General features: G+C 38.3%; 1 protein-coding gene across 2 annotated transcripts; it reads left to right on the plus strand.

Annotated features, from left to right (window-relative positions):
• Nucleotides 1–1476: 1476 nt before the first annotated feature.
• Nucleotides 1477–36449, plus strand: TMEM71 (transmembrane protein 71). Of its 2 annotated transcripts, XM_056112295.1 has the most exons (9): nt 1477–1571; nt 3139–3213; nt 4627–4693; nt 6418–6630; nt 11327–11499; nt 29442–29517; nt 32586–32647; nt 32747–32807; nt 36205–36449. In XM_056112295.1, the coding sequence occupies exons 2-9, from the start codon at nt 3174–3176 to the stop codon at nt 36224–36226; spliced, it is 714 nt and encodes a 237-aa protein (XP_055968270.1). In that variant the 5' UTR covers nt 1477–1571; nt 3139–3173; the 3' UTR covers nt 36227–36449. The 2 variants fall into 2 exon arrangements, with proteins under 2 accessions (XP_055968270.1, XP_055968262.1); XM_056112287.1 differs by lacking the exons at nt 32586–32647; nt 32747–32807; nt 36205–36449 and adding an exon at nt 20464–20649 and having other exon boundaries at nt 29442–29521.
• The last annotated feature ends 35640 nt before the right edge of the window (nt 36450–72089 follow it).

A 72089-nucleotide genomic window follows, 5' to 3' on the forward strand; every position in this document is an offset into this window, starting at 1 on the left:
TAACATGCATACACTATGTATATCACAGAAGGAATTGAACATTCAAACAGTTTGATATGTAGGGAAACTAAGTTCCTGGACCCAACTCTCAGCTGATACCAGAGACATAACCATATACTATTTTATGCTGTGCCTGGTTTATAGGAAATACTCTTGCATCTTTGATATCATCGTTATCGATAACAAAAAAAGAAACTCAAAAGCCAGCTTGACAGGGTATGAATTCCAATTGTACCAGCTACTTACTAGCTGGATTTGGGGATTTGGGGCAAAGTTTCTAACTTTCTGCCTCAATTGCCTCATCTGTAAAATGCAGGTCATGGCAGAGCCTCCTGCACTGGATTATAATGAGTATTAAATACATTAATATGTGTAAAGCACTAAGAACAGTTCCTGTCGCATAACAAGGGCCCCACTAAGTTAGCAATTGTTATAACCATAAGTATTGCAGATCCTTAAAGGAAAGTGCTTAAGTCTTTCTCTTGTCAACCCCCGAAGGGTTCTGTGGGTGTGGGCAGAACATAGGATGCTGAAAAATTAAAAATGATTTCCTCTCCTTATTTAGAAGATATTGGCTAAGATTCAAAGGAAGAGGATGAGTAATAGGAAGACAAAGGATCAGGAAAAGGAGGAGAAGGAAAATTACAAATTCCGTATAACTGCAGAACAGAATGGTTATTTGATAAAGCAGATTTGACCAGAGGTGTTATTGAATAAATAAACCTATAGTGTGAGGATGGTACGAATGGAGTAGAGTCACTAGCCAAGTAACAGGAATAATCATGATTCCTAAGGTAACATTTATAATATTTATAACTTGTTATTGCATAAAATACTACTCAAAGACAGGTGCCCTAAAACAATTGGGTATAACGCAATTTCTATTAGTGAAATATATGGGCTGTTTCTATGTCAGTGGAACTAGAGGGCTTCATGTTGACTGAAGTCAGTCGGAAGGAAATGGATAAATATAATTGATCTGGACAAAGGGCGCTAGTACTGTGCACTACTCTTGATGAAAATGACCAGATGATTGTAAGCAAGAAGCATTGATTCTCTGAACATTTTTTTTTATGTTCTCACAGCAAGAGTGTCAGATTGGTTCAGCAAAGCATCCCTGTAGTGACCATGATGTATCCAACTGGCCTGATTCATGGGCAACATGCCCACTGCTGCTGGTCCAGGAGACTATCGTAGGTCTTTACCAGGCTTCTCAGTGTGAATGCCACCCATGTGAGCCCAACAGGAAGTGTGACATCATTCTGCCCTGAGCCTCTGGTTTCACAGGCTGATTTTGAAAGAAAACAAGAGCAGTGGTAGAACTGAATTTCCCAAGAACTACATGAGCTTCTGTTTTAGAAAACAAGCAAAAGGCAGCTGGAGACAACACTTCTCTGCAAATGCCAGCACATGCACAGTGATGCGTACTGAAATCAATTAGGAGAAGGAAAAGATGGATTTCCCTTTGTTGAAGAGAATTCTGCACCTTTTGATGTTCTGAAACTTTTCAGCTGACAATGTGAAAGGCACTGGATTTCTCTGCTATCAACAACAGAAAACTTCAGATTTCAGTAATTATTTTTTTTATTATTTATCAATAGGAAAACCAGATTGGGGACGTCCTTGGGAAGAAACATATATGATAAATTTTTCAGAGCAGATGTATCACTTTAATGGAATTGGTACTAAGACTATTTCTTGAAAAATTTTTGAAACTGTTAACTGTAGTGTCTTCAATGTTAATTGAATTCTCAATGACTGTTAATGTACTTCCTATAAATTGCTACATCTTTTTGTAAGATACAATATTAATACCTTACTTTTTCTGCATTACTTGCTAGCTTAAGATTAAACTTAATGCAAACTTAATTAATTAAAAGATTGAACTTAATGCTTGTGGAAAATAATTTGAACTGAACATGTTCATACTTCAATGAGCCAAACCAAAAAGGACAAACGGTTTATGATTCTATTCTAGTGCAAACAATATTGCACTCCAAACAAATGAAATCTATAAAAATGTGTGCTTTGATTTAGAAATCTTGAGAGCAATGCCAGAAAGTTCTTTCAACTTGCCTAAAAGTCACCATAGATCAGAATCTATATTTTTTATAGGTTTTATATGTCATCTTTTTGGAAGACCCAATTTGAAGCTATACTATTATCTCTGTTTTATTTACTATATGACAACTACTAAAATATCGCATTATTGTTTATCACATTAAGAAGTAAATAAAAGTGGTGAATCACAAAGGGATTTATTTCTACCCTGTAAAGTTATAAAGTAGTGATATACACAAAACTTAGCTGTCAGCTGATGCTAGCCATTGGTGATGAGTGGTAGAAGATTCAATTAAAATTTACATACTTGGTTAAGTATTTAATTTCTAGTTTAAAAAAGTAAATTAAATGCCCATGAGAAATGAGCTTTCAAATCTTTCAAGTGGTATACTATTTTTAGTGCAATGCTGGTACAAAATTTGGAGTGGTTAGACTGATTCTGAGTGGAAAAATACAAGACCCCTCAGTAATTACCTATCAATGGTTTGAGGTGTTGGGGAGATTACAGCTAGCAGTCCTCAAGCACTGTATTGAATTTGATAATTAGATGATGTGTGTTGGATGATAAAATAGAAATACATTTATTTAAGGATTTATAAAACCTATATATTTTTCATATTTAGTTTGCATTCTTATTTTTTATTACAAGGTAATTTTTAGAAGTCTGGTTTTACCTGATAAAATGATGTATTTATTGACACAAAAAGATTAATGATTGATCCATTTGCTTGTTTGGAGAACATACCTTATGGTGCTCAGGTGGTATTCCTGGATCAGTTCTCAGAAGATTGTCTTAACAGTATTTTGAGGACTATGTGGTATTTGAGTTCAGACCCAAGCCTCTGGCATGCAAATAATGAACACTATCCTTTGAGCTATCCCTGGTGAAAAAGAATATTTAGATACATGAAACAATACATAATCATAGAGATTTTCATAATCTTAGTGGTCCTCTATCCCATACCTCTGTATTATTTCAGTAAACAAATCCACTAATGCAATTAGTATATACCATCCGTTTGGGCATCAATTTTCTATTTTTAGTATATTATCCACCTTTGTGAATATCTTTTACAGAAAATCTGTGAAGTTTAAACAAGAAGCTTCCCAGGATGTACCGAATATCTCAACTGATGTCAACACCAGTAACAAGTAGGAACACTGCTAAATGCAATTATCTTTTGAATGATTAGACTTCTTTTAGAAATTTCCCTGCTTTGATTTTGCTGATACTCATACCATTAACCATCTGTCAGTAGCTTGTGCTTCTTAAATGCCAGTGTTCTCTTTGGCAATGATTTTGACTATATTTCTTTCCTCGAGAGAAATGTGATACTTTTCATTTTAGTAGAAAAAAAGAACCACCATTTTTCAGATGCCTGTGCATAAATGGGAAAGGAGACATTTTATCAAATACTATTAAGATATAGAACTGTTATCTAGTAAAATTTGAAAAACACCACTGAATTATTTTGATAGCTACTTACAGAAAACAAGGGCGTTGCTAAAACGGTTGTGGTTTTGAGTTTCTTCCTTCCTCTTGTTATTTTCTCCCCAAACCCAGCTTCTAACTCTTCCTCCCTCACAGACCTATAATATTCTCTTTAAAAATCAATTAACACAATCTGAAAGTCTGAATTCCTTTCTTTGTCCTGTGTATTGTCAGTAATGAAATCAAATTTCACTGAGCCTGCTTATTAGAAGCAACCAGGCCACTGCTATACAATATAAAATTCTATTTTACATTTTGAAATTTTGATTAACTACAACTTTTCCAAACTGAAATCTGTTACTATGCATTTGGTTAAAATGGAATGAATCAATAGATGAATTTTTAATTAACTTTACTTATATTCTGGGCCAGAGAAAGTGTACAACAGGAAGGGCATTTGCCTTGCATACAGCTGACCTGGATTCGATTCCCTGCAAACCATAAGGTTCCCAGAGCATTGCCAGGATAGATCCCTGAGCATTGCTAGGTGTGGCCCAAAAACAAAAACAAGGAAAATGAAAAATATTACTCATACTCTTCATATGTCAGAAAAATATTTATATAAAGCAAAATGAAACTTTTTTTTACCCAGTAATGTCTTTTGTTCAATTTTACAATAGAAATTACTTCAATATGTGTTAATGAGAGTGATTCCAGACAAATGTTTGAATTACTCAAATTATTGAGTCAGCTAAAAAAAGTGACAAAACCTCTATGTATCTTGGGTAATTGATTTTTCCCCCTGTAGTTTCACCAAAAATGCTATTTTCCTCTTTTGCATGAATCAGTTTTATGCTAATGATTTTGATTGCCTCATTCTGCACTAAGAAACCTCTAAGGGATTGTGGAATGAGAGAAGAGATAAGCTAGGAGCCTTAGATTTTTTTTCTAGTTTTCTAGAGAGAACTGATGACATACTATGTTAGTACTGATTCATTGGATGATTGCATCAATTAAAGTATCTGCAGAAACTGAAATATTGCCATTCACACATTCTTTACTGCCTCCTATGTTCGGATCATGCATGTTGGTAAAGTCTGATTCATGTGTATTTCTTTCACTTTCTCCTGCAGGTTCTCCTGGATATTGGTCTAAAAGAGAATATCCCAGAGAGAGATCTTCAACATGCGTTTTCCCAAGGTATTCTATGGGACTTTACCCAAGAACAGTCTTTTTATCCACCTATATATCTATATTGTTACATTCCTGCTTTGAAAGTGGTAAATTAGGTGCCATCCAATCTTGGTATGGATATAGATTTTATTATTCCCATGCACATACAAAATAAAACCTAACCTAATGAGGGGGAGTTGGAGCATATATGTGAATATACATGAATTATTTGTTCAGTTAGTGGGAAAACTAATGAATGCCCATATGTGGTTATTTTTTAGTTATTTTTTATTTAATACAGTCTTTATCTATTTTACAAGAACAATGAGACTCTCAGCATGCATATTGGTTGAATTTTGTGCTTTCCTAAAAACATATAAAATCTCTCATTTTATTTAAGTTCTACAATGAATTCTTTATCTTTAATTCCTGATGTAGGTAGGCATCAGCTGATGTTTCCTTTAGTACTATATGAAATGTGTGGGATCATGCATTAATTTAAAATGTCTGTGCTCTTTCCCCTCTTTGTAAATTCTAAATCTCCTACTAGTCAAGTAAATCAACAAGATATGGACAAACAGATGATATAGAAAGTAGACTGCTCTCAAATTGGAAAAATACAGGATTCAGACTTCAACTCTATTAGCAATATATAATATTGATTTTTGTTACTTTTTTTTGTTTGGGTGCTATACTCAATAGTGCTCAGGGCTCTTCACTCTGGGATCACTTCTGTGTGACTCAGGGGACTGACCATATGGCGTGCCTTGGATGAAACCCACTCGCTATCTCTTTAGCCCTCCTACTTTACCTCATTTTTTTCTCTTCTAGATACAATGAAGATAAAATAGAGATATTTATGTAAAGTGGAGTTTGAAGTGTAGAACAAGCTCATAATAATTTTTCAATGACGTCTAACTGAAACAGTATTTTACTAATATTAGTGCTCGTGTTAATTGTGGGCATGTTTTTGAATTTTAAAATTATCAGAAGCTTGATAGAACATTGGTATCACTTCAGTCAGTAACATCAAAAAATTATGCTTACTCAAAAGCCTTTTGAGAAAGCATAATTTTTTTCCAACTAAAAATAGATGTACCAAACTAAGTAGGAGATTTCCCTGGCTACCAAATCAGAGAAGGTTACTACATGATAATTTGCATGGGTGACCTGAGGAAAATTTACAAAGAACCAAAATACCTCTCTGACTACATGTTTATGTAGTCATATTCATTTGGCGACTCTACTTATAATCATTATTATGATATATAATAATATAATATTAATGATATAACAATATAATATATTAATATATTATAATATTAATAACAATATAATAATATAATATATTATTAGTACTTATAATATATTGCAATGACAAAACTAAGGATATAAAAATTGGAAAGCTAACCGAAGAGGAATAGAGATGAGCTTTTATAATCCCACAGTTGTTTTGCAATTTTTCTATGTAAGAAAATGGACTAATGTCAAAGGTGTAGGTGCATCATCTGGTGAAGAAACTGATGAGCCACGATGTTTTCATCAGAGTGCTCTAAATAGAAACACTAAATGTCCTACATGTAGTTGAGTGCTCTCAGTGGTGAGGTTTTGAAGTCCAGAAGATTTAGTGACATTCTTAGTGTTACAGAATATCACTTAGGACTACAAATCCATGGTTGCTAGAAATGTGGCATTACGCAACAGTATGTGTTGGAAGAGATTTCAAATATTTTTCTTTATTCTCTCTTTAGTTTTGTCTGTGATTTCCTGAACAGTGACAGTTCATATGAATGCTGCTCCATAGATCCCCTGACAGGCTCCCACTTTACCTGTCGACGAAGTCCCAGGCTTCTCACCAATGGTTACTACATTTGGACAGAAGACAGTTTTCTCTGTGATGAAAATGGCAACATAACTCTGAGTCCCTCCCAGACCAGTGTTCTGTACAAGGAAAACTTAGTGAGGTAAGTGGAGGGTGGTATCTAAGATATCTGAAATCCAACTCATCCACAACTAATTCATTAATTTACTCACTCAACAATCGTTTATAAAGGAGTTCACTGAGAACAGGATAATCAACCTGAAAATAAACAAAAGTTTAGGTGCCAAAAAACACAGTGCAGTGGAGAGGAAGAGTAGAGAGTTTTACTATGAGGACAGGTGAAAATCTTCTAAGAGGTAATGGGGGGTGATCTAAATCTGAGAGATATAGGATTTTTAGGGCGGGAGCCATACCTCTGATGCTCAGAGCTTACTCTTGTCTCTGTTCTCCTGGGTTGGTCCTACTGGGCTTGGAGGACCATATGTGGTGGCGAGGACCAAACCTGGGTCAGCCACATGCAAGCCCTATTCACTGTATTATAGCTCCAGCCCAGTTAAAGGATTTTAAAACAGAAGTAGGAATGGGAATTTCTAGAAAAAAAGAAATGGGTGTGCAGTTCTGATGAACTCTGATACATATAGGGAATAATAGTTTATCAGGGATACAACTTAGAGTGGAAAATGAGCTGCCTTACAGGAGACAAGACTGAGCATAGGAGCAGGAACTCTTTGGAAGGGATTGCTAGGATAAAGTTTTATTCTGCAAATAAAGTGTAACCACTCAACAACTATCATGTTTATCCTTTGCAAGGCATCACTTTACATGAAGGGAAAGGATTGTTGGAAGAGAGTAGATGGAAAAAATGAGTACAGCGAATTCACTATGGAAGAATAGTTGTAGCTAGTATAAACAGAGGAAAGTCAGGGAAAATAAATAAATGGATTGGTAAAGATACAGGAACTGGGAGCTGGAAGAAAGTACAGCAGTTATCATGCGTGCCTACTGTGCATCCAACTGGAGTTTGAATCTTGACATCACATGGTCCTCTGAGCCACAGAGCCACATGTGGCTCTGGAGGCCTTCAACCTCTCTGGGTGGCCCAGAGAATCCCCAGAAACATTATATTATCAGGTCCTTTACTGAACCACAAGCCTAGTTGTTCTAGAATTACCAGTGTCCTACACCCCACAATTCCTAATCTTCTGATCACCTCTTTTGGGGGGGCCTTTCTGCAATAAGAGGCAGGACTGGGTTTTTGTTACAATATGTGAACTTCAGAAAAAGGGCACTTGCACAAAAGTTAAGAATCTAACTTTGTCAACTTTGTATGGTAGAACTAATTACCAAGATTAGAAATAAAGGAGGGGAAGTTTTAAAGAAAGAAAAGTAATGAGCTTACTATTAAAAAGTTTAAGTTGGGCAATCACAATTATATCTCTTTAGAGTTATCATATGCTAACTGTGTAAGTCATCTATTGATATTAGTAATTCTGTGTAACAAATCACTATAAACTCCCAGTGACATTTAGCAATGAGCGCACATGTATTTGTTATTTGGTTTGGGTAAACTGATTTAGTTGGAAATAGACTAGGCTTGACTTCATATCTATTTTATGAAATTGTGTCTGCTTCATTTACGGTCTACAGACTGTAGGCTGAAGAAAAAATATTCTTTGTATTGTAATTAAATAAATGAAAAAGACATTCCTCAATAACAATTTATACAGGTGAACTGGAGTCAGAAAGGAAATAGAACTCTACTTCTGTGATGTAGTGATGATGGAAAGCATAAATATTTACAAAATAGAGTGAAATTTATCTTATAATTTAGCAGGCATGTATATCTCATTTTATTCTCTTTTCTGAGCAATATAATATATCCAATAGCTTCTCAATTATTTCCCTTGAATTTAATACAGGGTTCTTGAAAATGGTATATCCAAAAGGAATTAAGTCATTTAATTCGTGACGTATTCGATATGCCAAACACAGTAACAACAAAGTCTCCAATGGAGACATTACTGGGCCCGCTCGAGCAAATCGATGATCAACAGGAGGGGCTTTACTTTTTTACTTTTAATGGGCTGGAGCAATAGCACAGCAGTAGGGCGTTTGCATTCCGTGCAGCCAGCCCGGCCAAGCCAGGTTCGATTCCTCTTCCCCTCTCAGAGAGCCCGGCAAGCTACCGAGAGTATCTTGTCCACACGGCAAAGCCTGGCAAGCTACCAATGACATACTGGATATGCCAAACACAGTAACAACAAGTCTCACGATGGAGACGTTACTGGGCCCGCTCGAGCAAATCGATGAGCAACGGGAGGACAGTGCTACAGTGCTACTTTTAATGTGTTGTTTATTTTATTGAGAGGCAGCACTATTCCTAGTCCATGGGGATTCAGGCTGTAGTCTTAGTGTTTTAATTAATATATGTCTTTTTTTAGTTGGCTGTGATTTACTCATTTTCTCTTCATTCAATTTCTATTGAATTTCAATTTCTATTTTAACTTTCATGTAACAAGTATTATCTATTTAGTTAAATATTGTTTACTGATCACTCATCTATATTCTAGGTATAACACCGACTGTATATGTGTATATATGTGTATACATATATTGCATATATTACATATTATGTGATATATATGTAATAGCAAGAAGAGTTTATGATGGTGAATGGACCATTCTTACATGTATATATGTATACATATATACATGTATATATATATACATACATACACATATTCTTTTTTAATCCCAATCTCTGCTTAAATACCTTATCTATTATTACTATGTATGTTTAAGAAAAGTCCAGATAGGTTAAGTAATTTCCCTAAGGCCACTTCATTGTGACTTTTTATTTTTATTAATATTTTTATTATAGTTTAGTTAATATCATGGAATTGTATTAAAGTTTATGATAGTGGTGTACAATGTTACTGACTCAACCACCACCAAAGTTCCCATGACCCTCCCCCACTATCACTATGTCACCTGAATCTAACTTATTAGTTTTTAAGAGGGGTCCGGATTCCAACTCAAGTTGTATGATGTCAGAACCCAAATCTTATCCACTATCCTTAGCCTTATCCCTTATTGTACAGATCATGTTACGAGATATATTTTATCTATATGTTTTGTCTGTAAATCTAATTAGTCTCCTTCAAAATAGGTGCTTTGTAGGTGTTTTAGTTAATAAATATAAGGAGGAATAAATAACATACAATTTTCTAATCTTGCCCATTCGTATTAAGATGATCTTATCTTAGAACCTATGAAAATCTAATATGTGGTTAGTATTCAGAGGAAAGAGTTCTTTTACCATCATGCTATCTTCTTTTTATCCCCTGCAATTGATGACAGAGAGAAATAAAATTGATTTTTGAGTGAAACACAATTTATGGATATTTTAGCACAAACTATTCTTTGGCTGTAAAATGATCAGCAGTGTCTCTGACCTCTACCGACTTTATGCCTGGAGAAATTCTCCAGAAACTGTCAATTGTCCCTTATTACAAAATAAGTGTGATTAAGAACCACTGGGATAAGTAAATGTACAGTGTTTACTATAATTGAACCAATTCTAAATACTGAGGAAAATCAAAACAAAAGTATTTTCTGAGGGCATTCCTGGGCTGGAGCTATAACACAGCAGGTAGGGCGTTTGCCTTGCACGCAGCCAACATGGCTGACCCAAGTTAAATTCCTCCACCCCTCTCGGAGAGCCGGGCAAGCTACCTGACGGCAGGGAAAAACCTAACAACCTAAACCTGTGACGTATTCAAACACAGTAACAACAATCCTCAAACAAAAAAAAAAATGGAGACGTTACTGTGCCCTCTCTAGCAAACTGATGAACAACGGGAGGACAGTGTTTAGTAACACAGTGAGCACAAGTGTGAAGATCACAAAGATCACAAAGAAGATCATCGTTTCTTCCCTGTGGATGTTGAATAGCTTCTATAATCTCAGTCTATCCCTGCATGCCATCCTCTGTGATTGAAAATCTTTCAGAAATGCAAACCAAACCTCAACATGACCACCCACATTCCCCCTTGACATACCTTACTGTCTTCCTTTGCTCTAATATTAAAGTTTAATTCCTTTGCATAACCCTCAAGATTTTTCATTATCAACCTTTTTCTTACCTTTATAAAATTTTTTTCTGCCATAACTCAATGTAAGCCTATTTGATCTTTAATGAACTAGTCAGGTCATCTCATAAAGTCCAGAGCTGTCATGTTCAATAAAGCATTCAGTGTCTCCCATTAGCAGTATGTCTACTGGTGTGAGAGTAGTTAATTCTGTAAAGTCACAATCTCCTACATGACTCAGTAAACAGAGTCAGATGACCTAGGTTTGTCCCAATTATGTCTCTGGCTACCTATAAGATCTCAGAAAATTATTTCACATCTCTTTGACTCTATATTCTTATTTAAAAAGTGGGTAATAATATCTCTCTCACAAAACAATTCCAAATATATACTGTGAAGTACTATATGTAGATAATTAAAAGATACAGAAGAAACTATGTGCAAGAATTTTCTGTATTTATATTATTTTTTTCTTTCTCACAGACTATGAACTTGTTTCCAAGGTTTTGTCTTTTATCTCATTCTCCTTGACTATGAACTTGTTTCCAAGGTTTTGTCTTTTATCTCATTCTCCTTGACACTGAGTCATGTAAACTTAGTTCCATAGAAATTTAAGATTATGCAGATAAAGATGAAATGAGCTTCATGGACTTGGATTGTGGAGAAAAACTCTGTGTATTCAATTATTTTCATGAGTAGCATTACTGTTGTTTATGATTCTTTATACTACCATTTTTTCCCTTTCAGAGTATTTAGAAAGAAAAAGAGAACCCGCCATTCTCTGTCTTCTCTTTTTGACCTCCAGACCTCTAAATCCTGGCTGCATGGTAGTATGTTTGAAGATGCTGACTCTTCACCAAACAATGACATCTGGTTCAATGGCATCACAAGACTGGACATACATCATTGCAATGAAAGTGGTTAGTTTTAGCTCCTTTATCTGTAATTAATTATCATATCTGAATGGATGATAACAAGCATGTTACTCTGCCTGGAAAATATTCAGAGACAACAAAGCATTTTAAGGACGGTCCCTATATTACCAATGAACCTAAAGTTCTCTCCTTGCTATTTTGTATGATTCAAATTCATATGTGTCCATGTTTTGTAAGACAACTTTATTCTAGATATATATTCTATATATATAAATTATTAATAATAAGTATATAACTATTTAAGTAAATATATCATATATTTAAAATATTATGTAAATATTGATATATCAATAATATATACAATAAAATAATTATTAATCATTTAATAATAAATAAATAATAGGACATAATTTTACATTCCCATGGTTATTTTATTTGCAAATATAGAGCCCAAAAACAACCCCCCCCAAATGGAATAAGATGTGAACACCTTAAGAAACTTCTGTTTTAAAATCGATAGATTTTGTTTGCATGTAAATATAACACCTTGACACTAGCAGAAATTTATTAGCAATATGCCCAGAAAATTCTAGAGGGCATTTGTTGCCTCTGTCTAAAGTAGAATTTAGAGCTTTCGTGGGGGGGGGATGGTAACATTTCAGAGGGTCTTACAGCATGAGTGGAAAATGTTAACTGACATAATATTTCCAGATTCTCCACTCGAACTTCTAAATTAGGAGCTCCACATCCTAAGACACAAATGTGGCCTGTCACTTTTTCTTCACACAGCATACGGGACCCCTGGATATTTTTCTACTCCAACTAGAATTGGCTGAATAATGTGTAGGGCCTAGTGAAATATATAGTGCAGGGCCCTTCTTAAAAAATGTTTAAGAATTTCAATTGTCAACAGCTGAGCATTTAACCAAGGTTGAGGCTTTTCCATGGAGACCTATGGGGTTTCACATATCAAATAACCATGGAAATGGCCCTGTCTCCAGCTTGCTTTTGTTTATTGTTTTTGTTTTGCTAGCGGGAAGGCATATGTGGTCAGGATTGTGCAGGAGGTACTGGGGATTGAACCTAGGCATTCCAGCATGTTCTCTGGCATGGAGCTATGTCCCCAAACCCTCCAGCTTTGTGTCTCACCTTCCTATTACATGTATTTAATTCTGATTAAACTGACCCGTTCTCAGTTTCCCAAAAGTCCCCTAATCCTCCACACTTCTGTGACTTTGCTCTTGTTACACTGCTGCAATCATTCATTCAATTAGAGCTACACCACTGTGCCAACTATTCTTAACACTGGGGAAAACAGTGATGAACAAAACAGATAGAACTACAAGCTTTCAATGAATCTGGGTTTCTTGTTGGGGAAGGTTGACAATAAGTTAAATTACACAGCAAGCTGAAAAGCAGTAAGAAGTGTGAGACCAACAAAGGAAGAAATACTGGAAGTTTCAGCTTTAAATAAGATGATTAGTTTGGCCTCATTGAGAATGATTTCAGAGCGCTTTTTAATAATTGGAAACAAAACCTCGAGGGTTTCTCAACTAGAGTTTCACAGAGTTTCAACTAGAGGGTTTTCAGGTTTTGAGCAAGTGAGGGAGAAGAAAACTGTGGAGTGTATTATAAAGGTTCTGCATTCTACTCAGTGAAAGGATTTTGAAAAGGGGGGTATAAGATGATTCCATTTATATTTTGACAAGTTATTTCTCATTGCTGTGTTCAGATTAGATAGAGGGTGAGAATTGGGGAAGAAACAAGAAAATCATTCAAGAAATTGTTGAAGTAATTCAGGCAGTAAATAATAGTAGTTTTGACTAAGATGATATCAGGGTAGAGGTGAGAAGTGGTAGGAGTTTGAACACATTTCAAAAGCTCCAACAACCTGGACTTGCTGATGTGGAACAAGAGAAAAAGTAAAGTTAATAATTTAAGGCCTTATATCTTCTTTATTTTATCTTGTTTACATATTTTATCTAGTTAAATATATTTAAACATGAAAGAAGTAGGTCTTGCCATATGCATTATAGTTATGATGAAATGCATTGAGGGCTAAGTGACTTACCTATGTTCATTAGTTTATAAAACAGCAGAATTGGAATTCACTGGGTCTGCTTAGTCTGAAAAGCCAGTCTTTGGTCTACTTCCCAAGGTTAAATTGCTGTTTATACTTTGTAACTCCCACCCAAAGAGCAAGAAAGAAAAGTCATGTACTAACATAATATATAAATTTAAGGTATAGAGTACCTCCTGCTTTATTTTTTTAGTTGGCTTTCTGAGCAGAAAATTCAAATGTATGAATTTAAAAAAAAACTTTTTAGTTTGTAGAAATACAAATCCACACAGCAGTTAAAAATACTGTGGAGAGGGCATGCATAACTTTCATTCAACTTTATCCACTAGTAAAAACTTGCTCAACTATTAGTCATCATCAAAACCAGGAAACTGAATTATTCATCATCAAAACCAGGAAACCTTATAGTACCATAAAGATTTTATCAGTATTTTTTAAAATTTTTATTAGTGAAACACCATGAGGTACGGTTGTAGACTTACAGATTTTTGTGCTTGGGTTTCTGACTGAAGGGAGTGCATGCATATGTATTTTTTTTGGGGGGGAGGAGTGTTTCTTAAATGTATAAACAATTCCTATATGAAAACCTGATTAATTAAATTGAATATCCTTTATGGGATGGGGGATGGCAGTTGTCTCCTGAAAATAAACAGAATATATAGGCAAGACAAAATAGCAGAAAGAGGAAGAGATTGGGGGGTGAGGTGGAGGAGGAGCCTAAACATATAGAATGAAGATATTTGATAAAAACTTTGTGTCTTTTTGAGAAGTTTGCATTTCATCTCATTTATTAAGCACATTTTTGAAGACTCAATCACGGCAATGTTGTAACCATGTTTGGACCTTAAAAATTAGCTTTCAACAATATGAAATGAAAACTGGATGGACAATACTACCAGGAGCTTGGAGTCAATGGAAACCAACAGGCACACAAAGGAATGTTCTTTGGCATTAGAGAGAAGAGATTTCAGGAATACTTTTCAAAGGTGCCATTGATATGTTTATGATGAAGGGAGTGCAGTGATGAGAAAGTAGGATGAATAAAAAAAACTTCATGTTTAATTTGACAGAGTACATGAAACATTCTGCTAGTCATAGAGGCGTAGAATACAGGATAAGGAAAATTAGCTTTCAAGCTGAATGGATCTGAATTCAAGTTCTGAAACTACATTTTCTGACCTAAATTTATGGACAAGTTTGTTAATCCTTTGTTGTTTTTTTTTCCATCTTATTTATCTATTTATTTATTTATTTACATTGAATAAATACCACCGTGAGATACAGTTACAAAACTTTCATGTTTGGTTTTTAGTCACACAATAATTGAACACCCATCCCTTCACCAGTGCATGTTCTCTACCACCAATGTCCCCAGTATTACCACCCCCCCCCGCCCTTTCCAACCTTGCCCTTGCCTCTGTGGCAGACAATTTCCCCCATACTCTCTCTCTAGTCTTGGGTATTATTGTTTGCAATATATCATCTCCATCTTCAAAGCCAGCAAGCAGGCTCTTATATATGGTTGCAACTCTGTCTCTGTGGCCCCTCATTTGATTTAGGCAATGAAACCTTTGTAATTTCATTGGTCCTATCCAGAAGGTCAAGAATAATCTTTATTTCCAGAAACCTTAAATTTTTACCCAGAATCTTTTTTTGGAGGGGTGCCCCCACTCCTGGCTCAGAAGTCACTTCTGACAGTGTGCCATACAGGGTGCTGGGTATTGAATTTGGGATTGTTAATCCTTTGGACACTCCATTTATTCTTAAATAAAATAACAAGTAGGATGCACTGTAGCACTGTGCTCCAGTTGTTCATCAATTTTCTCAAGCTGGCACCAGTAATGTCTCCAGTGTGAGACTTGTTACGTTTTTTGGCATATCAAATGTGCCACGGGGAGCTTTCCAGGCTCTGCTGTGTGGGTGGGATACTCTCGGTAGCTTGCCGAGCTCTCCAAGAGGGATGAACCCGGGTCAGCTGCATGCAAGGCAAATGCCCTACCCTCTGTACTATTGTTCCAGCTCTAGAATTAGGATTAGCATGTAGAAATTTAAGAATGAAATCCCATGACTCCTGACAAGTTGGCACAGTAAATAGTGATCACTCAACACATATTAGATCCAAAAGAAAAAAAGGAAAAGAATTAGGCTTGCTCTGCAAGCCCGTGTATCTCCCTTGAACACATATTTCACTTATTTGTCTTGACGTTTCTTTGCTGGCTATCTCTAATCTGTACAAGCCTGTATTCTCTCTAAAACATGTACTTCTCCCTTTCTCTTCCCTTGCATCTTTTAATAAAAACTTCCTTTCTTTATGAAAAAGAAACATTTCGACTGAGGAAAAAAAAACACTTAAGTCTATGTCATAAGAGCTGACATAGCTACAATAATAAAGAGCAGTCATTTTTAAATTGAAATATACTTGTCTTGTTTGTGTGTGGACCATACTCAGTAGTGCTCAAGGCTGATTCCTGTCTCTGTGCTCAGGGGTCACTCCTAATAGGTTTGGGGGAAATCTAATGGTTGCTGGCAACTGAACCACATGTAAAGAAGGTCCCCTACACACTATACTATCATTCTTGCCCCTAATTGAGGTATACAAATGATGTGTACAATTCAATGGTTTAAAAAATATTCACAAAGTAGGTTATGCAACTATGACCACTTTTCTAATTCCAGAACATTTTCATCAACACCAAGAGAAGCACCATATTCAGAACACTCATTCCGCATTTCCTGTCCCCTCCCCTCACTCATCCTCTGACAATAATTAGTATACTTTCTGTGTCTCCAGATTTGTCTATTTTAGATTCTTGTTATTTTTAAAGCAGCCTCTACCTCTCATTGGTAGTGCTGCTAGTGACTTGTTTATGCTCATGTATCGAATGCATTAAAAAATTTCCTTCCCATGGTTCTTGTCAGCTTCTGAAACACACAGAGAAAATCTCTTTTCACTTACAAATTAGTGTTTGCCAGTGTGGGGAGATGCTTCCAAAATCACTGCAGCAATAACCTAAAAATTCAGAAGACCATTAAAAAGCAGACTTTGCTTATTTGTAATTTTTTAAAAAGTGCAGTTCTGAAAACACATGTTCAAATTAGATATCCAAAGTGTGTCTGAGGGAGGGACCAATTTTAGGAGATTCATATAGAGAGCCAAAGGATGAAGTGATAAAGGATAGGGCACTGGTCAGGTGAGGAAGTCACAAGTTGAGTGCGTTGGGAAGCTGGAGCAATAAATAGAACAGTAGCTAGCGCATTTGCCTTATATACGATCAATCCAGGTTCAATCTTCAGCACCTTATATGGAATCTAGAGCCTGCCAGGAGTTGACACAGAGCCTCAGAGCTCTGCACACTACTTGGTGTGCCTCCCCACAAATGACATGCCACTGCAGCAGAACTTTTTGCTGTAATAGTTTGTAATATAGATGAAATAAAGTCATAATAAAAGCTATTGGCCTTGGATTACAATACTGATTAACAGAAACAAGAGGAATGGAGGGAATAAAACTTGGAGCAGAGGTAACATAGGGATGAGGTGAAGGGGCACAGGCACTTTAGTGATGAAGGGATGTAGTAACTTTGCACATCAATACCATAAGCCTTAAGGCTATTGTGACCATATCACCAAAACTAATAAATAAATTAAGCCATATTTATGTTGTACTAATTGTTAGGTTTACCTTCGCTTGAGGGCATTTTAAGGATTTCTACAAGATGTTTTTAAAGATTTAATGACATAATTTGAAGATAATATTAAGCAGGAAACATTTAACAGCAGGATCTGAGATAAGGCAAAAGGCAAGAAACTGATGCTCAAATGACTACATGTTGGGAATAATTGTTCCTAAAGCAAGGTTTCATATATTTGGAGATTAACGCCTGATTTTCTCACTGTTACTTCTTTGAGATATGTCCAAACAATTTTAAAGCAACTGGACCACAGCAATGCTTGTACATGCATGAGGTATCCTGTTAAAATTCTCCTTGTTTCCAAATATCTTCTAAATTTAGCAAATCATACCACCTAGTCCAAAGTCAGTAATTAGTCGATCTGTGTGCACACAGGACTTTGAAACCGTTCATCTCTGCTGGCAAGTATAATCATATCTTCCCAGACTTCTTGCTTTCCAGATTTACCCAAGGTCCCATGACTTTTATCATCAATTAATTTTTCTCTGGAAATGTTGCCTACTTAGAGGATTCAAGAATAATTCAAAATTAAATTGTTTTGCTGTTTTCTCTCTGAGTAATGCTTTCCATCAAAATTACTTCCCCCAATTTTCTCTTGCTTCATTTTTTAGTCAAAAGAGGGATTGTGTGTGTATCTGCCTGTTTTATTTATCCTTACTTCACCCCTTCCACAGCTGTGAAGACACCTTCTTCATCAATTGCAATTCATTCTGTATCTGTGGCATTTAGCAGTTCCCCAGACCCCAATAACGCAATTCAGGACACATTCCCAGAGCCTGTGACTCATACCGAAAGAGACTAGTGGATACATGCAGAGGGATGAGCAGGACTTCCTGCTCTATTTCCAAAAGAAAAGAAAGAAAGAAAGGATGACCTTAGGCAAGGCCACCCTACTTGAAATCTACAGTTTTCTTTAGCACAATGTCCTATATTTTGTCAACATTTGTATGTCCTTCTATATTTCATTCTCTAGCAAATCCACGGCCATTTTATAAGCAAGAATATGAAAATAGAACAACTTTCCTTTTTGAATTGAAGTAAACTACATTGAACTTAAATAAAAGAACAAAATGAAATTAGTATCTCCAAATTCAATACAAAAGGGTTATTTGCTAGAAAGTTTTCTGTCTTATGAACCTTTTATTCATTATTATAATCAAGGAAAAGCTAAGTGTCAATTATGAAAAAAGGTGAATGGGGACAAATTCTGTCTTCTTAGAGATAAAAGTCTCGTTAATTATTTTATGTTAAGATTTGTTGTGTTCCCTCTTTGGGGTCATCTCTTATATTAGAAAATCCAGCACTATGTTTTTAAATTTCAACATAGTCTATTTTAAAAAAATCTTTCAGGGGTTGGAGTGATAGCACAGCAGGTAGGGCATTTGCCTTGCACACGACCGACTCAGATTCGATTCCCAGCATCCTATATGGTCCCTTGAGCTTCAAGGAATAATTCCTGAATGCAGAACCAGGAGTAACCCCTGTGTATCAACGGGCATGATCCAAAAAGAAAAACCAATTAGTCCAACTTTAAGTTGCCCCCCTTAGCCAGTCTTAAAGTGCACAAAATACCATATTATTAAGTATAGCCATTGTGTTGTAGGAAATTTATCGCGATTACTTATTAATCTCTCAAAGTTGAAACTGACCATTGAATAATAATTCCTCATTCTCTGAGTTAGACTTAGTAGAACTCTTTGGTATGTTTCCTTCATTACCTAGCTTATTTCACCCAGGATAAAGTCTTTTAGGCACACATGTTGTTGAAATTTTTTGTCAGGATCTTCTTCATCCATTCAACTATTTATGAAACCTTGGCTATTTCTGTATCTTGAGTCTTGTGAGCACTGCTGCAAAGAACATGGTCCAGAATCTCCTCTCGGTAGGGTTCTTACTGGATGGTCTGCATATTTTACTATGATGCTTCCTTTTTCTATGGTAACAAGCAGGATGCTTATGCAAACTACTTTGCTGAGACCAAAGCTGTGGGTGGGGTGGTCGGAGGGAACCCACAGGTTGGCAGGAAGTCTTTAGGGCAAAAATTCAAATTAATTGGCTCAGTATCCAGATTTAGTGAGAGGCCAATGCCATGGTAGAGTTGACCCACCCCCGTTCTTGGTGGAAGGTTACTGCTCTCAAGCAAGAAACCACTAACACAATGGGTTTACTGAGAACAAAAGAAAGGCAGTTTGGTAAGTGCAGTCTCATGGTGAGTCTGACATGTACCTCCTCTTAATACTAGGTTTGACCTGCTTCTGTAGTCTTTGGAAGGAAGACTTTTAAGCAAAGCGGTCTCCTTTCTTCCACTGATATGGGAAAACACCATGACTATAAGAGATGTAAGGTCCTGTAGTTTGCTGATTGTGCATGCATCCTCTCTCTGAGTCTCCTGGCCCCACTTCAATAGTGCTCCTGTTTATTAATTGTCACAAAGCCATTTTCCTCTCTTGATGGTTTAAGCTCAGATCAGCTTTATCCTCCATGAAGCTGAGAAATGACCCATTATCCCTAAGAAACTGTAGCCTAGTGTAACATGCCCAGGATCCACTTGGGTAGAGTAACTTTCAGTGTTTCCTTACTCTTTCAGATCTCTTCTCTCTCTCTTTCTCCCACCCTCTCCCTCTCTCTCCCCACCTGTCTCCATATCCACCTCCCTCTTCGCCTCTCTCTCCTGTTGTTGTTACAATAATAGGAGGTCTTACACACTTGTGACAATCCCACACTTACTTGTGATACAATGGGGGTTGATTACTAGGTTGTGTGCTTCAACAGTTGGCTGTGGAACTTACACATGTACTTGCCAGTGTTTGAACTCTTTTGTCATGGTGCTGTGCACATTTTGGTTGCAGTGTGCCCAGTTAACACATGCTTTATTATGGAGTGGGGGATCCCAATTGGCATTGTTGCTGAGATTTTGCTTGATTCATGTGGGATTAAACTAGCAGCCTCATATGCAAGGCAGGCACTTTGCTGCTAAGCTAACCTAGAGGCCACAGTCATTTTGTTTTAATGTCATTGGTATTGACTTGTTCACCAAATGTGAATTTCTCAATCTTTTGCTTGTCTCTGGTCTGAAGTTCCATTTCATCTTCAATATGGGGAAGATTGAAATACCATCTTATCTAGAGCATCATTTTCCATCTTGTCTCAAGAGTGTAGTGTTACTTCTGTTATGATTACTAGCTACCGTGATTATTGAGTATTCCCACTCCTACACACATACTTTTTATTTTCCAGGAGGTGATTTTGACAGTTCAATGATTGATGAAGATGAACTGGAGAAGCTGAGTGGAGAACGTGTGAAGGCTTCCTCTTCTGGCCACACCTGGCCTCAGACTCCTGAGGAAAACTCCCACAACACAGCTATTCAGTCTCAGGCTAAGGTTTATGAACATTTCCAAGGGAATCTTTTGGATCATTCAGGTGAGATATTTTTTTTAATTGTCACACCCAAATGATTCTTCCTTTCAGCTAGAGAATGATTTAGAGCTGTCTAATTTACACATAGGAACAAGTATAAATCCTTTTGAGAAAAGGAGAATGGGGTATTGCCAGTGTAAATGTGTTCATTCACAGGGATGGTTACCATATTTGGGTCACCTTACAAGCATTAGAAGGAGGGCCTGCTCAAGATTTGATTTATTTTTTTTAAGAACTTGAAGATTTTTAGCAAAATTTTGAGTTTCTATAAACCTGGTAGTACATATACAGTTGTTTTATTATTTTATTTTATATTTTGCTATGTCACTGACATATTCCGTGAACAAATAAATGGGGGAAAGATAAAAATAAAGAAAGAAATAAAAAAAGAAAGAATTTTTTTTGAGATAGCATTTTATGGTGGTCATGCCCAGTTATACAAGAACTTTTCAATCAAATATTATATATAATTATTTGACATATAACATATATATTATTAATCATTCACATGAAGTAGAACTTCTCATGACCTCTCAATTTTAGCATTTAGGGGGAAATCTGTTCTTTTTTTTTTTTTTTAGATTTTTTTTTTTATTAGTGAAACACCATGAGGTACAGTTGTAGATTTACAATTTTTTGTGCTTGGGTTTCGATTATACAATGATCAGATACCCATCCCTCCACCAGTGCCCATTTTCCACCACCATGGATAATATCCCCCCACCCCCACCCCCCCATCCCCCCCTGCCTCTGTGGCAGGGCAATCCCCTGTGTTCTCTCTCTCGTTTTGGGTGTTGTGGTCTGCAAAAGAGGCATTGAGTGGCAAACATGTTCAGTCCATAGTCTACTTTTGACATGCATCTCCCCTCCTGGGAGGATCCTCCAAACACCCTTTATTTGGTGCTCCCTTCTCTATCTGAACTGCCCTTTCCTCTAGGATACCCGGCTGGCCTCTAAGTTATGGAGTAATCCTCCTGGTGCTGATCTCAGCTATTCTTGGGTATTAATCTCATATTTTGTTACTTTATATCCCCCAAAAAAGATTTTTTTTTAAAAGACCACTTAGTGCTATGCATCTAATAAGGAAAAGTCAAAATGTAGAATAAGGGCTGGAGAGAGAGTATAGCTGGGGGGATATTGACCTTACATGTAGCCAACCTGGGTTTAATAACTGGCAACCTATATGGTTTTGGCATATCAAATACGCCACAGGGAGCTTGCCAGGTTCTGCCCGTGTGAGCAGGGCACTCTCACTATCTTCCCGAGATCTCTGAGAGGCATCACTGTATCACTGTCATCCCATTGTTCATCGATTTCCTCGAGCAGGCACCAGTAACATCTCTATTTGTCCTAGTCCTGAGATTTTAGCAAGTGGGTCTTGGCTGTTGATAGGATAACATGGCACTGGGGGCAGTTGGTGAATGCAACACCTAGCTACTGAAAGATGGAGGATCTGGGTGGAGGAGGCACAGTCCTGATCTGAGCAGGCTTAAAGGTCTCAGCCCAGGGTCTCACGCACTTGGGTTCCTCTGCCGGTTCCTTTATGTGTGAGGCTCATCCGAACGTGTGGAGAATGGTCTTAAGCATGGCTGTGAATGGTTCTGGAGGTCTTCTGCTGCCAGTGCTCTGTTCCAGGCGGGGAGGGAAACTCAAGCCACTCCCCTCCAAGGGGCCCTGGTGAGGACAGCCAGGTGTGGGGGCTGGAAACTGTGTTGAGAGGCATATTTTTTTTCTTTTTATTAGTGAAACACCATGAAGTACAATTGTAGATTTACATTTTTTTGTGCTTGGGTTTCGATTATACAATGATCAAATACCCATCCCTCCATCAGTACCCACTTTCCACCACCATGGATAATATCCCTCCCTCCCCCCCCAATCCAACCCTGCTTCTGTGGCAGGGCATTCCCTTTTGTTCTCTCTCTCGTTTTGGGTGTTGTGGTCTGCAAAAGAGGCATTGAGTGGCAAACATGTTCAGTCCATAGTCTACTTTCAATGTGCATCTCCCCTCCTGGGAGGATCCTCCAAACACCCTTTATTTGGCGCTCCCTTCTCTATCTGAACTGGCCTTTCCCCTAGAATGCCCGGCTGGCCTCTAAGCTATGGAGTAATCCTCCTGGTGCTGATCTCAGCTATTCTTGGGTATTAATCTCATATTTTGTTACTTTATATCCCCCAGATGAATGCAATCTTTCTATGTCTATCCCTCTCTTTCTGACTCATTTCGCTTAGCATGATACTTTCCATGTTGTACCACTTGTATGTAAATTTCATGACTTCATCTTTTCTAACAGCTACATAGTACTCCATTGTGTAGATGTACCAAAGTTTCTTTAACCAGTCATCTGTTCTTGGGCATTCAGGTTTCTTCCAGTTTCTGGCTATTGTAAAGAGTGCTGCAATGAACAAACAAGTGCAGATGTCACTTTGACTATACATTTTTGCCTCTCTGGGATATATTCCCAGGAGTGCTATTGCTGGGTCAAATGGGAGCTCAATTTCTAATTTTTTGAGAATCGTCCATACTGTTTTCCAGAAGGGCTGAACCAATCGGCATTCCCACCAACAGTGAAGGAGTGTCCCTTTCTCGCCACATCCGTGCCAGCATTGGTTGCTTTTGTTCTTTTCAATGTGAACCAGTCTCTGAGGTGTGAGGTGATATCTCATTGTGGTTTTGATCTGCATCTCCCTGATGATTAATGATGTAGAGCATTTTCTCATGTGCTTTTTTGCCATTCGGATTTCTTCTTTGAGAAAATTTCTGTTCATTTCATTGCCCCATTTTTGGATGGGGTTGGATGTTTTTTTCTTGTGGAGTTTAACGAGTACTTTGTATATCCTTGATATCAACCCCTTGTCAGATGTGTATTCGGCAAATATCCTTTCCCATTCTCTAGACTGTCTTTGTATTTTGGTCACTGTTTCTTTTGAGGTGCAGAAGCTTCTTAGTTTAAGATATTCCATTTATCTATCTCTGTTTTCACTTGCTCGGCCAGTGGCATGACATCTTTGAAGATACCATTAGCTTCAATGTCATGGAGGGTTTTGCCGACTTTGTCTTAAATGTACCTTATGGTTTCTGGTCTGATATTGAGGTCTTTAATCCATTTTGATCTTACTTTTGTACACGGTGTTAGGCAGAGTTCTGAGCCCATTTTTTTGCATGTAGCCATCCAGTGATGCCAGCACAATTTGTTAAATCGGCTTTCCTTACTGCAGTTCACATTACTTGCACCTTTATCAAAGATTAGATGATTATATGATTGAGGGGAGATGTCAGTGTATTCAACCCTGTTCCATTGGTCTGCAGTTCTGCCTTTGTTCCAGTACCATGCTGTTTTAATTATTACTGCTTTGTGGTAGAGCTTGAAGTTAGGGAGATTGATTCCTCCAATTTTCTTTTTCCCAAGAATTGCTTTAGCTATTCGTGGGGCCTTATTGTTCCATATAAATTTCAGGAGTGTTTGCTCCATTTCTTTGAAGAATGTCATGGGTATCCTTATAGGGATTGCATTGAATTTATACAATGCTTTCGGTAGTGTTGTCATTTTGACAATGTTAAGTCTCCCGACCCATGAGCAGGGGATATCTTTCCATTTCCTCATGTCCTTTTTTATTTCCTGAAGAAGCATTTTGTAGTTTTCTTTGTACAGGTCCTTTACTTCTTTAGTTAAGCTGATTCCTAGGTACTCGATTTTCTGGGGCACAATTGTGAACGGGATTGTTTTTTTCATGGAGCTTTCTTCTCTCTCATTGTTTGCGTATAGGAAAGCCATGGACTTTTGGGTATTGGTTTTATAGCCTGAAACTTTACTATACAAGTCTATTGTTTCTAGGAGTTTTTTGGTGGAGGTTATTGGGTTCTCTAAGTATAGTATCATATCATCTGCGAATAGTGAGAGCTTGATTTCTTCCTTTCCTACCTGAATGCCCTTAATATCTTTTTCTTGCCTAATCGCTATTGCAAGTACTTCCAGTACTATATTGAACAGCAGTGGAGAGAGTGGGCATCCTTGTGAGAGGCATATTTTTATATATTTCTCTCTATGATTTGTTGCCTACTGTCTGACCCCCATCAGATATGGTGTGGCAATTATGGAGAATGGGTAAAAAGTGTCCTATAATGTATCCGGAAAGTGGCCTGGAGCGTGGTGGTGTTTGTGTAGTGGAGGTCAGCTGCCCAGGCTGAGTCCCTTGGGGTAGGGAGAGCTCTCACCTGCCCCTCTCTGGGGCACCCTGAGTGAAAACAGTCTGGCACGGAGTCTGGTGGCATGGTTATGGGGGCCTTTTATACTCCTGTCTGGAAGGAGCAGCTGTGAGTTCTGGAGGGTGGCTGATGAGGAGATTATCTGGTGCCGGCAGTGTGTGGCTTATCAGTGTGATCCCTGGGTCACCAGAGACTGCAGAGGATCTCTGTTCCCCAGAGCTGTTGAGTCCAGATTCCAAGGTCACAAAGTTCCACATTACCTGGGTTCCATGAGACTTCATGCGTGAGGCTCAGCCCAAGCACCCGGAAAGCAGCCTGGAGCATGGTGGTGGTTGGGTAGTGGAGATCGGCTGCCAGGGATGGGTCCCTTGGGGCAGGGAGGACTCTCGTGGTATATTAAACATGCCAAAACCTGTAGTGACAACAGGTCTCATTCCCCTGACCCTGCCTGAAAGAGCCTCCAATCGTTGAGAAAAGATGAGTAAGAAGAGGCTGCTAAAATCTCAGGGCTGGAAAAAATATCTCTGGGCTGGGAGGAATAGACACTACTGGTGCCTGCTCAAGTAAATTGATGAACACGGGATGACAGTGATACAGTGAACCTATATGTTGCTCTCTAACACTACCAGTAATAATTTCTGACTGAAAAGCCAGGAATAACTCCTGAGTATTCACTGGGTGTTCCCCCAATAACTCCAAAATAGAAAGGTATTGGTATTTTCCTTCAGGAGTAAATCTGAAATAAATTCGACAAACATGCCTCATAATCTCTTGTTCAATATTTATCATCTGTACAAGAGCTTTTCAAAGTTCAAACCTGAACTCCCCAATTGCTCACCATAATTCATAAATCTCTAAGACTTGCCATTATCATCTGTAAATGGAAAGAATCCTAATTTCTATGTGGAATGACTATTATCAATCATGTAAAGTACTTAAAATACTGTGTTCTAATAGGCTCAAAACAATGTGAGATAATATTGAGCTTAAATTAAAAAGGTTTCCTTTACATTCTTCAAAAATATTCAAAATCAAAAATATTCATGTCACTGACCACTCTTCTTATAATATCAAAGACTAAAATACCCTGTTCCTTTTTTTGTTCCTATACAGATACACAATTATTGTTTAAAGGATTTTTGTTCTTTTTTGTTTTTTTGTGATTTTTCTTTTTATTACGTTCTAGGTATTAGGATAGCTAATGGAATAGGTTTTGTCATTTAGACCAGTGATTTTTCAAAAAACAATTCTCAGACAGACTGGTGCCACTGGAACTGAAGAGATAGTACAGCAGGTAGGCCATTTGCCTTGCACATGGTCAACTCAGGTTCAATCTCCAGAATCCCGTATAGTCTCCTAAGCCCACCAGGAGTGATCCTTGAGTGAAGAGCCTGGAATAAGTCCTGAGATTCTCAGGACTTTATTTTTTATTTTACAAAAAATAAAAGATGTACCACTTAACAGTTGGATCATAGAGCTACACTATATGAATATTCTTATGAATATTTAAAAATTTCTGCCTTAGAGACACAAACTAGATTTCTATTTTATTGGTCTAGTATATTCAAAGGTTGAAGACCACTGTGTTAGGCGATTTTCAGGTGATTGGGACCATGATTCCAGTCACTTCTCTTAGGCAGACCACCTTGTGTCTTCTTTAGGAGGGGGTATTTAGTGGTCCTTCTTTGAGCCCTCCTAGCACACAGAGCTCTTCTCTCATGTCTTCATTTCTGGTGCATGGTTGTGTCTGTGTCATCAGACTATAAGTACCTGGGGGTTGTGTACTATGTCTCAGGAATCTGTGAAGATCCAAGTGATAATAAGAAAATTGCTCACCTAACCTCAACCCTAAATTGAAGGAGGAAGAAATGATTTCTCCAAGGCAAATACTGCCACTGTGTAGCAGGGAATAGACACTGGTAGTGCTCAGTGAGCTCATAGTCTAGATACATAAGATAGAAATTTAAATTCACTTTAAAAAAGAGCTGGTGGAGATATTCATGAGGTATAACAGGCTTCTAGAGACAGCAGGTAAGGGCCAAAGAGGAGGTAGAAGAATCAAGGAGGGCTTTTTGAAGTTTCAGTTGTGTTAAGCCAGAATAGATATTACATGAGTAGTTACTAGTGGAATGACTCCTTGAATATATACGAACTCACATAACTTGTACCTTCACAAGTCAAGACTAATGATCTTTGCAGTTTGTCAAATTACAAATGTTTACTGAATTCCACAAAAATCAGAGAAAAGTAAAACAGAGATACACTTTAGAAGAATGACTATTCAATAAAAACTACAGTGGCTTATTTAATTCACAGTTTTCACAAAATACTGTGCATTTGCAGTGACGCTATTCACAACTGCTGTTTTGCTTTGCCAGTCTTTAGTATTCTGACTACATTATAGATTAAGCATGTTTTGTTAACTGACTTAGAATTTACTCATAGTATAAATAGCAAAAATAAATACTTTCAAAGTATCAACCCATTACAAGTTCTATTTAGTTATTTAACTTGAAAAATAAAGCTTTTTCCAAAATACAGAAAGAGCCCACAGAATGAAAAGAATATTCACCCAATACCCATCTGATAAGGGATTAATATCCATGATATACAAGACACTAGTAGAATTGTACAAGAAAAAACCTCCAATCCCATCAAAAAATGGGGAGAAGAAATGAACAGAAGTTTCCTCAAAAAAGAAATACAAATGGCCAAAAGGCACATAAAAATGCTCCACAACGCTAGCCATCAGGGAGATCCAAATCAAAACAACAATGAGATATCATCTCACACCAGAGAGACTGGCACACATTCAAAAGAACAAAAGCAACCAGTGCTGGCGTGGATGTGGTGGAAAAAGGGACACTCTTTCACTGTTGGTGGGAATGCCCACTAGTCAAGCCTTTCTGGAAAACAATATGGACAGTTCTTCAAAGAAATTGAGCTTCGATATGACCCCACAATACCTCTTCTGGTAATATATACCAAGGATGCAAAAAAGCACAGTATAAATGACATTTGTACCTGTGTGTTCACTGCAGCACTGTTTACAATAGCCAAAATCTGGAAACAACCCAAGTACCCTAGAATAGATGACTGGTTAAAGAAACTTTGGTACATCTCCACAATGGAATACTATGCAGCTATCAGGAGAGATGAAGTCATGAACTTTGCTTATAAATGGATAGACATGGAGAGTATCATGCTAAGTGAAATGAGTCAGAAAGAGAGGGACAGACACAGAAGCACTGCACTCATTTGTGGAGTATAAAACAACATAACATGAGGCTGACACCTAAGGACAGTGGATACACGAGACAGATAGATTGCCCCATAGCTGGAAGCCTGCCTCATGAGCAAAGAGGTGAAGGCAGCTGAAATAGAGAAGGGATCGCTAGGAAAAAGATGACTGGAGGAATTGGTTGGGATGGGAGATGTGTGCAGAAAGTAGATAAAGGATCAGACATGGTAACCTCTCAGGGTCTGTATTGCAAACCATAATGACCAAAAGTAGAGAGAGATTATAGGGAATCATGTCTGCCATGGAGGCAGGGGAGGGTGGGAATATCGGGGATATTGGTGATGGGGAATGTGCACTGGTGGAGGGATGGGTGTTTGATCATTGTGTTATTGTAACCCAAACATGAAAGCTTATAACTATCTCACGGTGATTCAATAGAATTTTTAAAAAAGAGAAGAAAAATAAAGCTTTTGAAGAACTTCACAAAAATTAAATCGAAGCCTATTTATACTTTATTTAACCCTTTTTGTGCCATTCTTTAAGCCAACTTTGATTTCTTTTAGATGACTAGAATAGTATTCAGTTTATTGGTCTAATTCTGTTCTCCATAGTTGCTGAAGAATATGCAGACATTTTCACAGCACTAACATAGTTCATTGGTAGCAATAGTGCAAGGATAAATAATTCATGATCTCTCTCTGACTCGCTCTCTCTTTCTCTGTCTCTCTGTCTCTTTTTTTCTCTCTCTCTTTTACAAAGTCCCATATATAAAGTTGCTGCAATTCTCTTTCTCTGGCTCATTTCCAATGAAACATTATGTTCTGACTAGATGCAGCTTTTAAAATCTTAACTGCAGTATCATAGCTCTGCAACCTTGGGCAAATATAATCATTTCTCTCAATCTTGACCTTCTCATATGCAGAATTCTCACAAGTTTGTTGTGTTGATTAAATGAACTGATGTGTGAAAGCTCTTTGTGAATTATAAGACACTCCACAAATTTCAGGCATTATTATTAGCATTAGCCTAACCAAAGTTCGATTCTGAAATCAGCATAAATTCTACAGGCTCTGTTCAACATTAAAATAAAAAGAAGTCTGAAACTTTACATAGAATAATTATTTATTTTTAAATGATAGAGCTGATTATTTGTAGAAAGTAAATGAATGACTGCCTTGTATCGCATTTGATAATTTTCTTCAAATGACAAATTGCTTGCACAGATACATGTTTGCAAACTTGTGTGTGTGAGTGCATATATGGAATAGAATTTTCAGTATGATTTTATTCTAAAACTATTTATTCAGTAATGATGTCTAATTAATTTTTTTCCTTTTATTCTATTAGAATTCAGTTTGTGGCGAGAAGTCTCCTTTCAAGCAATTCTGCTTGTTGCATGCTTAATCATTTCTACGTGTGCAAGGTAACTCAGATAATATTTATCTATTTATTCTTTCAGGTACTACATGCAGTAGTTCTCAGGGTATTATGTCTGAAGTCAATCCCAGCAATGCTTGGCCTGGTGGAATGTTTCCAAGAAATCATCAGCACCACACCTGTCAGTGCCATGGGGGCAGGGGCACTGCTCAGGCTCCCCTGAGAAAACCCTCATGTTGGGTTTATGAGTTCCCACTTGCGGTATCTCAGTCAGATTCAGGCTTTATTTTTATGCAGTTGTGTTTCATAATTAATGAAGCTACAATTGATTAATTTTCTTGACTTATTCCCCAAAGTGTTTTAGGTAACTCTGTGGTTAAGATTTGTTCATTTGCTTATCCATAGTAATTGAACAAATTTAGCAATTGCATCCTTCTCCTCACAATCTCTCAAAGCACATACAAGCCAGAGCATTTTGCTAGTGATTGGAGTTTACTACATGTCCTGCTTTGCTTAATTCTTCAGTGACTCCCTGTTAGAGAGGTTCTCAGTATGCCTGAAGTCCAAGAACAATTCGAAATCTTCAGTGGGGAATTTGGACTCTCTGCTGGGACTTTCCCATCTTTCCCACTCTATTTTTAGACCCTTCTTTAAAGTGTTTATTGTCTGGTAGCCTGATATCAGAGCACAAAATGCTCTTCTCTGATTATAGACATGTTTCTGCTCAACTCTCTGCCCAATCTTTCTGCCTCTTCTTTCACTTTTATTTTGGGGAGAGGGGGTGGGATGGGAGAAGGGGACCAATGTCCAGCAATGCTCAGGGTTCACTCCTGGCTCTATGCTCAGGAATTACCCCTATCAGTACTCAGTGGACCATATGAGATGCCAGGAATCAAACTGGGTCAAATGTACTCAAGGCCAGCACCCTTCCTGTCTTTCGTTGCTCAGGCATCCAGGACAGTTATCAAATCCCTTCAGTGCTAAGCTCACTGTTTCCTCAGTGTCTTTGCAGTTGTTGCTTACTCTGCCCAGCATAATGTTTTAGATAAACGGTCCTAATATGTGCCTTTACTTATGTCTGGAATCTCTTCAACTATCGCATCAACAGAGAAATCATCTATGATAACCCCTGTCTATAAATAGCATTCCCTGTCTAGCACACATGTCTTGGGGATTCTTCTCTAGAGCACTTACCCCACCTGAACCATTATAAGTTCTTTTATTGAAATGTTGATGATCTAACCCTGTATGAATAAAATATCCCTAGGAGCAGAGACATTATGTCTCCTTCACTTCTGTAGCACAGTGCCAGAGACTCACGTATTTGTTGAATTAGTGAAACGGGGATAAATGAAGTAGTCCTGTATCTTTTTTGGTGCTCATTCTTGGGTCAGAAAAAGTTACTTGCTCCGAAACTCTTGAATTGGTATTCTCTATCAAGGATCCAAAGGCTTCGTGTAGGAGTGGTGTTTTAAATACGAAGTCCTGGGTTTCGTTCCTTGAGATGTATTAGATCTAGTGTGAATCAGTAATTTAAAATATGCTTCACAGATAATTATTAGTTTTTAAAAGTATTTTTAAACCAGAGAGACTGAAAGAACAAAAGAGAAAAAAGGGGGAGATTCTGTAATTATGTTAAAATCTCAACTACCAGTGAGAGCTACAAACTAATTATAGTAGTAATTAACTACTATATCACTAGACTTATGACTTAGTTTCAGTAGCTGATGTTAGCCTCCAAACGAAATTAAGAAGAGCCAATTGGACATCATGATATTTTGTCAAGCTTCTTTCAACTGTATATAGTAAGTGGCTGAGGTCCAAGTAACTGGTAATTTTCACATAAAAATATACAATGGTTTTCGTCTAAATAAACTTAACATCTGCATAAAAATGTGCAAAATCCTGTATTACATACCCAAATACAAAGGATCACAATATACATTAGCATAATAAGGGCCCAGTGGAATGATGTAGTGAGGAAACAAGTTTACTTTATTTAATTATTTGGGGAGTAGGAGGCTTGGAATCACACCCCGTGGTTCTCAGGGATTACTCTTGACTCTGTGCTCAGGGATATCTCCTTGGGGGTGTGCATGGAAGACCATATGCTGCAGCTAGAATCAAACTGGGGTTAAGCACATACAAGACTAGTGCCTTACCTCCTGGACTGTTTGCCCCTAAGAAAAGTTTTTGGAAAGGTTTTTTAAAAGATTATTTATCATATTTTTAAACGACTTCAGCTGAGTAAGATTTTCTACTTTTATTTATTACCTCTATTCTTATTTTCAAAACAAAAATAATAATTGTATTAATATTTTCAAAATTTTCACTCTGTGATATATTAAGCCATAAGAACAGCAAAAATCCAAATGTTTAATTTTTTCCCCTGCAATTTTATAAGCAATAGGCCAGATTTTTCTTTAGTATAAACAGTTTAAAATCCCTAAATAGGGCAATTGGATGCATTCTACCAAAATAAAATTGCATGTCCTCTTTGACAGTTCCTAAAAATCATGCTATGCATGCTTAAGTACATGTGTGAAATAACATTCATAAGGCCACTCAAATACATTTAAAATGTTTAGTTTTAATGATTTTTTAAAAAATGTAATCTTAATTCTGTGACTTTTGGTATAGTCCAAGGATTCTGAAGTTATAACTACTATTTTGAGAATAATTTCATCACCAAAAAGATAATTTCATCATTGTAAACATTACCAGTTATGCCCACACCCACATCCCTCTTACCTCGGGAACTTTCCAATTTACTTGTTATTTCTGTGACCTTTGATATGTGGCTTCAATTGCTTAGTATAATGTTTACAAGGTTCATCCATAGTGCAGCATGGATCACTGTTATATTCCTTTTTATGTCTGAATAATATGCCATTGATAAATTTTGCATAGTTAGCAGTTGATGGACATTGTTCTGTTTACCCATTAACTGAATAGTATTCCTACGTACATCTTTTTGGCTTGGGCATATGCTTTTATTTTTCATGGATAAATAATTAGAAATGAAATTTCTGGACAGAAGACAGATGTTTAAAAGGATATCTCATGTATTAGAAATGTAGAATTTGCTAATCCTGAGCAACCCTGTCATTTCAGATGGTTTCTGGGAGGAATATTAGCTAATGTCTTCACATGCTCTTTGATGATAACTATTGTTTGTAAGTAGTGATTTCTCAAGTTATTGCTCTTATTTCTGTGTTTGTTCCAATTTTAGTTATTTTTAAATAATTAAAAATATTTTCTCTTTCCTATCCAAGGTGTTGTCAAATCATTGTTTCATAACCTTGTCAGCCATTTCAAACTTTCCTCCTGTGTTCAGTAAGTATTGCTAATATTATCATTGTCAGGACAAAAATGACAATTATTTGACAATTGAGAATGAGTAATAGATGTCATCTATTCTGCTGAGTAATAGATGACAATGACTAAACACAAGAAAGATACTGATCATTTGTCCTCAAGACTATCTTTCATTACAGTAAGAATCAAATATCAAATAGTAATATTATTCTGTCTCCTAAATCCTGACATCATACCAGAAAAGATTAATTTCTAAAGCAGAATAACAGAAAATGATATAAATTTAATTTTTTACATATTTTAGAGACTCATGGAACTGAATTTCAAAAGTGTCTCCTATTAGAAGGCTTTTAACTCACAATTTTCCAAATAACTGGCAAGCTGTCTGTGAAATGATCTCAGTTACAAACTGTAATTCCTTTCCCATCTCTCTCTCTCTTAACCATCCTTTGGTGTCCTGAACTGCCATGCTTCAGAACAATTCAAAGGGCTACTGGGGTCTGGGTGAGACACTGACAGAATTTCTAATTTCTAATGGCCTGCAGAGCACCTTCTCCTTGCAAGATAGATTGTGTTAATTATCTTCACTTCAATATGTTTGCCAGAGGCCAGCTTCCATAGCTTGGAGACTAAGGCCCATAATTCAAATTCAGTTGCGGCCCTTTGCTCTTGAAATGGTTGCTCTATTTATAAAATTGTGTTAATTCAAATATCGCAGTGGGGTTTAGTGTAGATTTATTTTGTGTATGGCTCCAGCCGGTATTGATTTACTGACACTGTGAGTGATGCTTCCTTTAATTTCCAAGGGTAGTGTGTGTGTGTGTGTGTGTGTGTGTGTGTGTGTGTGTGTGTGTGTGCGCGCGCGCGCGCGCGCGCGCGCGCACGCGCACGCATGCGCTCAAGCAGAGATAGGAGTGTGGGGGTCACATAAGGGGAAAATGGACTGATATTGCAACGTTTTATTTAATGTCAGAGAAAAAGATTGGGTCCTACAATCACTGGAGGCATTTCATTCTTTAGCACTTGCAAATTAATGCTGCTGTCTCTCCTCCTTTTACCCAGAAGTCATGACCAGGTCTGGGCAGAGACACTGACATGTACCTCACCCAACCTTAAGTACAGCTTTCCATGTATCAACAGCTTTTTGAGCTGGGTTGTTGCACAAGTCAAGACAGGACTAAACGATAATGAATAAAAGATTTTCATAGAGTTACTTTGTAACTCACTTTCAGAAGTGGAACATACATTTTTGTTGTAAATCTCTTCTTTTGGGTTTTAGGATAAATATATACAATTACCCTGAAGGACTAGTATCATCTTGTTAGGAAGCTCTACAGTGAAGGCAGAATTTCTCAAAATGTGGCATGGGAACTATTTGCTTTCAAATCAACTAAGAGATTATTTTTAAAATGAACAAAATATCCCGCAGATTTTGTGTTTGTCTTGCAAAAAGCTAACCCTGGTTCAACCCCCAGAACACCATATGGTCTCTGGAGCACTTAAAGAAACGATCCCTGAGAACAGAGTCAGGAGTAAACCCTGAACACTGCAAGTGTGCATCCCAAATCGCACAAAACAAGCAGCATTATGGATTTTTATGCCAATTCTTTTGAATAAAAAATTCTTAGACTTTTTCTTTTTTTCTATTATCTCTCCAGGAAATTCTTTGCACATTAAAAATGAGAATGTTGGAAAGAATTTGTGAAAACTTTACTCCTTGATTTATAAAGTGAAATCACTTTAGAATTGAGTTTATTAAGAGATTAAATCTACTAAATCAACTAATTCACCTAATACATGAAATCTTTGTTAAAAATGTGTGTTGTCAACTCCCAAAAGGAGAGAGAGAACAGAGGGGAATGCCCTGCCACAGAGCCAGGGTGGGATGGAGGGGATGGGGGGTGGGAGGAATATTGGGATGCATGGTGGTGGGAAGTGGGCACTGGTGGAGGGATGGTATTTGATCATTATATAATTGAAACCCAAGCACAAAAATGTGTAAGTCTGCAACTGTACCTCATGATGTCTCACTATTTAAAAAAAATTTTAATAAAAAAAAAGTGTGTTGTTCCAGTGGCAGTTCCACTTGGCATGTGGAAAGTGCAAGCTGGAATTTATACCGGCTATGAAAACACCAACAATGAGTTTGTACTGTCTAGAGAGAATGGGAAGGGGAAAGGGATGAACCAGTAACTGATTTCCAGGTTAAGTAACTATGGCTTTCAAGGCTCCTCCCCTAACTGAGTTTTTTCTTTGTTCTTTCTTAAAAGATACTAAGGCAGGACCCAAATGATAGTTCTGTTCCCTCCACACACTCTCACCTATAACCCTATTAATAGAATAATGATTATAACTCACTTTATTTTATTGTATATACACTTTATTTTGTTCTTCGTCAGGGGAGGCAGTGATTCCAAGCAGTATGCAGTAGGACCAGAGATAACTGGTAATACTCAGCTGGGCTGGACAGTTCAATGCAAGGACTTAGGGACCCAGTGCAGTTGAGACCCAACAGTGCTGTGGGCTACCAGGATCACACTGGTGGTGTTGGGGGCCGTGCAATGCACGCATGGTTGATCCTTGAACTATTTCTCCAGCCCCTTTTAACTTGTTCCTATCTCAATCCTTGTTCATTTTTTTTTCTGACCCGCATACTCTTGCAGTTAAGATCTTGAAACCAAGGGCTATTGAATTTTACTTTTTAATCCATCACATCCTCATAGTAGATACTCCATAAATATTCACTAAATTGAATATATTTGTCCTATCTTTGCTTAAAGTCCTTCCTTTATAGCAAATAACTCTGCCTGAATGTTAAAGAGGTTGCACTGGAGTGGAGCGATGTGTTTAGGGCCCTTGCCTTCCATGTAGCCAATCTGGGTTTGATCCCTAGCATTTCACATGATCCCCCAAGCGTGTCCAGGAGTTATTCCTGAGCACAGAGCCAGGAGTAAACTCTGGGCACACGGGGTGTTGCCCAAAAATAAAAAAAAAGGAAACAAACACAAAAAATGTTGCAGTCCCCTCCAAATGAAGGTGACCACAGGTATCCCATACTGGCTATAATGTGTTAACCTTACAGTGTACATTTTGGTGAGTTTATATAGTTGGTGAATGAAAGAACAAACTTTAGGGACTGAAAATTTGAAAGAAACTCAGTTACCTTATAGGAATTTTTACGTCAGAATTAGTGTTATAGATGGGAGAGAAAGCAGTAGGAAGTGAAGTTAACTAAATACTTAGCTTGGATTGGGGGCAAATGTTGGCAAAGATTGTTGTTCTGGTAGAGGTTCCACTTTCCTAGTTATGATTATTCAAGCATTGTGTGTATGTGTGTGTGAACATACACAGTGATGTGAGTAGATACTGCTTTTCCTGTGTATATATGAATTATGCATTTTTTCTTCTTTTACAGATCTGGGTTTGCCAAAATTTGACAACCATTTAGGAATGTCTCTGATGAAAGTCTCCAATCTCAATATCTAAAAATTGTGAATTACAGTCTGTTTGGAATCAACTACTTCCTTGGATGGGAGGGAGAAAAGGGATAATTGAGAAAAAAGGAAGCATATAATTAGATTATGTGATTTAAAAAAATCTTAGTTTTTCTCTTCAAAATTGTAATGTGTTCATGGAAATAATATTAATGTGTCTTTTATTTTCAAACACTGGCGGTAGGAAAAAATAATTGGGGAACATTATACAGAAAAAATGGAATAAATGTTCCTCTATAATTCCCTAAGGAAATGCTTCTCAAATATTAATTTTCATTGGAGAATTCCATGTAAAGCTTAAAAAACTGCAAATTCTCAAGACTTCCTGTGGGATCTGTCTCTTGCTGAATTGAAAGGCTTTAGTTGAAAGTTGAACTGTGAAAGAAAATTTACAATAATCAACATTCACTTCAAAGTAGTTAAATGCAGCTTGTACATAGAATAGAATGTAGGGAAAAGTTGCCAGGAATCCTTAAGGAAGTTGTTTAATGACAGATAGATGAAGGTCAATGAAAAATTCGCCAGAAAGAGACATTTCTTATATGGAACATTGTTCTTATATTCTATAGTTCTATAGTACAAACATTGTTCTATAGTATAAAATCCCATTGTTCTTTTTGTAGTTCTTTTTTATAAAACTTTGGTCAGCTGCATGCAAGATAAACACCTTACCTGTTGTACTCTCTCTCATGCCTCAATCTTTTGAAGCATTTTTAAAAATCAAGCTTTCAAACCATTTGTGACTCATAATTACTTCTTATTCAAAATGCAATTAAAATAAATGCATAAGCAAACCAAAAAATGGCAGTGAGTTCAAAGTAAAGGTAGAAGACTAGGGAGCTTTGAAGCACATTTAAAAATGCTGCGGTGATATCATCAAACAAGATGCAAAAGGCACTTCTGTAACTTTGTATATAGTTTAAAAGACCTATATGTATTATAAATGTAGCCTGAAATTCCAATGTTTTTCTCTATGACATTCACTGACTAGAAAGTTACATTGAAAATGTTTTCTACTTTAAACAATAAGGTTAAAATCTCATTGTTAACATCATTTCTATTTAATTCATTTTGTATTAAAAAGTATTATACTAATGTGGTATTATAATGTACAATAAGAAATATATATTAGGTTCTTATCACTTGTTCTAGAACAAAGATTATAAAACAAGAGGAAGTTTTTAAGTGAAGATAGTTATATATTTTGTAGTGGCAGAGAACCACACCCAACAGTGCTCAGGGCTTACTTGTCCCTCTGTGCTCAGGAATCATTGCTGATGGTGTGACCTTACTCAGAGGACCAAATGCAGTGCCACAGATAGAACCAAAAAGTGTCTTTTGCAAGGTTACTTACTAAAGTACCTTTTAGAAAGCATCTAGGAATAGGGGCCAGTTGGGAGGAGAACAACCAGTTGATTAGAGTCTTAAAACTGGAATTCAATCTCATATCCTCCCTCTAGCTCTGACTGCATCAATTGTTAATGGTCAGTGATTTTTGTCAACTTTGCCTGTATAATGGTTCTTTTATAAAAATCTGAAGGGTGGGACACAGGACAGTCCTTGGGAACATGGATGTGTTTGGTGGTGCCCACTGAGGGTCCAAAAGCACTTTCCCATTCCCAAATACCACATTCTATATAACTCCTTTCTGATGCCCCTATATCTTTTATTACATCCCTTAATAATAAACTAATGAACAAAAATCAACTGTTTCTTGTCTTCTGTGCACTTTCCAGCAAATTGATAGGACTGAAGGAAGAGTCATGGGGTCCTTTAATCTGTAATCAACTCTGATAGTTGTGAGTGATGGGCATTTTGCAGACATGGAATGGGTAACCACTTATGGGTAACCTGTGACATAGAATCTCTCCATTTATTTAGTTTTGCTTAGATAATTGCTCATCAGAGTTTGTAGCTATCTTCTCATAGTTCCTGAACATAGTTTTAATAATTATATCTATGTATTTTATTTCTTTTAGAAATAATGTAACTAGTGTTATGCTTTATATTTCATTTGTTCATTGTTGGGATGTCAAAAAATTGACTTTTATGTATTAACCTATATCTTACAACATTGTTGTCATTTCTTATTAGTTGAAGATGATATTTTGGCTTTTTTTATTCGCATTTTTACACGGACAACTCGATAACTTGGGAACAAAGGCTCTTTTATAACTTCATTCCAAAACCATGATGTTATTTTATTTTATTATTTTATTTAGCACAGCGGGTAGGGCGTTCGCCTTACACGCGGCCAACATGGCCGACCCGAGTTCGATTCCTCCGCCCCTCTTGGAGAGCCCGGCAAGCTACCGAGAGTATTCGATATGCCAGACACAGTAACAACAAAGTCTCCAATGGAGACGTTACTGGGCCCGCTCGAGCAAATCGACGATCAACGGGAGGGCCTTTACCTTTACCTTTTATTTTATTTTATTTTATTTTTTGCTTTTTGGGTCAACCTGGCTATGCACAGGGGTTACTCCTGGCTCTGCACTCAGGAGTTACTCCTGGCGGTGGTCAGGGGACCATATGACATGCTGGGAATCGAACCCAGGTCGTCCACGTGCAAGGCAAATGCCCTACCCGCTGTGCTATCTCTCCATCCCCCCATGATGTTATTTTAGATCATTTTCTATGTGTGAAAAAGTATATATCAATAAAAAAAACCTGCTCAAGGCAGAGCTCCTTTGCACTTCACTAAGATACTGAAAAAATTAGGAAAGTAAATTATAGAGTAGAGAAAATTTCTTTTTTTTTTCTTTCTGTAAGATTCTTTTTTTTTTTTTATAATTTATTTATTTATTAAATCACTGTGGGAAAAGTTACAGAGCTTTCGGGTTTAGGTCTCAGTCATGTAGATACCGAACACATTTCCCTTTACCAATACTCATTTTTAACCCCGAACCCCAATAGACCCCCACCTCCCACCCCTCCAAATTCTTGTGAGGCAGATGAGTTCTAGTTAATACTCTATCTACTTTGACTAGATAGATTATTTCGATAGAAGATGCACAATTATTGTTTAGAGTTTACGACCCCCCCCCAATCAGACATGCTGAAACAGCGTTGTGAAATGATTTGCTTTCTACAACTTGGTTTAAGAATAAAATGATGTCGCGAAGGCCGCGATAGCGGCCGCGCGGTTTTGAATTTCTGCTATTTTACTTATTGACCCTGGAAGAATTTCTATTAAAAGTTAGCTAGTTAAGAGATTGGTTTCTGTGCCCTGGAGTCGTGGCCGTGCCAGAGAGCCGCTCGTGGGGGGCAGCTGGCGACCTCGGTGGGGCGTGGGGGACGGCCCACAAAGCCCCCCTTCCCATGAGGTCCCTGCCGCTCCCCCGAGCCCGGCTCAAACCTGCTTTCCACAAGGCTCCCGTGCGGCCGCCATCTTTCTTTCCAGAGAGGAGCGGGCGGGCTGGTCAACGCCCTTCCCCCTCCGGGCAGGCTTGGTGGCGCGGATCAACACAAGTCCATTTGCTTTTCTGCTCCGAGCGGCTGGTTCTCTGTGCTAAGTCCTTGTGCCTCCGGGGCCGTGGCCGTGCCGGAGAGCCGCTCGTGGGGGGCAGCTGGCGACCTCGGTGGGGCGTGGGGGACGGCCCACAAAGCCCCCCTTCCCATGAGGTCCCCGCCGCTCCCCCGAGCCCGGCTCAAACCTGCTTTCCACAAGGCTCCCGTGCGGCCGCCATATTTCTTTCCAGAGAGGAGCGGGCGGGCTAGAGTAGAGAAAATTTCTTAAGGAAGAATTTTTTAATTCAACAAACAATTTACTATTTTGAAAACATACTACTTGATAGAACTGATTGTGTATGAGGTATTTTTAGATTTAATACCAGCCCTCAATAACTGTTCCCTAATAGGGGAAGCAACCATTACATGAAGTCAGAGGATGAGTACCATATGGTCAATATGGATAAAAAGATAGAGTTAGTTTACAGAGAAAAGGGGATCCCCTAATATAAGCCAGGTTAAAATGGCATCTATTTCTCATTCATTACTTGCTAAAATGTGATTCAGTACATGAAAGATTCAATATTTGTTGAGTGAACCAGATTAAATTTTTAATTATGTTATATTTAAAATTTTTTATTACAGATGTTATTTTTTGATTTGGGAAGTATGAATTATTTATGCATATATCTTCATTCCTTTTTGGTTTTGGTCCTCACCAGGCAGAGTTCAGGGTTTGCTTCTGACTCTATACTCATAATTAGTACTGAGAATGGTATTAAGGAAGGGGCAAGTGCCTTGAAAACAAATACTCTTTCCAGAAATATTAACTCACAACAAAGTTACTACAATGCAAAAGATTAAATGAAGAGCTGAAAGGGTAGCACAGGAATTCAGGCTGTATGCATTGCATGTACGTGACCCAGATTTGATCCCAGCACTAGATGTACCCCTAAACGTCAATGGGTATACCCTGAAGCCCCCAAGATTCCCCACGTACTGATTGACTAAATATTGTCAGGAGAGTCACACTTTCTACAGAAAATAATGTCACCCTTATGGTTTTCCTTGTATTCCAGGTTTTCAAATCTATTTTCTTGGAGATTTCACATAAAAAGATGTGATAGTCTCCTATTTTGTTACTTTATGTTCCCCAGATGAATGCAATCTTTATAAGTCTGTCCCTCTCTTTCTGACTCATTTCGTTTAGCATGATACTTTCCATGTAGTATCACTTGTATGTATATTTCATGACTTTATCCTTTCTAACAGCTACATAGTACTCCATTGTAGGGGTAAAAGCAGCTCAGATAGAGAAGAGAGCACCAAATAAATGGTATTGGAAAGATCTGCCCAGGATGGGAGATGCGTGCTGAAAGTAGACTATAGACAAAACATGATTGCCACTCAATGCCTCTTTTGCAAACCACAGCACCTAAAAGGAGAGAGAGAACAAAGGGGAGTGTCCTGCCACAGAGGTAGGGTGGGATGGGGGGATGGGGGGTGGGAGGGATGCTGGGACCCATGGTGGTAGAGGATGGGCACTGATGGAAGGATGGGTACCCAATCATTGTATAACTGAAACCCAAGCACAAAAATTTGTAAGTCTACAACTGTACCTCATGTTGTTTCACAAATAAAAAATATAAATAAATAAATAAAAGAATTTTTAAAAAATATGTGATATGGAAGAGGATCCTCCAGGGAAGCTCTGGTGAAGGATGTGGTGCTGGAATGTGCCATTAATTGTGTTGTAAATCATGGTGACTCAAATAAAACAAGAGAGAGAGAGAGGTAATCCACTGAACACTATCTAACCAGCTTTAGTACCTCTGCCTGTAGATGTTTCTATACCCATTTTGATAGAGCATCTACCAAGTAACAGATGCCTAATCTATTCTGTATATTATCTTTTTGTTATCTTCAATGGAGGAAAATTGGGTCACAAGAGTGTAAATGTTTATATTTTAGAGGTAGGATGTCATCACATGCACCCATCCATGACTAGTCCCCTTGGCAACCTCCCAAGCAAAGGATTTTTACCTAGGTAGGAATCATACATGGGGGCAGATTGGAAAAACCCTATAAAAGTATTTGAACAAAGGAAGAGAGCACATATGCTGCTTGTGCCCGTGTGGTCGAACACATGTGTTGCCTTAGCACATGTGTCATCTGCATCTCTCCTCTTGAGATGTGTACTTTCCTGTCTAATGCTGGGATGTGCATAGGGGCTCTCTCCGCCTTTGGAGAAGCCCAGGTTCTCTCTCGAATGTGTTACTCTCTACTCTCTTTTTCTCTCCTTCCTTCCCCTTCCTAAAAACCTCCAAATAAAATCTGTTTTACTTTACTTCTACTCCTGAAATTCTCTTTTGCGAGGCAAGAACTCCAAAACCCTGGGTCCAAAGTGGCAGAGGCAGATTGGTAGAAAGTGACTGTCTCTCTCCTACCCCACCCCCACATAAGGGGCCCACCAACATCAAGATGACTATTGTGTGAATTTTTCTCCCATTAAGTAGGATGTCTTTGTGTTTAACAATAGTTTCTTTAATAATCAGAAGCTTTTAGTTTATTTTTGCTTTTGTTTTTCTTGCAGATTAAGTTGAATCACTGAAACCAATATCACAGAGAGTTTTGTCTTTATTTTCTTCAAAGTATTTTATGAAGGTGGCTCTGCACCATGTTTAGTGCATTTGTGGTTGTGTGATGGAGAAATGTAATACCAAATATGATCCAGGCAGCCCTTTCTGGTTCATTTTGTAATCAGATCATTGGCCAAATATTGTCTCCAAAATGAACTGCTTTGGATCAAGAAATAGTATATTTTTTTCTTTCATTTGACACAGGGTTAAGCACATGACCAGACCTAAGCATAGGGATTAGGAAATAGAAAACACATGAATCTTTGAGAAGCTTTGGTAGACTACCGTTTGATCATTTTATTTTATTTTGATGTGTGTGTTGGGGGGGGATACTAGGGCAAACCCAGTAATGCTCAGGACTATTCCTGGTTCTGTGCTTAGGAATGAGCCCTTGTAGTGTTCATGGGACCATATTTGGTGCCACAGATTACATGCAAGGCAAGTGCCTTAAACCCTATGCTATCTCTTTAGCCCCCGTACGCTCATTTCACAGAGGGAACAAGTGAATCTTAGTGGAAATTCATAAATTGCACTGAACCTTAATTTATAATAGGTGAAGCGAAGCTTCCATTCAGGTCCTTAAGGGTTCTGTCATTTCTCAAAAAGGCTTATTATTATAAATTATACTAATGCTGCAAGTATAATCACCTTTGTTACTTAAAAATGTCTTAGATGCAAGTGGTCTGCTTGAATGAACTGGGATGCCAAACACATTCCCTTCCCCCACACAAAGAATCCCAGAATTGCTCATATAATACAGCAGGGCAGACACCTGCCTTCTTGGCATACTTTGTATCAATGCCACATTTCCTACCAGGCCTCCATGAAGATCTGATCATGTATTTTTTTTAAAGTCTATCCCACTGTGATGGCTGTCTTCCCTCCATCTGTCCCCTGCTGGGTGAAATCTGCTGCAGCTGCAAGCTACACCTGCTGGAGAACCAGACCAGTACCTTGGGGGGTGGGGGAATAACTTAGCAGGTGGATACTAAAAGCTGGCATCCCCTTTGTAAAGATTTTCTTACTCATTTGCAGCCTTAAAGGAAATCAAACAATGAAGGTGAAACGCAGAGATGCAGAGTGCGTGTGTGTGTGTGGGGGGGGGGGGGGCAGGGGGAGGGGGGTGGACCAAGACTTCTGGGCTTCTGTTTTCAATGCGAAATGTGATTTTCCATTTGCATTTCAGGGACAGAGTCAGACCCACCCTCCACAGCAATCCAAATAGAAACAGCACACTTGTGTGTGGGTGCAACTCAAGTTCAGGCTGCGAGTGATCTGCTGTGGGGGAGAGACTGAAGCTTAGTGCCAATGGCTCCGTTTTCTCACTATTTTTGTGCGAGGGAAATATCAAGGTCCACATTTCAAACACTTTCTTCCACCTTTCCCATCTTTCTTATCTCTTCCCCCGCTGAATCACATCCTTTGGAATCTAGCTCAACCAGACAACATGATCAGTCTACTCGTCAGCCAAGGGAACTGGGTTCTGATTCAGTGAATTGTGTCACTTAGGATAAGATATTTTATCTTTTTAAATTTTTAATTTCTTTATCTAAAAAATGAGAAAAACATAGTGCTTAATACACCACACTGTGGTGAGTTTTAAATGCATTTATATGGTTTTAAACGAATTTAGACTGGAGTGATAGCACAGCGGGTAGAACGTTTACCTTGCACACAGTTGACCCGGATTCAATTCCTCCGTCCCTCTCAAAGAGCCCATCAAGCTACCGAGAGTATCCCACCCACATGGCAGAGCCTGGAAAGCTCCCTGTGGCATATTCAATATGCCAAAAACAGTAACAAGATGTCTCAGAATGGAGACTTTACTGGTGCCCACTAGAGCAAATAGATGAACAGGAGGATAATGCTACTACAGTGCTATACAGAATACTTAGACCTTAAGAGAGCCTTAGAGAATTAGTGAGCTCTTCCAATGTTGGACCTACCATTAATCACTACTACTAGTAGTAGCAGTAATACAAATAAAGTAGCAGTGGAAGTAGTTTTACTGACTCAGACACCTTCTGACTTTTTCAGTTAGTAGTACTGTATCACTGTAGCACTTTCCTCCCATTGTTCATCAATTTGCTGGAGCGGGCCCAGTAACATCTCCATTGTGAGACTTGTTACTGTTTTTGGCATATCAAAAAGGTCATGGGTAGCTTGCCAGGCTTTGCCGTGCAGGCAAGGTACTCTTGGTAGCTTGCCATACTCTCCGAGAGGGGCAGAGGAATCAAACTCGAGTCTGCCGGGTCAGCTGAGTGCAAGGCAAACACCCTATCCACTGTGCTATAGATAAGATAAAAAGAAGACAGGAGAAGCGGACTTAGACTTGTCCAAAGCTATGTCAGCTAAGCAAAATAAATATTTGCAATATTTAATACAAAGAAGAATAATGTGGCAATAGTCAATAATGGATTTCAAGTTAGGTGTACATTGTTTAGACTCGACTGCTCTGTCATTTAGCTTCCCTTAACCTCACCTATGAAATAGGACATCCGTTCATGCTGAAAATTTTCATAGAAGTGGAGAATGAATAACTTTATTGTTATGGAGCCCAAACAAGGGAAACTGAGTTTATATAGTAGCATGAAAAGGAATTAACCTGAAAATAACTAATCCAGCTGAGTGCAAGGCAAGTAACTCAACAAGTAACAAGTTTTACAAGTAACTCAACATTTCATAAGTTTAAAAAAGAGAGGGGCTGGAGCGATAGTACAGTGGGTAGGGCATTTGCCTTGCACACTGCTGACCTGGGTTCGATACCCAGCATCCCATATGGTCCCCTTAGCATCACCAGGAGTAATTCCTGAGTGCAGAGCCAGGAGTAACCCTTGTGCATGGCCAGGTGTTACTCGAAGAGCAAATTAAAAAAATTTTTTTAAAGAGAAGATTTAAATAAGCAAAAGAAAAAAAGTTACCCACCCTGGTACCACTGAGATCGACTTACTTAGCCCATGGCCAAGAGCAGTATACTCTCCCATCACAAGATGTTGTAAAAAAAAAATCCACCCACCCCATTTCACCAGCCCTCCAAAACACACACACACACACACACACACACACGGCTGTGAGTAGAGTCACCAGAATTCAAAGTCCTTTTCCTTTTTTTCCTTTTAAACTGAAGCAAGATAGTTTTTATTGAACAAAATTTTCTGAGATGTAAGGGGAGAAAAAGAGAGGGATACATGTTCAAGAAAGAGCATGGCTTCTCCAGAGTGGGGAAAAAGCAGAGACGGGGGGTGGGTGGGAAGGTGATGTGTATGTGCGTGTGTGTGTGTGTGTGTGTATGTGTGTGTTCAAGGGAGAATATGGGCTTCAAAGAACAAACTCCTTCCTCATCCACAAGCCCTAGCCTTTATGCATGGAAATCCTAGTCAAGGCACCTTGGAAAAGGTCTATATATTCAGTTTAGCAAAAGCAAAAGCAACGCAAAGAGCAACCCCATGGAATCATTCTGGAGTTGCCTGCACATACCAACACAAGGTCCCTAATTCCATTCTTCTACTTTGCAGGACTGTCTCTTCTCCATTGTATTTCCTACTTGAAACTATTTTCCCTATTCATTTTCTCCTGAGGTTCCTTTCTGTGAAAAGAAACAAGGAACTTGGAAGTCAGAGTGGGGTTTGGGACTGACTTCCTTTTCTTGTGAAAAGCATGACTTGGTCTCCATCTGAGAACCATGCCCTCCCCCCATGCTGTAGCAGGGACCAACTCCCCTGCGGTGCAGAGTGGGTCTCAGAAACAACTTGGCAGCTACCTTCATGAGGCTGGCAGGATTTGAGTGTCTGCTCCAGCAGAAGCTCATAATGATTTTTACGAGTCCTGACTCCCTGCGCATTTCACCATCAGGGTGAGCAAGGTGGTGGCAGGCAACCAGGATGATGGTTTGCACTCTCTCTGGTGTGGTCCCCTCCTTCTTCTCTGTGTCTCCCCACACTTCTCCCTCATTCTCCCCCTCCCCTTTACACACAAAGTTCAGCTTGTTCATCAACTAAATTGCACAGTGTGCAAAGGTAAGAACTGTCTGGTCTCTCAAAAATGAGAGGTGGGGTTCTGTATATTTACTTTTGTTTCCACCTTTGAACACTATGATATTAATGGAGATTATTTTTCTCATTTTATACTCAGGAGCTCAAAGGTTGCATTGCTTATGTAGGGGGGCAAAAATCTCTGCACACTGCCCCCACTAGTTTTAGACGAAAGGTTAATTTTGTCTAAATGGGAGAGGTCCTGAGGGCAGATGCAGTTAAATTTTGAAGTCTGCCTTACTTCTCTTGGGGAAGATCGATTCAATGGAGAAGGTGGAATTTAAATAGTTTGTGTGCTTATTTTCATAACTGACCTTCCCTTCCTTCCAATGTCCTTTGAATTAGTTAAGCTATTGAAAGATGATATCTTAGGCCGTATGTGAGTATGTGAGTTGTTCAGCTTTGCTGGGCTTCTCCCATGTTTATATTCAGTAATAATTTCAATTTTCCTTCCTTCCCTCCCTCCCTCCCTCCCTCCCTCCCTTCCTTCCTTCCTCCCTCCCTCCCTCCCTCCCTCCCTCCCTCCCTTCCTTCCTTCCTTGCTTCCTCCTTTCTTCCTCTTGTTTTACCTCTTTCTTCCTCTCTTTCTCCTCTTTCTTTCTTTCTTTCTTTCTTTCTTTCTTTCTTTCTTTCTTTTTTCTTTCTTTCTTTCCTCTCTTTCTTTCTTCTCTCTCTCTCTCACTCCCTTTTTCTCTTTCTTCATATTTGATTACTTGTGAAGCCTCTGCAGAATTTTGAGTGGTACAGAATGGCTTTTTTTTTAGCAACCTCACACTTGCTTGAGGTCAATTTTTAGCTGCTGAAGAAGCCAAGACTTGGTTCTCCCATGTCTGAATACAAATACAAGATGTTAGACACTTGCACTAGAACTTTGTGATGATTAAGCACAAAATTATAAGCATGTGAAGTCATTTTTATTTCCCAGACTATTTGCTTTCATGGCCTTCAAATTAAGGTAGGTGTCTTACTTTCCTCTCATTTCTTTCTCCTCCCCTGAAGCTTGTACTGCTGCCATCACAGACTGCACCATCTGCTGCCATTTCTGGGTGATGACAACTACCAACCCCTCACACTTTGAGGATTTTAGCATCTCTTGCATTGTCACTCTGTCTATCACAGCCATGCCATTCATGGAATTCATTGAAATTTCATCATTCACACACGAATCACCGTTAATACATTCAATTTTCAGATTTTCTTTATTTTGGGAGTCTTTTAAAAATTAGCTTTAGTGAATTGTACTTTAAATCCTATAAAATTAACTTATTTCAAGTATATAATTCAGGGATTTTTGAGTTGTGTAGCCATCACTACAGTCTAATTTTAACATGTTTTTATCGCCCCAGAATATCCCACCTGCCCATTTGCAGTCTCTTCTCATTCCCATTTCTCATTGCTAGGCAACCCATCTAATTTTTGTCTCTAAATATTTGCATAGTCTGTATGTTTCATATAAATGGATCATACAACATGTTATCTTCAGTGTCTGGATTCTTTTATTAGACAATATGTTTTTTGGATTCATTCATGTTGTAGTAATAATCACTATTCTATTTTTTTTCATGGTAGAATCCCATTTATTATGTATACACTGAATTTTATTTATCCATTTACCAATTGATAGACATTTAGATTGTTCCCATTCTCTGGTGATTATCTTGTCAATAACTTTGTTATGACATTTCTGTGATACTCTCTGAGGGCACAAGTTTTTATTTCTTCTGGGTAGATTAAAATCTTAAGTCTTTATTTCTTCTGGGTAGATTAAAATCTTAAAGATTCAATTGCTCAGCTTTATGGCAAAATTGTATTTAAGATTTTAAGAAACTGCCAAATTATTTTCCAAAAAAGCCTTCATCATTTTATATTCCCAGCAACAGTGTATGAAGGCTCCATTTTATCCACATTCTTGCTAACATTTGATACTATATTATATTTTTACTATAGTTAAATTCTACTGCTGTAAAGTGGTATCTATAATAATTTGGATTTTCATATCCTGGTGGCTAGTGATGTTAAGTATTTTCATGGACTTACAATATTCCTATTAAATTATTTTATTATTTTGTAATTTATTGGCATACTTTCTCAGTCAAATCCTGGGACTCATTATTATCTCTCTTACAGTAATCCCAATTTTGAACATTTCAAATTAACCATCACTGTGCTCTATCTTTATTTTCATATACTTTCTATTTTCAACAAATTTTTAATGCTGTTGTCACTGTCACAATGAACCTCCCTTTGTTCATTGATTTGTTTGAGCAGCCCAGTAACGTCTCCACCATGAGACTTGTTACTGTGTTTGGCATATCGAATACGTCACAGGTAGCTTGCCAGGCTTTGCCGTGCAGGCAAGATACTCTCAGTAGCTTGTCGGCTCTCCAAGAGGGTCGGAGAAATTGAACCCGGCTCTGGCCTGCTGGCTGCATGCAAGGCAAACACCCTACTGCTGACCAATTTTTTTGGTTCTGGTATTTTCTCACTGCTTCTCATCATCTGTTATATCCTTATCTTTGTTCTTCCTTGTTATTCATCCTACCTTTACATTTCAAAGGCCAACTTCAGAATCATCTCACTTTACCTCCCTTTGTTGTGCTTTCAGGATACACGAATCTAGGCTCATTAACTATTAGCTCTATTATTTAGCTCTTCCTATATATGGAACACAATTTGAAAAAAAAAAACAAGCAAGACTTTCTTTAAACTTTTGATCAAAACCCTCAAACTTTTTGGTGGTAAGTGGCAATTATTTTCCCCTGTCCTCTGCACTTCTTCTCATGTTCCTGCCTTGTCCTTTTCCCTCAAACCTTCAGGCCATCCCTTCTGGAGTCTTTTTTTTTTATCTGATATCATTGCTTCTTATTTCATTGACAAAACCAAAAATGATTAAGAATATACAACTAACCGTTGATAGTATATCCATATACCAACAGATATCCGTTTCCTATGAATGGACAAATCTTACTATTACTTAAGGCCAACTGACTAGTCATACATTGCAATCTGCTCCTCATCCACATATGGTAATTATTCCAGGAATGTTTTTGATTTTATGGTTGTAAGGTGCCATCATATTATAATTAAACCTGTTTTTATTTAGTCTTCCTGATTCCACATCCTTTACAATTCCCTTTCTCCATTTATCTGCTTCAAGTAACATCAAAATTATTCTGATATTTTTGTTGTTTATACTTAGTTACTTCCAAATACTTCCATTATTATGTTTATTGAACATGGAACAATGAGAATTTTACCCTTTACCATTCCACCAAACAATGCTTATCAAATCTATGATTTCAAATGTTGCTAAACCTATCTTGAAGCCTGGAGTTTCACTTGACCTGTCCTATGCAACCATTCCTTGCAGTTCTACAGGAATTGTACATTGTGTGCATAAACCAAAATTTCATTATATATTCATCTGTCATTGAATACGTGGGTTGGTCCCATATCTTAGCTATTGTACTTCATGTTGCAGTGAATAATGGTGTGCATGTACCTTCAAATGAATGTTTTGGTATCTTGGGGATAGATACCATTAAGTGGAATTGCGGGGTCGTCTGGTAGTCTATTCTTACCTTTCTGAGAAATCTTCATACTGTTTCCACAGGAGTTGAACCAGACAACATCCTACCAGCAATGCATGAGAGCTCTTTTTTTCCTATATACCTGCATTATAGGTTATTTCCATTCTTTAAAATGTGCCATTCTCACTGGTGTGAGGTGTGAGATGATATATCTTTGTCTTCTTTTTTGCACTTCCCTGATAATTAGTGATGATGAACACTTTTTCATATGCTTACTGGAACCCATGTTTCTTCTTCAGAGATGTGTCTTTCCATTTCATCTCCCCATTTTTAATAGGGTTTTAAATTTTGTTGTTTTTCTTTGTGAGTGCTTTATATATCTTGGATATTAGCCATGTATGTGTTGAATGCAAGTAATTTTTCCCATTCATCCGAGTGACTTTTAGTTTTGGCCTGCATTTCTTTTGCCTTGTAAAACCTTTTTAAGTCTTATTTGTTTATTTCTCTTTCTGTTATCTTTTTCATATCTCATACATTATACAAAAGTCAATTCAAAGTGAATCCAAGACCCTGAGATTAGACCATAATCCATAAACTACATTGGGAGAAATAGACAAAATACTTCAATAATTACACTTCAAAGGTGTTTTCAAGGTGATCTTTTGAATAGACCATGGGAGCAGGGATGCGTAGGAGTTTGAAAATGACCCAATTTTAGACATCGGGTCTGCCCAGGCCAATGATGTACGGCCAGTCTTAAGAAGCTCTGGCAGCTGTCCATGGACTGGAGCTACAGTTTGGCTGCCAATGACTTTAATGGATTAATTCCCGGATGTGGGAAGTAGCTTTTGATCTGTATGTATTTGTCTTTATTGTGACTCCTCTCTACTCTTGAATCAAAATCTTCTATGAGTACTAACCATCTAATCAATAAAACTGGCTAAATTCAGTTCTGAAGTCTGGCCTGCTCTGAAGCTCAACTGACTTGGTTGGACGCTGAAATGGTCAAATGCTCTCTCAACTCATACTGAGGGGGAAACTCAAGTTCAAAGAAAGCAAGCTGAAAGACTAAAATTGCTGGGGAAAAATATAACTTTCAAATTCTGATTTTTATCTTAATGAAATTATGTATAACCATGACTTGGGGGTGATTCTTGAGTTCCCTTTTTATAGGGGTCCCACTTAGCAGACCTGGGAAGTAGGAAAACGTCCAAAGATTCTTAGTGCAGAAGGGTAACCCTAATATTACAGGTGTTGGGGACCACAAGGATGATACTCATCAGTGCTATGTCAAGGAAGGTTCTTGGAATAATAGAGATCATGCCTGTGTCTGTTTCTTGAGTTACCTCCCTGGTCCTATGAGGTCTCTCTTTTATCTCACTCCTCATTCAATTAATAAACAAGTTCTGGTGGCTTCCTACTCCATTTTACATAATAGCCTCCTCCTCACACTGTTTTCACTGGTGCTGCCTTCTCTAAGATACCACTATTAACCTCCAAATTGGTCTCTCCACTTATGTGCTCACTTTTCATCCACACCTTATTATTCATTTTTGCACACAACAGCAAAAATGAATAGCAAAAACTCTCTTTGAAAGGCCAGTGATATTACATCTGTCTATAATTTCAGCTATGCATTGGTTTCTCACTCTTTCAAAAATGATCTCCATTTTCAGCATGCATCTCCCATTCTGGGGGGATCCTCCCAATACCCTTTACTTGGTGTTCCCTTCTCTATCTGAGCTGCCTTTTCCCCAAGCATGTGTGGCTGGCCTCCAAGCCACGGAGCAAACCTCTTAGTACTAATCTTGACTATTCTTGGGTGTTAGTCTCCTATTTTGTTACTTTATATTCCACAGAGGCTGGAGCGATAGCACAGCGGTGGTGGAAATGGGCACTGGTGGAGGGATGGGTACTCGATCATTGTATAACTGAAACCCAAGCACAAAAATTTGTGAGCTACAACTGTACCTCATAGTGTTTCACTAATAAAAATATTTAAAAAATAATCTCCAACTCCCTTAATTTGGAGCAGTGAGCACTCAATATCCAATATGGTTCTGTGAATTCTTCATGTTCATTTATTGTTGAATTAGTCACCATTCATTCATTACCTCTGGTCAGCTGAGTTTCAACTCCAGTGTGATCTCCTTGGAAGGTCTTTTCTGGCTTCCTGCCACACAAAAGCACAAACTTTCTGCCCTAACCCATGAGTTTTGATACCATCATCTCAATCTATTAAGTTTACAGCATTTCTCAATATTCCAAAAATACCATGTTAATTTTACTCAGACAATCTGAGATAGTGTTCCTTACCTCAATGTCAGCTGCAAAGAAAGGGACCTTTTTGGGGGGCCAGAGTGATAATACAGTGGATATAAATCTTGTCTTGCATGTGGCTGACTTACATTCGATTCCAGTCACCAGATATGGCTCCCTGAGCCCACCAGGAGTGATTCCTGATAATGAAGCAAAGAGAAAAAAAAAAACCAAAAGAGAATAAAGGTGACATTTTGGTCTTGACTACTCTATTTCTGGTTCACATAACAGTGAGTGGCACATAGTAGGTGTTCATTCAACATACAACTTAAGTAAATGAGTTTTATTTGTCTTTACTTTTAAACTTTAATTTTATTTTAGACATTGTGGTTTACAATACTGTTCATGGTAGGGTTTCTTGTATAAGTTAAATGACTGAATTTTCATAAACATCGTGATGGTGATGGTGAAGATTGTGATGGTGACTTAAACCACTGCAATTTTTTTCAGAATAAAAAAGATGACCACGTAATAAAGCACTAAAATGATGCAATAAATGTACAGATATGCTTATATGTCAATTAATATGTTGGATCCTCATTTATAATTCTGGCTAGTGGGTGAGAGAGGTATTATGATACAATTTCACAAATTTGATATCCAAGCTCAGTGAATTTATTCGTTACTCAAAGTTACACTGGTATTTTCTTATAAAGCAAAATCTATTCTTATCCACTTTTAAAGCATTTCAGTAGAATTATTTTAAACTATTTATATTTTGTCCATATTTAGAACAGGAAACATGAGAAAAAGACATGGCAACTATAAGTTTCTCCTTCTTAAAGATGGAAAAATTACGTAAAGTCAGTGGGACATCCTCTCAGTGTTCCATGGCTAAGAATGAAAATATGAACTGCAATTTTATTTTCACACGTGTTCATTTAATAAATCCTGAATGTGCCCCAATGAGGCATATGCCACTAAGGTAAAGCATACAATTTATGTAAAGTACACAATAAATCTTATATACTATGCCTACTTGTCTATTCACTCTTCTGTTCCCTATTTATCTATTCATTCATCCAAGCATTCACCATCCCTTCTCTTGTATACTTCTCATTTGTGTTACTACTACAGCAATTCAAGCAAAACCACCCTGTAAACTAGGATACTGTGTGAGTGTGTGTGTGTGTGTGTGTGTGTGTGTGTGTAGCACTATAGCATTGTCCTCCCATTGTTCATCGATTTGCTCCAGTAATGTCTCCATTGTGAGACAAGTTGTTACTGTGTTTGGCATATCAAATTCGACACGGGTAGCTTGTCAGGCTGTGTGTGTGTGTATGTGTGTGCATAAATTCAGCACTGAGAAATGACTTCATAAGTGAGACTTTTATTAATAAATGTCTTTACTTTTCTAGCGAAACTAAGAATTTTGTTAGATTTTTATCTAAGTAAAATTCTACATTGCAAACAAGATTAATTCCCTATACTAAACAGTTCATGGGTCTGGTTTAAAGGCTAGGCAGGTTGGTATAACAACAAAGATATTTTGTAATCTGACACATATAGATATGCCTTGTGATCACATGCCTGAGAGAGCATTTATCAGAGCTATGCTTTATAAAATTACTTTTTCCATTCCTTGTCCTTTTGTCTTCTTTGCATTTTGCCTTCTTTGGAGAAAACAGTCTACACTAAAGGAGAGCATCCCATGTTACTTCCTTGAGTATTGTTATTCACAGATTATTCAGAATTCTTTTCCATAAGATATAAATCTCTTTTCCCAATAGTTATTTATTCAATTACTTAGCATGAATGAATAATTATTTTATAATCTGAGGTATTAACAATGGCAAGCCATGTGGTTAATATGCACCTTGATATGATATAGTTGACCTCTGTGCTTTTCCTCTCCAAACCCAATAACCCCATATCATAAGAAAAATAGGAGGGTATCCCAGTCGAGGTCATTCTACTAAGTAGAACTTAAAACTTTCAAGGTTTTTTTTTTAAACTTTCAAGGTTTTTAAGGTCATCAAATACAACAAAGTCCTGAACCAAGCTATGCCTCAGTGGTAAACCACCTGACTTGCATGCCTGTGATGGCAAGTTTAATCCCTGGGTCTAACCCCATGGACCCACATGATCCCCACACTCACTGATAGGTGCTACGTCCTGCACCATAACGAATGGAACCCACAAGGTACAGAAGATAAGAGTGAAACCCCAAGAAACCACAACCACCACCACACTACCAAAAGCCAAAAACTATTATAGAAGGTGGAGCCTAAGGAGACATATTGAACAGAACCGGGTATCTTAAATGAAAACCTGAAACAAAAAAGAGCTTTACACAAAATCTAAGAAACATACATAAAGTATGGGTTTACTTAGTAATGATGTATCCACATTGGTTCATTAATTATGGAAAAAGATAGTAGATTGACACAGAATTTTAATAATTAGAGAAACTGTAATAGAGAAATAGAGTATGTGGGAAAACTTCATAATTTTTTACCATCTTCTCAAGTTGTCTTAACACTGAAATCTATCATATAATTGAAAAATATCATACAAAGATATACCATAAAATTGAAAATTATTTTATTTTTTAAATTTTGGTTTGTGGACCACAGCCAGCTATGCTTAATAAGTCTTGTCCTTGGCTCTGTGCTCAGAGATCATTTCTAGCTTGCTAGAAAACCAAATGGGCTTCTGGGAATTGAAGCGAGGTTGATTGCATGCAAGACAAGTGCCCTACCTGCTACACTATATTTCCAGCCCCCAAGAATAATCTTGTAAAACTGCCCAAATAATTTAGTAAATGGATACTAATGAATATTGAACATTTTTAAAAGGTATGAATCAAATCACTATTGTCATGGAGGATGATCGTGAAATATTTTCATTTTTGAAGGCACATTTTAGAGTAATGTGTATAGTACTTTCCTATTTTTGCAAGAATTGTGAGAAAAATGTGGTGATAAATAATGAGCATAGAAAAAGTGTGGGAGATTCACAAAAAAACAGTTAATTGCATTTATTTTAGGAGGTGGCACTAGATTTCTAAAATGGCATTTTTATCACTTCTCTAATACAAAGTTTTGTTTTTTCAGGGGAAAGGCTTTAGACTACACTTGGTAGTGCTTAGGTCATACTTCTGGTTCTGTGCTCAGGGGTCACTTTTGGCAGTGTGTGAAGTACTATATGTGGTGATGATCATAAACACTGGGTTGAATGTGTGAGGGGCAAGTAAGGGCCTTAATACCCATGCCATCTTCCAGATCTATCTATCTATCTATCTATCTATCTATCTATCTATCTATCTATCTTTAGTATTGCATAGTTATATTTATGAGCATTCCATTTTTTCTTTTTTAAAATGAATCACCGTGAGATAGTTACAGACTTACAAACTTTCATGATTACATTTCAGTCACACAATGATCGAACACCCATCCCTCCACCAGTGCCCATTCTCACCACCAATGTTCCCAGTATCCCTTCCACCACCTCCACCTCATCCCCCCTACCTATGTGGTAGGCCCTTTCCCTTTTACTCTCTCTTTCTCTCCTTTGGGGTGTGATGTTTTGAAATACAGGTACTAAGTGGCCATCATGTTTGGTCCATAGACTACTTTCAGCACTCATGTCCCATCCCAAACAAGCCCTCCAAGCACCACTTACTTAGTGGTCCCTTTTATATCTCAGCTGCCTTTACCCCAGCATGTGAGCCCAGCTTTGAAGTTGTGGAGAGATCCTCCTGGCCCTTATCTCTACTATCGGTGGGTGTTAGTCTCCCATTAAGTAACATAATGGAATCACTCCATTTCCTCAAGTAAATATTGAAAACAAAAGCCAAGGTGATTTTGAGCATCATTTTTGAGGGTTTGAGTACCAAGCTCTTGAGTAATTTTAGTGCAAGAGCAGCTGACGTTTGCAAACAGTTGACATCTATAGCTTTTAAAACTCTATAATGGAAATCTTCTCATTTGGTCTCCAAAAAGCTCTTAAAATGTGTTTTAGTGACATTTTATTTTATTATATTATTATTGCTATAACTGTCATCATTTTGTTTTTTTGACATCTGGTAATGCTCAGGAGTCACTCCTGAACTCTGTACTCAAGGATCAAGCCTGGCAGGGCTCAATGAACCATATGCACTTCTGGAATTTGAACCAGTATTACATCCATGGTCACATATGAGGTAGGCACCTTAACCTTTGTATTGTCTATTCATTCCAGTTTCACCTCATTTGAAAACAGAGGCAATATGATGCTTGAGGACACGCTTGCCATTTCATAAGCACAAATTAGGATGAAGAGTACCTGAGGACCTGCTATGAGTGCAGGTTTAAGGGGTGGTTGGCAAAATTGGAAATAATGGTGGTGGAAAGGTGCAATGGTGGTGGTAGGATTGGTGTTGGAATATTGAGTGTCTATAACAAATCATCATGAACGACTTTGTAAACTGCAGTATTCATATAAAGCATAAGAGGAAATAAAATTTTTAAAAGACATTGCTCAAATTATCAAATTGAAAAAATAGTAATTTTAGATCTTGGGCCATGTTCCATATTTCAGCCATATTTAAGGGCTAAAATATTGGGTCTAACATCATTGGAGTGGCCCTGGAGTGACCCTCCCCAGTACCATAAGATGTGCCCTAAAAATAGAAAAACAAGTGAGTCTATTAGAGTTCTTTAATTTGAAAGTTAAAAACATATAATTCAAACTCATCAATGAAATAAATTCAAATAAATGTTTGGTGCACATGAAAACTCCAGGGTGGTCTTTAGGTACAGTTTGACCCAGTTATTCAAACTCTACCATCAGGAAATCTCTCTCCACATCTTTTTTCCCCTGACTCATTTATTGACCTCATTCCCATGCAGGTTTTTCTATGGTAATGATCAGAAAGCTTCTAGGAATAGCAGTTGTAGATTTGATGCCTCATTCATTATAATTATTTGACTTCTTACTCAGAGGGAATTATGGTGGTTATCAGAAAAGAAAGGGGCTGGTTGGGAAGACTAGGTAGAGAGGAATCAACTTGCTCATAGGGAACTCTGAACATATGGCTCAGGAAATTTTTGTTTTTTGAAAGTACATTTCTTTCTTTGTTTATTTTTTTTTTAATTAGTGAAACACCCTGAGGTACAGTTGTAGATTTACAAATGTCCGTGTTTGGGTTTCAGTTATGCAGTGATCGAGTACCCTTTCTTCCACCAGTGCCCATTCTCAACTACCAATGATCCCAGTAGCCCTTCTACCCCCCACCCCAGCCCCCATGACCCCGCCCTGCCTCTGTGGCAAGGCATTCCCTTTTGCTCTCTCTTTTAGGGTGTTGTGGTTTGCAATAGAGGTATTGAGTGGCCATCGTATTTGGTCTATAGTCTACTTTCAGCACGCATCTCAATCCCAAACGAATCCTCCAAACATCATTTACTTGGTGTTCCCTTCCTATCTGAGCTGCCTTTTCCCCTAGCACGTGCTGCTGGCTTCCAAGCCATGGAGCTAAACTCCTGATACTTATTTCAACTATTCTTGGGTGTTTTTTCCCATTCTGTTACTTTATATTCCCCAGATGAGTGCAGTCTTTCTATGTCTGTCCCTCTCTTTCTGTCTCATTTCACTTAGGATGATACTTTCCACGTAGAACCACTTGTATGTAAATTTCTTGACTTCATCCATTCTAACAGCTGGATAGTATTCCATTGTGTAGACGTACCAAAGTTTCTTTAACCAGTCATCTGTTCTCGGGCACTCGGGTTTTTTCCAGATTTGGGCTATTGTGAATAGTGCAACAATGAACATACAAGTGCAGATGTCATTTCGAATCTGTCTCTCCGGGATATATTCCCAGGAGTGATATTGCTGGGTCAAATGGGAGCTCAATTTCTAACTTTTTGAGAGTCTTCCATATTGTTTTCCAAAAGGGCTGAACCAGTAGGCACTCCCACCAGCAGTGAAGGAGGGCCCCTTTCTCGTCACATCCACGCTAACACTGGTTGCTTTTGTTCTTTTGGATGTGGGCCAGTCTCTGTGGTGTGTTGATCTGCATCTCCCTGATGATTAGTGTTGTAGAGCATTTTCTCATGTGCCTTTTAGCCATTTGGATTTCTTCTTTGAGAAAGTTTCTGTTCATTTCATCACCCCATTTTTTGATGGGGTTGGATGTTTTTTTCTTGTGGAGTTCAACCAGTGCTTTGTATATCCTTGATATCAATCTCTTATCAGATGGGTATTGGGTGAATAGCCTTTCCCATTCTGTAGACTTTCTTTGTATTTTGGACACTGTTTAAGATAGTCCCATTTGTCTATCTCTGTTTTCACTTGCTTGGGCAATGGCATGTCATCTTTGAAGATACCATTAGCTTTCCTCCCTGACCCGACCAGGGCTCCAAATTCCAGTAGGCGGGGGTCACACCCACCACCTGGAACCCCAGGCGCCGTGTAATCCCATCAACGGCCAAGACTCAGAGACTATAAAATCCAGCTCCCGGAAGAGAACAGTGCAGTCTGCCCCCGCGCCTGGCTGTTCCTCGCCGGGGCCCATTGGAGGGGAGCGGGTTGAGCTTTCCTCCCCGCCCCGACCAGGGCTCCGGCAGCTGAAGACCTCCAGGACCAGCCACCACCATGCTGAGACCACTCTCTGCACACCTGAAAGTACTACCGAGGGACAAAGCCACGCGGGTTCCAGGGCCGAGATCTCCCAGCCTACTCGGATTGGAGTCGAGCATCCTCCACCCAGATCCTCCAAATTCCAGTAGGCGGGGGAACACCCACCACCTGGCACCCGGGCGCCGTGTAATCCCATCAACGGCCAAGACTCAGAGACTATAAAATCCAGCTCCCGGAACCGCGCGGTCACTTTTGAGGCCATGCGACATCTTATCAGGACATCTTTTATGACATCTTATTATCTCATTCCTACTTTGGACAAACTTGCAGGCTATCGAATGTAGCCTGCCCACAGGGCAGAGTCTGGCAAACTCCCCGTGGCGTACCAAATATGCCAAATACCAGTAACAATGATGGGTCTCATTCTCCTAAAGAGCCTTGAATATAATCTCAAGGTTAGGATGAAAGAGACGTTACTGGGGCCTGCTTGAGGCAATCGACAAATAACAGGATGATGAAATGAAATGAAAATGAAACCTCATATGATACTCCAACCCCACCAGGAGTGATCCCTGAGTGTAGAGGCAAGAGTAAGTCCCGGGCACCTTTGAGTGTGCCCCAACGTTCCCCATTAAGGGCAGTTAAAACAAAAAACCAAACCAAAAACAAAACAAAAACCCCACAAGAGACTCCCTAGATAGAGCAGAGAGGTGGAAGCTCTGATCTTCTCTCTGAGTTTCAGGGTAGACTGTCACATCCATTTATTTAGGCTTTCAGTTTTCAAATCAATTGCTGACACAAAGAGCAGTTCCAAATGATTTGTTGAGTGGTTTAATTAATTGTTTGATTTTTGTAATCTGACTACCCAATAGACAATCACTAAACGGAGGTATCTAAATTAATACATATAGCTATGGTCTTAATATGTTTTCAGAATATTGTTATGCATAATTTTCTTTGTTTTGATGTCACATTCTGCAGAGTTCAGGATTTACTCCTGCTCTGGGCTCAAAGGACCATATGTGCTGCTAGGGATTGAACCTGGGTTGGCTGTATTCAAGTCACATGCTTTATCTTCTCTTCTGTCTCCCTAGCCCTATTATGTGTAGTTTTTATGAGTTTTCCTTTCTTTTCCTTTCTCTTTTTTGCTAGTTTACCAAAAACCGAGAGTAAACTGAGTTTTCTTCTAATTATTTATCAATTTAGCAAATAATTCTGCATTTTTTTTATCTTTTTAGATTAGGCACTATCGATGGAAGGTTTCTGTCCTCATAATTGTTACATTAAGAGGCACAGATGAGTGCTTGGATAATTAAAATAGGATGAGACTAGAACAACATGTAAGAACATAGGAGAGCTTATGGAAGTCAGAGATAAGCATTGAATACTTAATGTGCCCCATGGAATTAGATTTCACAAACCCTTAGTCCATTTTTTCTTCAGTTCTTTCTATTTAAGTAAATATGGTTATTAGAATATTATGAGGCAGCATAAAAAGTTATCAATAAGTTTCAGGCTCTTCGTCATTAAGTTCCTGGTTCTCTTCATTTAAATCTCCCTAAATAGCTCACTTCTCCCCACTATTGTCATCTTCCTAATCTAACTCCTCATCTACCTTCATAGCTTCTAGATTCTTATTAGCTATCATAGTTTCCACTCTTTCTGACTCTCACACCACCAGAAGCACTCATTTCCCATAATACAGCTAAAATGAATTCTTTTTGTGTGTGATTTTCAACTTACACCCAGAGCTCTCAAGACATTATGTGATCATGGGTATCCCTATAGGGATAGAGTTGAATCTGTATAATGCTTTTAGAAGTGGTGTCATTTTGACCATGTTGATTCTTCCTATCCATGAGCAGGGGATATGTTTCCATTTCCTTGTGTCCTCTTTTATTTCATGGAGTAGTGTTTTGTAGTTTTCATTATAGAGATTCTTCACCTCTTTAATTAGTCTGATTCTGAGGATCAAGCATTCCTGAAATTCCTATGGAACAACAAACACCCACGAATAGCCAAAGAAATTCTTGGGAAAAAGACATGGGAAGGCATTACTTTCCTCAACCTCAAACTCTACTACAAGGGGGTGATAATTAAAACAGCATGGTACTGGAACAAAGCCAGGGCCGCAAATCAATGGAACATGGTGGAATATCCATTCACACAACCCCAAATGTATGAACATCTAATGTTTGATAAGGGAGCAAGAATTGTGAAGTGGAACAAGGAAAGCCTCTTCAACAAATGGTGCTGGCATAACTGGACAACCATATGCAAAAAATGGGCTTAGACCTCAACCTAATGCCATGCACAAAAGTCAGATCAAAATGGATTAAAGATCTCAACCTCAGGCCAAAATCCATAAGATACATTGAAGACAAGGTTGGCAAAACCCTCCAGGATATTGAGACTAATGGTATCTTCAAAGACAACACTCCACTGACCAACCAAATGGAAACAGAGATAAACAAATGTGACTATATTAAATTAAGAAGCTTCTGCACCTCAAAAAATACAATAACCAGAATACAAAGACAATCTACAGAATGGGAAAGAATATTCACCCAATACCCATCTGATAAGAGGTTGATATCAAGGATATACAAAGCACTGGTTGAACTCTACAAGAAGAAAACATTTAACCCCATCAAAAATGGGGTGATAAAATGAGCAGAAACTTTCCCAAAGAAGAAATATGAATGGCTAAAAGGCACATGAAAAAATGCTCTACATCACTAATCATCAGGGAGATGGAGATCAAAACCACAATGAGATATCATTTCACACCACAGAGACTGGTCCACATTCACAAGAACAAAAGCAACTGGTGCTGGCATGGATGTGGTGAGAAAGGGACCCTTCTTCACTGCTGGTGGGAATGCTGACTGGTTTAGCCCTTTTGGAAAACAGTATGGATGACTCTCAAAAATTTAGAAATTGAATTCCTATTTGACCCAGCAATACCACTCCTCGGAATATATCCTGGAGAGGCAAAAACGTACTGTCGAAATGACATCTGCACTTTTATGTTCATTGCTGCATGAATCACAATAGCCCAAATCTGGAAAAAACTCGAGTGCCCAAAAACAGATGACTGGTTAAAGAAACTTTGGTACATCTACACAATGGAGTACTATGCAGCTGTTAGAAAAGATGAAATCATGAACTTTAGATACAAATGTTACTACATAGAAAGTATCATGCTAAGTGAAATGAATCAGAAAGAAAGGGACAGACATAGAAAGATTGCATTCATCTGGGGAATATAAAATAACAAATTAGGAGATTAACATCCAAGTATAGCCAAGATAACTACCAGGAGGATCACTCTATGGCTTGGAGGCCAGCCGCACATGCTGGGGGAGAAGGCAGCTCAGATAGAGAAAGGAGCACCAAATAAAGGATATTGGGAGGATCCTCCGAGCATGAGAGATACATGCTGTAAGTAGACTATAGACAGAACATGATTGCCACTCGATGCCTCTTTTGCAAACCACAGCACCCAAAAGGAGAGAGAGAACAAAAGGAATACCCTGCCACATGGGTGGGGTAGGATGGTGGAGTGGGGGGTGGGTGGGAGGAATAGTGGGAGCATTGGAGGTGGGAAATGGGCACTGGTGGAGGGATGGGTACTCGATTATTGTATAACTGAAACCCAAGCACAAAATTTGTAAGTCTACAACTGGACCTCATGGTGTTTCACTAATAAAAATTTTAAAAAAAGAGAGAGATTATGTGATAGTAGGGATCAAATCTGGGTCATTTGCAAGCTGAGTCTGCACTCAGCCTATTGTGACTCAGTTCCCAAAACATATTTTAAAAGGTTTTTTTTTGGTTTTTTGAAGGTGGATATATCCCTATCAGTATTTAGGGGCATCTGGGACCATACACAGGAAGATTTGGCCAACAGGGTATGGTATGAAATTTAATAGAAGGGCCCTAAAATTTGTTGCTTCTTGGGTTCTGCAGTGTCAGGGACCAGCAGAGTAACTGTAGAGTTGCTTGGGGGTCTTCAGAGCTATACCCAGAGGTGCTCTTGAGTTCCTTTAGTGCCCAGGATAAAATTCAGGGTATACGCAAGATGTGTGCCTAGATCATGTATTATCTCCCTGGCTCCAAACCTAATTTAAAAAAATGTTGAGTAAGCGTAAAAGATCTTCAAATAATTAAAGTCTAACATCATGTTTGGAGAAATATTTATTCTCTTACAAATATTTGCCTTCTGCCTTCCATCATACTTGCCACCTTTTTCTATTCCTTAAGCAACAGACTCCCCAGTCTAAGAGCACTTGCTTTTCTCTGTCTCTGGGCCAAAACCCTTCACTTAGCTCTACACATATTGACTTCTCAATCTCAGCTCTCACCCCCAGTGTCATCTACTTCAACTAGCACATGTAGCCCTCCTCCTTATTTGTTCTAAAATTCCATTTTTTCTCATTAGTCCATTTGATCATCTATCATCATCATCATTGTCACTGTCCTCCCGTTGTTCATCGATTTGCTCGAGCAGGCCCAGTAATGTCTTCATCGTGAGACTTGTTGTTACTGTGTTTGGCATATTGAATACATCACGGATAGCTTGCCAGGCTTTGCCGGCAAGCGAGATACTCTCAGTAGCTTGCCAGGGTCTCCGAGAGGTGCTGAGGAATTGAACTCAGGTCGGCCATGTTGGCTGCATGTAAGGCAAATACTCTACCCACTGTACTATGGCTCCAGCCCATCATCATCATAGTCACCATCACCGTCACCATCCTCCCGTTGTTCATCAATTTGCTCGAGCGAGCCCAGTAACGTCTCCATTGGAGACTTTGTTGTTACTGTGTTTGGCATATCGAATACATCACGGGTAGCTTGCCAGGCTATACTGTGCAGGAGAGATACTCTCTGTAGCTTGCCCGGCTCTCCGAGAGGGGCGGAGGAATTGAACTTGGGTCAGCCATGTTGGCTGCGTGCAAGGCAAACGCCCTACCGCTGTACTATCGCTCCAGCCCCATCATCATAGTATTTGTAAATAAGTTTACTGTAAGTATCCTCGACATTCATGAATGGTAAAAATGTTTCAGTCTTCCCCTCTGGGTTCAGTTCATGTTTTCTTAGAAGGAAACATAAAGTTATGAGTTTGTGAGACCCTCTGATGCACACCTATATTAGGAATCTTCCAACAACTTTATCATGCTCTTGAAACAATTATTTGCACAAACACACACATCCATATTGGTGAAAAGTGATAAGGCATGCCAGAGATGAGACTTAAAAACAGAATTTGGAATAGGTAGTTCTTTTTGTTCATGCTACCTAAGCCTTAAAAATACTGCTTTCCCTTAAGTTAAACTGGGAAACTATGAATTCTGGAAGATTTTTGTGAGTAAGCCTTTCTGCCTTTGGACAAATGCCTCCCAGTTGAGCTGTGTGACAGGGAAGGTGAGATCATTTTCAACAGCTGCCACCAAACTTGAGAAGGGTTGATTGATATGACAAAGTTTTCTCACAAAAAACACAAATCAAAGAAGATGACTGACAGTGAAGTAAACATCTTAGAGCTAATTAGGAATATATTAGCAATTAAAATAAACTTATTATCATTAGCAAAATTGGCAGTTACTTGCCATTTCCCCAGGGGCCTCATTTCAAGTTTATCCTTGTAGATTATATTAAGGAAGGATTAATGTTTTGGGAGATTGGGTTTTAATATTTGTAGACTCCATTATATCACATCCTGGCCCATAGTAAGACTCAGAGGTTCTAAATAATAATTGTATGGATCTCAGATTTTCAATGAGATAGACTCAGGTGTTTTAAAAAATAAACTGAATGAAAAAATTGTTTTACTGAATTCATAGAGAAAATTAAACTAGTGGAACTTTTAAAAGACTTTTTCCCCCTTGTAATTATTTTAGGCCTTTAACACCTGATACCACTTATCTTCTAGGAAATGTTTAAAAATGGCAAGACTCCAGAACTCAAAGAAAATAAATGAAATAAGGGAAAAACAAGGTTATCTAACTTCTCTGATCAATAGTGTCTTTTGTTTGTGAAGTTGTGTGCTGATGGATAAGAAATTTTGGACAGTAACAGGGGCAAGATTTAACCATCTAGCTCATTTTTTCTTGGATATCTGCTCATTAATGTGGAGGACATCTTTTGGTCTCATAATTCATCAGAGTTGTAGCTGTGAAACCTCTTTGTTTCTGGTAATAAAAGCAGATCCTGGAAATAGTACCAAAATAAGAGTTGAAGAAGGTATCATAATTGATGAGAAGCAGAGTAAGTGTCTAATAAATATTTTGATATTGTCAAAGAGGTCTGGCTCTTGCTCTTGGCATTTAGAGAGTAATCTCTAAAGTCTTTGTCACAATAGTTAATCTAACCATATATTCTTGGTGTGGCTGCTGTTTATTCTAAAATACTTTGAGCTAAGAGAGGCGTTGGGTCACATAGTAATAGTGGACATGAAGACTGAGATTAATTACATGGACAATTAGCAAACAGCGGAATGAAACCCCAGTAAAACCTTTACAACTGAAGCTCAGGTAAGCTTTCCTGGTTGGTCGCAATCTCTATGACCATACATCAACTCTGGAAGAATGATACTCCCTGATTTCACAGGAAGAGGACAGCTGAAGCTCCATATTTGAAATTCTCTGGGCTCTTCCATATATGTCTCTTTCTCTAACTGATGTTAATCTAGATCTTTTCCTTGGAGTAAGATGAAACTCCATTTTACATTATATAAAAATATAATAGCTCTCAGCAAGATCTATGAAAACTTCTAGTGAACTACCCAAATTAAAGTTGCTTTTTTGACTTCAATCTTGAAGTTAGTGTGAAAACTGATGGACATATGCTGTGAAAACTACTCTCTCAACCAGTGTTTCTCAGTATTTTCCAACTGTGGACCCCCTCCATCCTTGTTTCCTTCCTGTGGCACCCCTATCCTACCAGTTGTACCCCTAGTCTCATGCTGTGCCGCCACCCCCTCATTTACATGATTTTCACCTGTGACACTCCAGGAATATCTTGGAGGGTTTCTGGGGCTTATATAGTCCCTGGCTTAAAAAATGCTTCTCTAAATGATGTACTTGATTTGTAACAATTTGCAATGGAGGGATCTAGAGGTACTGTAGAATGCTGAGAACACCTCTTCAGTCCCATATGGCACTGACAAAGGTCAGTCATTGGCAACACTTAGATTGATGAACTGTACAGGAAGATGGTCCCAAAGTCTGGAACATATGATTTGTATATGGGAACTCTTGGTTCAGTTCCTAGTACCAGGACCACCCAGCTCCCCAGCACCCCTGATTGTAACCAAAAAATAAAACCCTCCCAAATTAAAATTTGATCACATTTAACAGGGTTATAGACAGTATCACTCAGTATCTAACTTGGTGATTGGGAAGGCTGAGACTTTCTGGAGAAATTTTTTCTAATGTTGGAACTAAATTTGCCTCATTACCTTCAAGTTACTAATTACATGGAAGTCTTATAAGACACTTTTTCATTCTTTATTTTAAGTAGTTCCAAATTATCTGAAGATGAATCTCTTTTCTCTGAGATAATCTCACTGCCTACTATTTTTCTTCATACATTATAAGGAATATATATATATATATATATATATCACTAACATGTATATATCAAGCATTAACTATGGTAAAATACCTATTGTCTTTTTAGAAACTTCACTAAAATCCCAAGTTTTTTTCATTTTATTGATGAGGAATTGAGACACAATTAGAACAGGTCATTTGTTTAAGGATCTGGTACTTGAGCCCTTAATTAAGTACAGATTTCCCCTGCTCTCTGAAAAATTCCAGTTTTCTGGGATTTCACTGATTAATTTTGAGGTCTGAGAAAACTAAAAAAATTACTTACAGATGGAGACCTGTATTTGGGAAAGCTGTGTCTTCATATTAGCAAAAATCCTTTATAAAAATGTTAATTTTAGATTGTAAAACTGATCATGATGGAAAATTTGGAGATGCTAAAGCAATTAGAGACCATTGGACTGAGGATCTAATGTCTGGGGAGTCTATATTAGCAAACCCAAACTTGAGGCAATCAGTTCCTGTAAATGCCTCAAGAGTGAGAGTACAATGACCCTTCACTAATAGCCAGTTAGGCCTGGCCTAATAAGGCAACTACTTAAGCTATTGCCAATCAAGTTAACTCTTGCTTTGCTTTTCAGTTTTCTCATGAAAATCTTCCTGTAGGCAGATTGTGTTTATTATTGGGTCATACCCAGCAGGACTCAGGGTTTATTCCTGGATCTGCACTAAGGAATCACTCCTGGCAGGGTCATGGGACCATAAAGGGTACTGGGGACCAAACCTCGGAAGGCCACTTGCTAGACAAATGCCTTATCTACTGTAAGATCACTCTGGCCTCCTCAGTTTTTTAACAAGGAATAAATATTAGTCAATTAATTTTAACATTATTCTATACTTCGGACCTGCACCCCCCTGCCAGCCACCACCCTCCAGCTCTGAACTTAACTCCTACATCAGGTGTGTGGACTTCTAGTGCCCATCCGCCCTATCTCCCCATCAGGAATGCCTTTTAAACCCCTAACTACAGAATTGTGTAGATGCTGGTGCATCTGTGCGAAGTTATTTTGTCTGCACCCCATAATTAAGGTACTAGTTAACAAAGGCCTCACATATACCTATTAATAAGCTACGGCAATACACTAAGAGAGTCCAATTGCAGGGGCCAAAACATACAACAACACGAGAAAAAACTCCAAATTCCAAAGGTCACTATGGTAAAACAACGCAGAAACTCAGCAAGCCTTGTGATTGAAGTTGCTATCCCAGATGAATCAAAGAGTAATAATGAACTATATAAGCTTTCAGATAAGGAATTTAGAATGGAGATGTTAAGGATGCATAAGGAGCTCAAACAAGCAATGGAATGCACTGATGATAAAATACGAGAGGATATGAAAGGAGGAGGTGAGGAAGATACAAACAAAAATGCAAGCAAAAATGACAGACCTAAAAACTTGGTAGGTGAAATGAAAAACTCAGTAGAAGGCCTTACCAACAGAGTAACAGCTACTAAGGACAGAATCAGTGAGTTCCAAGATGAAGTGCAGAGAATCTCCATGCCACAGAAGAAAATGGAAAAGAGTCTCAAGATAAACCAACAGATGTCAAGAGAAAATTGAGATGAAGCCAAGAGGAATAGCATAAGAATCATTGGAATCCCAGAGGGACGGGAAGAAAACCCTGACAAAGAAAAAACTGTCAAAGACTTAATTGCTAAGACATTCCCAGAGCTGAAGAGCACATGTGATCATATTCAGGAGACCTGAAGGGTACCAGATAGAAGAAATATAAATAAAATAGTCCAAGACACATCGTGATCAGAATGATGAAAACCAAAGACAGAGATAAAATGCTAAAAAGAGCAAGAAGGAAAGAAATTGCTTATAAAGGAGCATCCTTAAGATTCACAGCAATCCGAAAGATCAATGAAACCAAGAGCTGGTTCTTTGAGAAAATTAACAAGATCGATAAGCCTCTAGCAAAACTCACAAAGAAAGGGAGAGAGAAAACCCTAATAAACCGAATCAGAAATGAAAAGGGGGTCATTACAACAGAAACCACAGAAATTCAGAGGATCCTCAGGGAGTACTTTGAGAAGCTTTATGCCACGGAACATCAAAACCTCGAGGAAATGGATAAATTCCTAGACTCCTACAGACTCCCAAGGCTGAACCAAGAAGACCTGGAATACCTGAACAGACCTATCACCATCAAGGAAATTGAAATGGTAATAAAAAGTCTCCCCAAGCACAAAAGTCCTGGCCCGGATGGATTCACTAGTGAATTCTTCCAAATCTTTAAAGAGGACTTACTCCCAATACTCTTTAAGCTTTTCCACGAAATTGAAATATCAAAAACACTTCCAAACAGTTTCTACGAAGCAAATATCACACTGATACCAAAAGCAGACAGAGATACCACAAAGAAAGAGAATTACAGGCCGATATCCCTGATGAACACAGATGCAAAGATCCTCAACAAACTACTAGCAAATAGAATCCAACTACTCATCAAAAAGATCATACACCATGACCAAGTAGGATTCATCCCAGGGATGCAAGGATGGTTCAACATTCGGAAATCAATCAACATAATCCACCATATCAACAAAAGAAAAGATAAAAAGCATATGATCATATCAATAGATGCAGAGAAAGCATTTGATAAGATCCATCACCCCTTTATGATGAAAACCCTAGCCAAAATGGGTATAGAGGGGACCTTCCTCAACATAATTAAAGCCATCTACCACAAGCCTACAGCAAGCATCATCCTCAATGGGGAAAAACTGAGAGCCTTCCCTCTAAGATCAGGGACGAGACAGGGATGCCCACTCTCTCCACTGCTGTTCAATATAGTACTGGAAGTACTTGCAATAGCGATTAGGCATGAAAAAGATATTAAGGGCATTCAGGTAGGAAAGGAAGAAATCAAGCTCTCACTATTCGCAGATGATATGATACTCTACTTAGAGTACCCAATAACTTCCACCAAAAAACTCTTAGAAACAATAGACTCGTATAGTAAAGTTGCAGGTTATAAAATCAATACCCAAAAGTCCATGGCTTTCCTATACGCAAACAGTGAGAGAGAAGAAAGCAACATGAAAAAAACAATCCCATTCACAATTGTGCCCCAGAAAATCAAGTACCTAGGAATCAGCTTAACTAAGGAAGTAAAGGACCTGTACAAAGAAAACTACAAAACGCTACTTCAGGAAATAAAAGAGGACATGAGGAAATGGAAAGATATCCCCTGCTCATGGGTTGGGAGACTTAACATTGTCAAAATGGCAATACTACCGAAAGCATTGTATAAATTCAATGCAATCCCTATAAGGATACCCATGACATTCTTCAAAGAAATGGAGCAAACACTCTTGAAATTTATATGGAACAATAAGCCCCCACGAATAGCTAAAGCAATTCTTGGGAAAAAGAAAATGGGAGGAATCAACCTCCCGAACTTCAAACTGTACTACAAAGCAGTAATAATTAAAACAGCATGGTACTGGAACAAAGGCAGAACTGCAGACCAATGGAACAGGGTTGAATACACTGACATCTCCCCTCAATCATATGCTCATCTAATCTTTGATAAAGGTGCAAGTAATGTGAAGTGGAGTAAGGAAAGCCTCTTTAATAAATTGTGTTGGCATCACTGGATGGCTACATGCAAAAAAATAGGCTCAGAACTCTGCCTAACACCATGTACAAAAGTAAGATCAAAATGGATTAAAGACCTCAACATCAGACCAGAAACCATAAGGTACATTGAAGATAAAGTTGGCAAAACCCTCCATGACATTGAAGCTAATGGTATCTTCAAAGATGCCACGCCACTGGCCGAGCAAGTGAAAACAGAGATAGATAAATGGGACTATCTTAAACTAAGAAGCTTCTGCACCTCCAAAGAAACAGTGACCAAAATACAAAGACAGTCTACAGAATGGGAAAGGATATTCACCGAATACACATCTGACAAGGGGTTGATATCCAGGATATACAAAATACTGGTTAAACTCCACAAGAAGAAAACATCCAACCCCATCCAAAAATGGGGCAATGAAATGAATAGAAACTTTCTCAAAGAAGAAATCCGAATGGCAAAAAAGCACATGAGAAAATGCTCTACATCATTAATCATCAGGGAGATGCAGATCAAAACCACAATGAGATACCATCTCACACCTCAGAGACTGGCCCAAATTCAAAAGAACAAAAGCAACCGATGCTGGCGTGGATGTGGCGAGAAAGGGACACTCCTTCACTGTTGGTGGGAATGTCCACTGGTTCAGCCCTTCTGGAAAACAGTATGGACGATTCTCAAAAAATTAGAAATTGAGCTCCCATTTGACCCAGCAATACCACTCTTGGGAATATATCCCAGAGAGGCAAAAATGTATAGTCGAAGTGACATCTGCACTTGTTTGTTCATTGCAGCACTCTTTACAATAGCCAGAAACTGGAAGAAACCTGAATGCCCAAGAACAGATGACTGGTTAAAGAAACTTTGGTACATCTACACAATGGAGTACTATGTAGCTCTTAGAAAAGATGAAGTCATGAAATTTACATACAAGTGGTACAATATGGAAAGTATCATGCTAAGCGAAATGAGTCAGAAAGAGAGGGATAGACATAGAAAGATTGCATTCATCTGGGGGATATAAAGTAACAAAGTATGAGATTAATACCCAAGAATAGCTGAGATCAGCACCAGGAGGATTACTCCATAACTTAGAGGCCAGCCGGGTATCCTAGAGGAAAGGGCTATTCAGATAGAGAAGGGAGCACCAAATAAAGGATGTTTGGAGGATCCTCCCAGGAGGGGAGATGCATGTCGAAAGTAGACTATGGACTGAACATGTTTGCCACTCAATGCCTCTTTTGCAGACCACAACACCCAAAAGGAGAGAGAGAACACAGGGGATTGCCCTGCCACAGAGACGGGGGGATGGGGGGATGGGGGTGGGAGGGATATTATCCATGGTGGTGGAAAATGGGCACTGGTGGAGGGATGGGTATCTGATCATTGTATAATTGAAACCAAAGCACAAAAAATTGTAAATCTACAACTTTAAAAAAAATAAAATAAAATAAAGGGGAAAAAAAAAAAGATTCACAGCATATCTATCCAATGAAAGCCTAAGGGCCCAGAGACAGTGGTGGGATATAGTGAACAAACTCAATGAAATAAATGCCTCACCTAGAATGCTTTATCCAGCTAGACTCTCATTCATATCACAAGGAACAACACACAGCTTCACAGAGAAACAGCAATTCAGGACCTTTAAAGCCTCAAAACCATGACTACAAGACTAACTAAATAGGCTATTTTAAGACAAGATAAGCCCTCCAAATACACCAAACTTTGGGAGAAAGATGGGACAAAACCCCATAACAATAATCTCTCTCAACGTCATTGGGCTAAATGCACCAATTAGAAGACACAGAGTGACAAGATGGATCCAAAAATTGAACCAAACATTCTGTTGCCTGCAAGAAACACATCTGCCTGCAAGAAATAGGCAGAGCAAACACAGACTCAAAGATAAACGCTGGAAAACAATTCTACAGTAAACAGTGAGAGTGGCCATACTAATATCAGATCCACAGACTTCAAACTGAAGAAGGTTACAAGAGACAGTGACAGTCATTTCTTAATGATCTAAGGATCTTTACACCAAGAAGAACTCTCACTCCTGAATATATATGCAC

This window comes from Sorex fumeus, unplaced genomic scaffold (assembly GCF_029834395.1).
Source record: "Sorex fumeus unplaced genomic scaffold, SorFum_2.1 ptg000002l, whole genome shotgun sequence".
Taxonomy (NCBI): Eukaryota; Metazoa; Chordata; class Mammalia; order Eulipotyphla; family Soricidae; genus Sorex; species Sorex fumeus.

Coding starts and splice junctions, on each gene's coding strand:
- TMEM71 (XM_056112287.1), top strand. CDS start 3,174: ATGTACCGAATATCTCAACTGATGTCAACACCAGTAACAA. Junction 3,214..4,626: donor GATGTCAACACCAGTAACAA/GTAGGAACACTG, acceptor TTTCTCCTGCAG/GTTCTCCTGGATATTGGTCT. Junction 4,694..6,417: donor TCAACATGCGTTTTCCCAAG/GTATTCTATGGG, acceptor TTCTCTCTTTAG/TTTTGTCTGTGATTTCCTGA.